Here is a 50,937-nt window from a genome sequence, read left to right as displayed (position 1 = left end):
TTTGCCTCATTTTACAACCTTTCTTGCCAGAGTTGGTAAGTGAATCAGTGCAGTTGTTGGAAGTGGGTGTGTGAAGTCCTGACAATGCTTTGTGCTCTAAGCACAAAGTACTTATAAGCAGTATCCTGAATAACAGGACTATCATCTTCCTATAATCTCCGTTGTCCTCACCATTCTCTGTAGGGACCTTCTATCTGAGGCGCTGCTGCCACCTGACCTGGAAAACATCCTGTTGATCATGAGTATTTTCTTTCCAAAGGGTCTTGTACATCCTCAGAAGAATGAAAAACTGTTGGTGACCTTCTACCGCTGCACCAGAGAAAGTATTTTCACTTACTGCGCCTGTGTGTGGTTTGCCAATTGCACAGTGGCAGATAGGACAGCGCTCCAGAGGGTCAACGTCATTGCCCAGAGGATCATTGGTTGCTCTCTCCTCTCTTTGGAAGACCTTTATAGCTCCCGCAGCCTTAAGAAAGTTCAAAACATCCTTAAACATCCATCTCATCCTGGGCACCCTTTTTTTTTTAACTATTACCATCTGGCAGACGGTACAGGGCAATAAAAACAAGGATAAATAGGCTGGAAAACAGCTTCTATCCCAGGGCAGCAACTATACTGTATTCTACGATATAGTGCAATATTAATGCAATATCAGGTTTTCAATTCAATTGTATAGAATGCTAAGGACATGTGTTTGTGTTTTATTTGTATAGTTATAATGTACACTGATGATGGCATTTAATTTCATTGTAGGGGGTGCAATGACCATAAAGTAAATTAAACTAAAGCAGCACATGAGTCTGAGGAAGGGCAGTGGACCATTGGTTCTGGTTTCTTAGCAGTGGCAAGAAAGCATCACCTGTGGTTGTCCACAACGAATCCCCCCCCCCCTTTGGGTTGGCCATGAAGAACATCTAAAGCAAGCCAACCATGGGTTGGAATGCATTGTACAAACCATCTGACCATGAGGATTATGATTTATTTCCTTGTATCTCACCTTTATTATTTGTACAAATAATTTGAGGCAGCAAACCAGGGGTGGGTTCCTGCCAGTTCTAACCTCTTCTATAGAAGAGGTTCCACAAATCTACAGTGCCGTTTAGAACTGGTTCCAGCTCCCTCCCCCCGCCCGTCCACACATCATCAAGATGAAGAGCGAGAGGAGGAATTCTGGGAGTCGAAGTCCACAAGTCTTAAAGCTGTCAAGTTTGAACACCCCTGGCGTTTTTTTTTTCTAAAGGGTTAGGGGTGCAACGCTCTTGTAACCTGACAGCTTTAAGACTTGCACATTTCAATGCCAGAGTTCCTGAGCCAACATGACTGGAGGAGGAATTCTGGGTGTTGAAGTCCACAAGTCTTAACGTTGCCAAGTTTGAACATCCCTGTGGTTTTTTTTCTAAAGGGTTAGGAGTGCAAGGGTCTTGTAACTTGACAGCTTTAAGACTTGTATGCTTCAAATGCCAGAGTTTCTGAGCCAACATTTTGGTTGCTAAGCAAGAGCATTGTTAAGTGAGTTTCACCACATTTTACAAGTTGGCTACGCCCACCCAGTCACATGGCTGGCAAGCCACTCCCACCCAGTCACATGACTGACAGGCCACTCCCACAAAGCAGGCCACACCTACAGAAGAGGTTCTAAAAAAATTTTGAAACCCACCACTGCAGCAAACATATCCAACATGCCTTCCTCATATTTTCCCCACAATACTATGAGATGAGTTGGACCCATACAGTGGGAGGCCAATGATGAAACATGGTATCATCACACAAATGCTGTGTACGCAACGTACATAGTGAAATTGCAACATGTGCATGTCACTGGGGATTGCTGTGGACATGACTACATAAAAAACAATGACCTCTTCAAAGGTCATAATGTTTAGTTTATTATTTATTGATTTATTAAGAAGATTTATATGGCTGCTTGACTCATGACTTCAGGCAGCTTATAGAGGTAAAACCCAAATACAAAGTCCAAAGAACATCTATCACACTGGCAACAACAATCACGCAAACCACCTGAGCAATTCTTCTAGGTGTTGCAAAGTTGGTCTAATGATTAAGGCACCATGAAAGCCAGCGGGGTGACTCTAGGCCAGTGTTTCTCAACCTTGGCGACTTGAAGTCCTGTGGACTTCAACTCCCAGAATCCCCCAGCCAGCTGGCTTGGGAATTCTGGGAGTTGAAGTCCACAGGACTTCAAGTCGCCATGGTTGAGAAACATTGCTCTAGGCCAATCACCAAGAAACGGTTCTAGTCCCACCTTAGGCATTGCCTGAGAGCCAGCTGAGGGACTTTGGCCCAGTCCCTCTCTCTCATCCCAGCCCACCTCGCAGGGTTGTTGTTGTGAGGAAATAGGAAGGAGTACAATGTACGTTCACTGTATTTATTTATAAAAATATATTTATATTTATTTCATTTATAAAAATAAAGGCAGATGACGACAGATATAGACAGACGGATATAGATAAGACAGACAGACAGGTTGATAGGTAGATGGTAGATGATGATGATAGAGAAAGACAGATGATAGATAATAGATGAATGTTGGAGGTAGGTAAGTAGGATAGATAGATAATAGACAGGTAAATAGATTGATGGTCAATAATGATAGAGATGATACATAGATAAATGATAGAGGTAGGTAGGTAAGTAGGTGGACAGATGATAGATATTGATAGATGTTAGATAATGATGGATGGATGAATAGATAAAAAGATAGAAATGATAGATGGATGGTAGGGGTTGATGGGTAGATAATGATAAATAAGAAATGGATGGATGGATGGATGGATAGATAATAGAGACAAATAGGTAGATGATCGATAATGAGAGATGGAGAGAGGGAGATATGATAGACCGATGTAAATGGATAAGTAGATAATGATAGGAGAGAGATAGATGATAGATAGATAGATAGATAGATAGATAGATAGATAGATAGATAGATAGATAGATAGATAGTGATGGCTGGATGAATAGATAAAAAGATAGATATTATAGATGGATGTTAGAGGTTGATAGGTAAGTAGATCATGGTAAGATAGATGGATACATGGATGGATGGATGGATAGATAAACAGAGGTAAATAGGTAGATGGTCGATAATGAGAGAGAGAGAGGGAGGTATGATAGATGATAGACAGATGTAAATAGATAAGTAGATAGATAAGGATAGGAGAGAAGATGGAGAGAGATATGATAGACAGACAGACAGACAGACAGACAGATAGAGATGGCTGGATGAATAGATTAAAAAATAGAGATTATAGATGGATGTTAGAGGTTGATAGATAGGTAGATCATGGTAAGATGGATGGATACATGGATGGATGGATGGATAGATAGATAGATAAACAGACAGAGGTAAATAGGTAGATGGTTGATAATGAGAGAGAGAGAGGGAGGTATGATAGATGATAGACAGATGTAAATAGATAAGTAGATAGATAAGGATAGGAGAGAGAGAGGATGGAGAGAGATATGATAGACAGACAGACAGATAGATAGAGATGGCAGGATGAATAGATAAAAAGAGATTATAATGGATGTTAGAGGTTGATAGATAGGTAGATCATGGTAAGATGGATGGATGGATAGATAGATAAACAGACAGAGGTAAATAGGTAGATGGTTGATAATGAGAGAGAGAGAGGGAGGTATGATAGATGATAGACAGATGTAAATAGATAAGTAGATAGATAAGGATAGGAGAGAGAGAGGATGGAGAGAGATATGATAGACAGACAGACAGATAGATAGAGATGGCAGGATGAATAGATAAAAAGATAGAGATTATAGATGGATGTTAGAGGTTGATAGATAGGTAGATCATGGTAAGATGGATGGATGGATAGATAGATAGATAGATAAACAGACAGAGGTAAATAGGTAGATGGTTGATAATGAGAGAGAGAGAGGGAGGTATGATAGATGATAGACAGATGTAAATAGATAAGTAGATAGATAAGGATAGGAGAGAGAGAGGATGGAGAGAGATATGATAGACAGACAGACAGATAGATAGAGATGGCAGGATGAATAGATAAAAGATAGAGATTATAGATGGATGTTAGAGGTTGATAGATAGGTAGATCATGGTAAGATGGATGGATGGATAGATAGATAGATAGATAAACAGACAGAGGTAAATAGGTAGATGGTTGATAATGAGAGAGAGAGAGGGAGGTATGATAGATGATAGACAGATGTAAATAGATAAGTAGATAGATAAGGATAGGAGAGAGAGAGGATGGAGAGAGATATGATAGACAGACAGACAGATAGATAGAGATGGCAGGATGAATAGATAAAAAGATAGAGATTATAGATGGATGTTAGAGGTTGATAGATAGGTAGATCATGGTAAGATGGATGGATGGATAGATAGATAGATAAACAGACAGAGGTAAATAGGTAGATGGTTGATAATGAGAGAGAGAGAGGGAGGTATGATAGATGATAGACAGATGTAGATAGATAAGGATAGGAGAGAGAGAGAGAGATGGCTGGCAGGCAGACACCTGTTGAATAGCACCTGCAGCCAGGAAGGCCTGAGAGGCGATGAAGGCGCAGAGAAACTAAAAAAAAGGGGGAGGGGGAATCTGCCATCGGCCGCAAGGCAGGCAAACAGTCCTCCAGGCGCCTCGGACTACAACTCCCATCGTGCCCACCCTTGCCTGCCTGGTTAGGGCGGGAGCTGGCGGGCCCCAGCCCTGCCAGGGGAGGCGCGGCCAGCAGAGGCGGCTCCGGACGGCGGAGGCCCGCCCGCCTTCCCTCCTCCGCCTCCTCCTCCTCCTCCTCCTCTTTCGCCCGCCGCGGCCGCCTGCCATTGGGAGCCGCGCTGAGGCAGCCGCTCTTGCTCCGCCGCCGCCGCCGCCGCCATCATGAGCTTCTTGTTGTAAGTGCCCGAGACGCGTCCGGCGGCGGAATCGCCTCCGGCTCCCTCGGCCTCGCCGGCGGGGAACAACCGCTAGCCTGGCCGGGCCTCGGCCTCGGGTGGAAGGCAGCCCGACGAGCCTCTCCCCTCCCGTGGCCGAGGAAGGCGGGAGGGTTTCTGGGAAGAACCGGCCGGTGGGGCCGCCGGCGAGGCTCTTCTCGGCCCGTTTGTGGCTCTTTCTCCCCCGGCGGGCTTCTCTGGGTTGCCTCGGCCCCGTCCTCCCTCCGCTTCCTTCTTTCTCTAAATTTCTCCTTTTCTCTCTTTTTCTTTCCTTCATTTCTTCTTTCTCTAAATGTTTTTCTCTTCCTTCCTACCTTCCTTCCTTCTCTAAATTTCTTTTCCTTCCTTCTTTCTCTAAATTTCCCCTTTTCTCTCTTCCTTTCCTTCATTCCTTCTTTCTCTAAATTTCCCCTTTTCTCTCTTTTTCTTTCCTTCATTTCTTCTTTCTGTCTCTAAATGGTTTTCTCTTCCTTCCTTTCTTTCTTCTCTAAATTTCTTTTCCTTCCTTCCTTTCTCTAAATTTCCCCTTTTCTCTCTTTTTCTTTCCTTCATTTCTTCTTTCTGTCTCTAAATGGTTTTCTCTTCCTTCCTTCTCTAAATTTCTTTTCCTTCCTTCTTTCTCTAAATTTCCCCTTTTCTCTCTTCCTTTCCTTCATTCCTTCTTTCTCTAAATTTCCCCTTTTCTCTCTTTTTCTTTCCTTCATTTCTTCTTTCTGTCTCTAAATGGTTTTCTCTTCCTTCCTTTCTTTCTTCTCTAAATTTCTTTTCCTTCCTTCCTTTCTCTAAATTTCCCCTTTTCTCTCTTTTTCTTTCCTTCATTTCTTCTTTCTGTCTCTAAATGTTTTTCTCTTCCTTCCTTCTCTAAATTTCTTTTCCTTCCTTCTTTCTCTAAATTTCCCCTTTTCTCTCTTCCTTTCCTTCATTCCTTCTTTCTCTAAATTTCCCCTTTTCTCTCTTTTTCTTTCCTTCATTTCTTCTTTCTGTCTCTAAATGGTTTTCTCTTCCTTCCTTTCTTTCTTCTCTAAATTTCTTTTCCTTCCTTCCTTTCTCTAAATTTCCCCTTTTCTCTCTTTTTCTTTCCTTCATTTCTTCTTTCTCTAAATGTTTTTCTCTTCCTTCCTTCTCTAAATTTCTTTTCCTTCCTTCTTTCTCTAAATTTCCCCTTTTCTCTCTTCCTTTCCTTCATTCCTTCTTTCTCTAAATTTCCCCTTTTCTCTCTTTTTCTTTCCTTCATTTCTTCTTTCTCTAAATGTTTTTCTCTTCCTTCCTTCTCTAAATTTCTTTTCCTTCCTTCTTTCTCTAAATTTCCCCTTTTCTCTCTTCCTTTCCTTCATTTCTTCCTTCTTTCTCTAATTTTCCCCTTTTCTCTCTTTTTCTTTCCTTCATTTCTTCTTTCTTTCTCTAAATGTTTTTCTCTTCCTTCCTTCTCTAAATTTCTTTTCCTTCCTTCTTTCTCTAAATTTCCCCTTTTCTCTCTTTTTCTTTCCTTCATTTCTTCTTTCTCTAAATTTATTTTCCTTCCTTCTTTCCTTCCTTCCTTCCTTCTCTAAATTTCCTCTTTTCTCTCTTTTTCTTCATTTCTTCTTTTTCTAAATTTTCCTTCCTTCCTTCCTTCCTTCCTTCCTTCCTTCCTTCCCTCCTTCCTTTGAAGGCCAGTCGCTTCTTCCTGTTCAGCTCCTGGAGGGGGAAGAGTGCTTTTTATAAAACATGTATTATTTATTTGGGGTGGGGGGAGAAGAAGGAAGTGGGGTCCCTTTGGCTGGCCTTTCTCTCCCCTCCCCCGTGAATGGACCACCATTGAGAGGGTAGGATATTGTGGAGGGGACTCTCCTGAGTGGGAGGGGATTCAGAGACCCCTATGTGGGGAAAGAGGGTTGGGGGATGGATGAGTTGTCTCCCCTCCCAATATGTGCTTTGAAAAAGTTTAAAGTTTTTTTTTCTTTCCTAGCAAGCCAGTCCAGTAAAAATTTGGGTGGGTGGGTGTGAGAAGATCGTCCTTGTTGGGGGTGCCCTAGAGGTGATCTTCTGTTATCCTTAGGGTGGTGTGGGAGTGATCTATAGGGCAGGGTGTGTGAATGTGGTGTGTGTGTGTGTGTTAAAGTGTCTTGTGTCAACTGGAGCCGGGTAGCCGATAAATCTAAATAAATGAATTCCCTGCGGTTAAATTGGGGCAGGATAATGGGGGTTTTCAGTACCACCACCCCTTATGTCTTTGCTTCCCTCTGTCCCCCCCCTTCCCCATCTCCACTCGGCAGCAGCTGGGTGGCTCCCCAGGGGTCTTCTCTTTGCAGCCATAAAATGGGATGACATCTCCCTCCCACCCTTGTCAAGGGAATGCAGGGGTCCTGTAATCAATCATCCTTTCTTTGCAAGGGTCTTTTCAGACACGCTGGTGTTTTTTTTTGTTTTTTTTCCTTTTCAAATGGAGGAGATGCCCAATTTAGAAACATTTTGTTTGTGTGTGTGTGTGTGTGTGTGTGTGTGTGTGTGTGTATTGTTTGGGTTTTTTTTTGCCTTTTGAGATCCAGATTGACAGTTTAACCCAGTTGGGGCTGTGATATGGAGATGGCCTTCCTCTTCCTTTTTTTACAGGCTGGCCCTGTGTGGTTGTCCTGTCCTTGTGCTGTTTTTCTTAATGATCTTTGACAAAAATATTCCGGCTGTAGCGAGAAGCAGGTTTTCCATCTAAAAAAGAAAATCCTTAATAAAAATACGTATCTAAATTTAGAAAGGCGGCGGTATGGTTCTTAGCAGCTCCCTGAGTCTTTCTAGAATATCTAGAGGAAATGCACCGTGCGGCAAACATTGTATTTGAGGGTGATTTTGTTTTTACCTCTCTGGACAGAAAATTTACAACTGTGCTCATAAAAATGACGTCCCCACTTCCATTATTGACCTGTGAGAAATGCTGGGAGTACATTTATTAAAGACTGTTGCATCCCTTACAGAGTTGTGAGGAGTAATATATGTTGCCTTGAACTTGTGAATAATTCTTGAACAATAAATAACAATCCCTACTAAATTCTCTTGATGTTAACTTTTGAGGAAGCAGCATCTATTAAGTATGGGCTTACTCCCAAAATGGCACTGCATGTCATAATAAATTATGAATTTTATTAAGCCTGTGGAATAATAAATACACAGGGTTATCCTTATTTATTAAATTGATTTTTCTAACTACTGTCCAGCATTGGTATCAGTTCCAAAAGTTGAAAAGTTGTCTGTATTAATTTGGGGAAGGTTTTATGCCAAAATAGTCATGACTAGCGCATACATATGTACCGCCTACAGATGTATTTTTTCCCATTTGGTTTTCTGGTTCAAAAGCAGAAACAAAATCTCTACAGGAGTGGAGACATTGTAATTGTGATAAAAGACATTAGTGAAATGAATTACCACTTAAAGGGTAAAGGGATATCCTGAAGGACTTCAAGACTGAACAATTCATATAGCGCTTTATTGAAGAAGACTAATTTAATGAAAACTGATGGTAAGGTGACCATGGAGATAGTGTTGAACTCTGATGATCTGTTGCTATTGTGACTAGTTGTGAGAACTGAACTATAATATAATATAATAACAGAGTTGGAAGTGACCTTGGAGGTCTTCTAGTCCAACCCCCTGCTTAGGCAGGAAACCCTACACCACTTCAGACAAATGGTTATGCAACATCTTCTTAAAAACTTCCAGTGTTGGAGCATTCACAACTTCTGGAGGCAACTTCTGTTCCGCTGATGAATTGTTCTCACTGTCAGGAAATTCCTCCTCAGTTCTAAGTTGCTTCTCTCCTTGATCAATTTCCACCCATTGCTTCTTGTTCTACTTTCAGGTGCTTTGGAGAATTAGTGTGATTCCCTCTTCTTCGGGGCAGCCCCTGAGATATTGGAACACTGCCATCATGTCTCCCCTGGTCCTTCTTTTCATTAAACTAGACATCCCCAGTTCCTGCAACCGTTCTTCATATGTTTTAGCCTCCAGTCCCCTAGTCCTCTTTGTTGCTCTTCTCTGCACTCTTTCTAGAGTCTCCACATTCTTTTCTCCATAGTCAGGGGGAGGAGTATCCAGGATGGGTTGACCTGATCCTCTCGTTGATTGGACTGAGTCAGATAAGCTCTTGGGATACACCCCTGGCCCACCGGGCACCGCCCAGTTATCGACTCAGTCCCTCAACTGGATGGTTTACCATCCTGGATGTCCGATAAATTCAAAGAAATTTAAAGAAAGCGAAAAAATTCATTCGTCTCCCTACCACAGCAGCCGCATGCGAGCTGGAAACTCCATGAGCTGCGAAAGAATTGCCAAAAGCCCCCCTGGGGGCAGCAAGTTGCCCAAGCCTCCGAGTGAGACAAGCATCACTCAGAAAAGAAATCTGACAGGCAAGCAGCAGACAGAGGGCACAAGCCTTCCAAAGGCAAGCCCTGCCGTGAAGGCACCAGCGGCACCAGAACGCTCCGCTGCTCCCCATAGGGTCGAGCGGCGAGCCGCGGCTTCCCCAAGCACCGCGGGGCATGAATCAGATTCCCGGCAAGCGAGGGCGGTGCTGGATCTCCACCCAGAAGGTGAGCCTCGCTGTGGAAACTCTGCCGTGCGCCAGAGCGCTCCGCTGCTCCCCGCTGGGTTGAGCAGCGAACCGCGGCTTCCCAAATGCCGTGGAGCGCCTGCACCATTGTCCACTTGGCCCTCCTCATTGGAGGGGGTCCACGAGCAGAGCCAAGGCTCTAGCGGTGCCAGAAAGCAGAAAAACCAGCGGCAGAGGTGCGCGGCGGCTCCTCGAAGCACAAGCCACAATGGTTAAGTTAGTAACACAGTTGTTAAGTGAATCTGGCTTCTCCCTTGTCTTTGCTTGTCAGAAGGTTGCAAAATGGGATCGCATGACCCCCCCGCACATTGCGACCGTCATAAGTAGGAGCCCCTTGCCAACCAAGCATCTGAATTTGAACCACATGCCCATGGGGGAATGCTGCAGCGGTCGTTAAAAAGGACCGTGTGAAAAATGGTCCTAACTCACTTTTCCCTCATGCCGTTGTAACTTGGAACGGCCACTAAATGACCTGTTGTAAGTCGAGGACTACCTGTAGTGTATATTGATCCCCGTTTTTAATATTGCGCCATAAAACACAGCCAGACTATACTCTGCATGGTGCAGATCAATTGCTTTTAAAACTGTTGTTCTCAGATAGGGAAGGGCATGCCAAAGCCTTCGCTCTGTGCTGTGGACTAGTATTATTTCCCTATTGTTTTATTTTCTTCTTCTTGTGCCATATCCGTCATTGGACGTTGGCGATCCTATTTTTATCAATAGCCGCGTGAAAAAGTACTGCTGAGATTTGTCCCAACTAGTCCCTTAGATTTGGAAGCCATGATGTTCTTCTACCTGGACCTCATTTGCCTTCAATCTCTCCCTGGAGGATTAAGTGAAGGATGCTGTATTTTCCCGGGTGTCGTATCCCATGTCTGAAATATTCTAACTTTCTCCTTTTAATGGTTTTGATTATTTCCCTTGGCTTTCCCAGGCGACTTATCACATCCTCATTTCTGATTTTGTCAACCCAACTTTTACGCAACAGCCGCCTGCAAATCCAGATTTCAAGTGCTTCTAGTCTCTTCAAGAGGCTTTCCGTCAGAGACCAACTCTCTGTGTGAGAGCAGGATAGAAAAGATGTAACATCTGACAAACATTGTTTTATTTTGGCTTGCTCAAACCCAGCAAGGATCCATAGAGAAACACGCCAAGATCAAGCGGATAAAAGCAACCACATAGCCAGGTGAACTAAGTCCCGCCCCTTATCCGCCTGGGGTAAAGTGGCAGCCATGTTGAAAAGGGGTGGAGCTTGTAGCCTAGGGCTGCTATGCTGCTATTTACCCTCCCGATAAACCCACCCACCCCCCAGCAAAATGGCTATCTAGGCCCTTCCTTTTGGCCCTTTAAGCAGTGGTGAAATTCAGAATTTTTCTCTTCCAATTCTGTGGGTGTGGCTTAGTGGGGGTGTGTATCATGTGACTGGGTAGGCGTGGCCAATTTTTTTAGCTTTTTTTAAAAGCGTTTTTTAAATTTCTGAACCGGTATTTAAAAAACGCTAAAAAAAATTTAAACAATAAAGTTCCAACAATCGCACAGCACAGCTCATCGTCAGAATTTCCCCCCCTTTTAAAACATTTTTAAACTACCCGTTCGGGCAAACCGGTAGTATTTTTACTGCTGGTTCAGGTGAACCGCCCCGAATTGGTAGCACTTCCGCACTGCCCTTAAGTCTCAACACCTTGAAATTATGAGAAACCTTTTGACGTCTTGGGACTGACAATGGAAATGTAATCCACAAATAAATCTGGAGTTAAGAATGAGGAATGCGGCTTATTTTATTTTGGGCTCTTAACAAGCAGGAGAGGCAAGCATGCAATTCTTTCTTGTTTTTGTTTTAAATCCAGGTGTTTAAATTAATTTCTGCTGTGGCAATTAGTGTTGGTGCTGGAAATTAAACTTCCTGAAATAACAGAGAAAAAAACTGAGTTGCTAATCCCGTTTTCCAGAGTTTTTGTGGTTATAGGAAGGGGGGGGACAGGAATCGAGTCTTTTTAAGACAAATCACGCCATATGGCATATATTTCTTCTCTGCATGATCCCTGGAGTTGGTCTGGCTGTGGATGTACACCAGTATTAGGGTTGTGTGCTCCATACGATTCTGGATTGTTAGACAGTCCTGAATATTTCATTGGAAATTTGAGACCGAATCTTCAAATTGGCAGTGATTTTTTTTAAAGAACACATTGGTGCATAGTAACAAAAATCTACCCTGCTATTCCCAGGAAGATGTTAAAGATAGTTCTTGTGGGCGTAGCATATGGCAACACATCACTACTTTTATTTGAATTATTTAAATTGCCTAAGAAAGAATGCCTGGGGAGGGAGGGCCTCCTCTTGAAATTTTATTTTCTCAGTTTCCTATTGATTTAGCTTAATTAGACTTGCAATTACATACGGCAAGGGCCCCCGTAAAAAAAAATTGCCAGCAGAATTGTTTATTTGCAAAAAAACAGAAGAGACAATCATGTTTAAAAAATAAAGTAGGCTTGTTATCCAACATTTTTTTGCTTTCACAGCATGGGTGTTGTTTTATATCTTAAATGATTGTAATTGTTCTGTTTAAGGAAATGAAGAAATCCCTCAGAATTTTCAAACGATCCGTTAGAGGTTTTATCCAAGGGTGAAATCAACTCCCTTTTGCTACCGGTTCGCAAATGTGAGCACCCGCATGCGCAGAGCGTCAAAAACGGGACGTGATGATGTCCGGGCAGGTGGGCGGAGCTTCCCACTGCTACTGGTTTGCCCGAACTGGATAGAACCGGCTGGTCTTATCCCTATTTTTTTTTCTAGATTTCATCAACTGAAATAATTTGCATTATAGAATTTAGAAACTATGTAGCAGAGGTATAACGTGTACAAGTCTTACAAATTTTCTGTAGATATGTATGTGTGTGTATGTATGTATGTGTATGTATATGTACATGTGTGTGTGTGTGTGTGTATACACAGGTTCGATTCCCAGTAAAGGTATGGCAAGCTGATGAGAGCTAAATAGCTTGAAATAGATCTATACTACTCTCCCTTTATTTATTTATCATATATATTTATATATTTATATATTTATATATTTATATATTTATATATTTATATATTTATATATTTATATATTTATATATTTATATATTTATATATTTATATATTTATATTTATATTTATATATATATATGATTTTTACAACCCCTGGTAAGCCCCAATTATGGGAGGAAGCTAACTGCTTCCATCATCTGTCAATCGGCTTGTCACAAGAGTCCATCACGACAGAAACCCAATATTTTTACTGTTGCCTTTGTTATATTTGTGTTTTTTTATTTGTGCTGATAAATAAATAAAGGGAGACTCCCTTTATTTATTTATCAGCAGAAATAAAAAAAACATACACACACACACACACACATATATACATATACACACACACAAACAAACACACACATATATAAGTACATACATTCACAAAATTTGTAGGCAGTAGCAGTACTGCAAAGCTCAACATATGAGAGACTCTTAGCATTAGTCCAGATTCATCTCCTGATAAGACTTGCACGTTATCCTAAATTCATAAAAATCCAGGAATGCTGCACTCCTGCTAGCTAAGAATAAATCTATGCAGTGGGTTTTCTATATATGCAAAATATGGTTTAAAATAACTCCTTTCCTATGCCTTGATGTAACAGCAGCTTCTGCATGGCTTCTGAAAAAAAAATCATGGCAGCATCAATAAACAAACATCAAGGCAATTATATGATAGCACTCTATCTGTTGTAATTTTATGATCTGGAGAAAGAGCAGAGAACGGTTCTAACAGTTTCTACCGGTCAAAGAAATAAATATTGCATAAGATGCATTGGTTAATCACATTTAGCAGTACTTTTGTAGACCATATTCCCTGATGTCTTCCTTACCATTGAGAACATCAGAAGGAAGGATTTTAACAACAAATTCGTTGGCTCCTTAATTTCTAAATTAAAAACCCTCCTATGGCAAATATGAAGAAAAATGAAGTGAACTTGGCAAATAACCTAAAACACATCTGATTTATCCAGAATATTTTGAGAAGAAAACCACACATTTTGTGTTCTTCGTATATATCCGTGTGTTTGTGTGTGTGTGTGTGTGTTCCAACATAACTATGAAACTCTCTGGAAAAAAATACTGTGGGGATAAGACAGCCCTAACACTCCTCGCGGTGTCTGTCTGTGTGTGTGTGTGTGTGTGTGTGTGTGTTCCAGTGTAAATCTGGAATGTTTGAGCCACTGAAATGAAAAGGAATGAATTATATCTATAGTGTCAAATTACAGTACTTTTGACAGTGATAATGTGCATTTTGGATTCAAGTTCTGTTAAGATATAGCCTGTTGTGCCTTAAAATGGCTTCTAATGTACAGCATAGTGGAGTTGCCATGGTAACGGCTTCACAGTACTCCACAAGGGGGCTCCCTCTGTTAAGGGGAATTGATTTGACATTATATTCATTGTTTTTCCTACCTAATACAGAATTAGGTTAAATCAATACCCAAGCAACGCCGGGTTATCAGCTGGTTTATTATAAGAGAGCCAGATTGTTTGTGGTAGTTAAGGAGGCTGGGAGTTCTAGTTCCTGTTTTATGCATGAAAGCTGTTCAATAACTTTGGGTTAATCATCAGGAGGTTGTGAGTTCAAGTCTCGCCATGAAAGCCCGCTTGGTGATTTAGGCCTACTCCCTCTTTCTCAGCCCAACTCACATTACAGCAGTGGTTCTCAACCTGTGGGTCAGGACCCCTTTGGGGGTCAAACGACCATTTCTCAAGGGTTGCCTAAGACTATCGGAAAACACATATTTTTGAAAAAATATGGAAAACATAAAATAATTTTGTAGTTGGGGGTTACCACAACATGAGGACCTGTATTAAAGGGTCGCGGCATTAGGAAGGTTGAGACCCACTGCATTACAGGGTTTTTGTTGTGGGGAAACAGGAGAAGGAAGGAGAGGTATATTTATTGCCTTGAATTATTTCTAAAACTATCTTTATTAAATTATACTTTGCTTTGAAGCAACTATGGGCAGCTTACATCAGAAAGGCAGGATTTTTTTAAAAAAAAATCTGCAATCTGAAAACTATTTCATTCAACCTACTTTTCTGAGTTTGGTCAATACTGTAAAAGAGGAGTTAATTAACGTTGATTTAATTAAAAGATAAATGGAGTTATTCACAGTTTTATGCTAGAGCTTGACAATAAATCACAACTTTCCAGGATTTTATTTAGCACTAGTTGATATATTTTTTTGCAGGGGGAAAATGTCCAGACCAAACGTAATTTCTAATGTTGAATTTTCCCCCTTACCAGAGAGAGCCCCTTGTGGAGTACTGTGAATCTGTTACCATGGCAACTCCACTGCGCTGTACAGTAGAAGCCATTTTATGGCAGGACAGTGGAAGTCATTTTAAGGCACAACAGGCTGTATCTTAACAGAACACACGCCCCAAGGGGTTTTAGGGGTGTTTTACCCCCACAGTATTTGTTTCTAGAGAGTAAGTCATCTGTGTACTAAGTTTGGTTGAAATTGCTCGAGGTGTTCCAGAGTTATGCTGGAACACACACACACACACACACACACACACACACACACATTTTTATATAGATGGATTTGGGTTTATAGAACTTGGCAAAGATTCTTTGACACATCTGGCTAGATTAGCATCTTTTATCACAGATAAAAATGGAAGCTTTAAGCTGAACAGGCTGCTCTGGATGGTCAAGAAATCAGAGTTTTTATAAATATGGCATTCCAGAGTTTAAATTGTGGTGGTTGTTTTTTTGTTCCTAAATGCTGGGGCAGCCCTGTTGAGCTGCTGTGAATGCTAACATTTCAAAATAAGAACCACATCATGCATTTTCTTTGATAGCTGACTAAGCTGTGTAGCCAAAATAACTTCTCGGTGCTTGAAGCTATGTTGCATTTCTAGAACAACTGTCCTATCTTAACGCATCTCTGAGAAAGGAAGGGTTTATTTGGGTGTTCATGTTATGACTGCAAATTACACACAGAAGTCCCTAGATCAAGTAATCGGATGGCTACCAGACATTGCTTACAATAAACAAGGTCAGGTTGGAAGTTTGGAGATCTGCTTACTCCTGTTTATCTTGAGAAAAAATATTTCCTACCAAGGTCAAAAACCAATTTTGTTGAGCATAAGAAATTGACCAGGTTCCTTAAACTCCTTGATCTACAACAGAAAGGAAGCGTCTTGCAAAATCAAGACTTAGCATATCAGCTTGGCGGAAGACAGTAGTAACATTTGGTTTCGTGGTCACCTCTTTCTTACATTTTTAAAATCCAAAAAACAGTGGTACAATTTTTTTTTCTCACGGGGATTTGATGAGCGCTAATGCAGTGGTCTGGTTAAGATATTGGAATTGGGCCTAAATTCAAGACGTGGGAAGGTGCTTGGTGATTTTGTCTTAGAGATTCAGCCTAACCAACTTCAGTTAGTTGGTAAGGTAAAAGTTCCCTCGCACTTATGTGCTAGTCGTTTCCCGACTCTAGGGGGCAGTGCTCATCTCCGTTTCAAAGCCGAAGAGCGAGCGCTGTCCGAAGACGTCTCCGTGGTCATGTGGCTGGCGTAACTAAACGCCGAAGGCGCACGGAACGCTGTTATCTTCCCACCAAAGGTGATCCCTATTTTTCTACTTGCATTCAGAAATGTCGGCAGTTCAGTGGTTCGAATCCCTGGCGCCGTGTAACAGAGTGAGCTCTCCTTACTTGTCTGAGCTTCTGCCAACCTAGCAGTTCGAAAGCACGTAAAATGCAAGTAGAAAAATAGGAACCACCTTTGGTTGGAAGGTAACAGTGCTCCATGTAAAATTCACGTCCATCCATCATTCCATGCCAGATCCTTTAGTATTCTGACTCCAGTACCTGAGGGGAAAACTGTTTATTCTTGTTAATCTTTTTACTCTGGGCTTGCTGAGAATAGGTAACCTCATCTTCAGTTTGTTAAAGGGGCTGTGTATTTAATTGTGGTGTGCGTGTGTGCGTCCAATGGTGGGATCCTGCCGGTTTAGCAACCGGTTCGGTGATCGCGCGCTCTGCGGTTTTAAGAAAACTTACCTTCCGCGTTACTGCTGGGGAGTAACACAGCGGAGGTGCGCACTCTGCTCTGTCACGCGAAACAGCTGAGAAGATATACAGCAGTAAAGCGAAGGCCCGGCGGGTGGGCCCACCTGATCGTCAGAGTGAATTGATTCGCTCACAGCTGATCGTCAGAGCTACCGGTTCACTTGAACCAGTTCGAACCGGTAGAATCCCACCTTTGGTGTGTGTGTGTGTGTGTGTGTGTGTGTGTGTTTCAGCGGTTAAAGACCCTGAGTTAAAGACCAGGGTTTGAGACCTAAGTACCACGTGATGGGGGGAGCTCCCGTCCTCACCCCAGCTCCTGCCCACCTTGCTAGCAGGTTGAAAGCATGCGTATGTAAGTAGATAAATAGGTACCACTTCGGTGGGAAGGTAACAGTGTTTTGTGTGCCTCGTGCTGGGCTCCCTTGGCTTAGAAAAGGAGCACTGCCTCCTAGAGTTGGATATGTTCTAGAAAGGGGAAACCTTTTACCTTTATTTAACCATGGTCCTGACCTTTAAAATGGCTTGGGATTTTTGGGTGGGGAAAATTATTGCCCTTTTATGACCTGTGGACTTCAAATCCCAGAATTCCATGCTACCTGAGGAATTCTGGGAGTTGAAGTCCACAAGTCATAAGGAGAGCATAGTTCCCTACCTCTGTTATATAGGATTCTTGGTTAATATTAATAATGTTTAGTGATCATGATAAACTGAATTTGAAGTTGCTTAATTACATTTGCTGGATCAACATTTAAAGCTTCCTGTTTCACATATTTATAAATTATTATATTTATTGTTAAGGGCTTGTAATGAGACCAGACAAGTCCTTGAATAGAGAACTCTTAGTGGTGGCTGCTACCCCCATAAGCCCATATTTGGGAACAATATTTCTGATTATAAAATAACATCGACAATCAGGAGCACTGTTGTTCTTGGAAGCTGGTAAGAGGCTGCCTGATTAGAATTGATGATTTTTTTGTTGTTGTTCTAATTTGGCAAGGCCGTTCTTGTGATGAAACTTGGCATGTGTTGAAATAACCAGTTGCATAGCTGGCTAATGTATCCAGGTTCGTAGGAAAAGGCATTTCAAATTAATGTGGGCCATTTTTTACTTCTAAGCAATGCAAAGCAGGAAATTCTATGCTGCCGTGAACGTCACAATCTCACAATAGGATTGGCTTGAATAATATTCTAGTAAAAACTCACATCTAAAATAGCCCGTTGTGTTATAAAGGGGAAATAATTCACCTGTAATTTGAACTGATTGTTTTAACATGGGGTATCCACTGACAGAATTGTCAAGTTATTTTGGTTATTATCTGCTTACCCTCTGCATCTCTGTTTTTTGTGTGCAATAGGAATAAAGTAAGTTTATTTTTCAATTATTTGAATCTCTCCCAGGTTTAATGACTGCAAAAACTCGAATAAGTAGCTGTTTAAATGTGACTGCAGGAGCATAATCGAGCTTTTGAACACATGCACTAAAATAAGCCCACCCCTGAAAATAAGGCCTCCTTGGAAATATTGCGACAGCAGCAGCCATGAGGTGACCACACTCGCTGCCTCCTGCACCTCAAAAATAAGACTACTTCCCTGAAAAAGTGCTTATTTCTAAGGGGGTGTGTGTCAAAAGAAAATAAGACCCTGTCTTATTTTGGGGAAAACATGGTTGATGTAGTAGTCTACAAAGACAGGGGCAGTGTATTTAATCTGCTTAAATTTCTGTGCCAGACAAGCAAGCAAATTGTGTCCCATCTGCAATTTGCCACTTCTCACCGATGCTGGCCAGTATCCCAATCATATCGGCCGTGGACATCTGGAAACCTGACTTCTTTAGTTGACAAATTAAAAATAACCGCGACCACTTCCTCTGTTCTTCAGAAAGCTTCTAGAACCTTTTTTTTTTTAAAGGATGCAACGCAGTGCGATACGTTTCAATATGAAGAATGGAAGGGTAGCAATAGGGGATCTTTAATTTGCATAGGTTGCATAAAATTACCTGTTAAATATTTTTAACATAGCCCCACCTGTACAGAGAAAGGCACATAATGAGCTAGGTCCGTGATGGGGAACCTATGGCGCGTGTGCCACAGTTGGCACGCGGAGCCATTTGTGAGGGCACGCGAGGTGTTGCCCTGTCAGCTCCTGGACGCTGGCCAGCTGATTTTTGGCCTTGAGTTTTGGACGTTTTTTGTCTTCCGGAGGCTCTCCTGAAGTTTCCATGTTGTGCGTCAGGCTGTTTTTTACCCTTCGAAGGCTTCAGGGAATCCTCCTGAAGCCTCCGGGCAGGCTGGGGAGGCCATTTTGGTCTTCCCTAGGCTCCAAGAAAGCCGTGCGTGCATGCACGGGGCAGTGGGGGGAGAGGGGTCACGCTCGCATGCGTAAGAGGCACGGTGTGTGTGGGACATTAAATGATGGGGTGGGCACGCGAGCGGGTGTGAGCGCGCATGTGCGTGTGCTTTTGGCACCCGGGGCGAAAAAGGTTCGCCATCACTGATCTAGGTAAAAACTGATGCTTGCAGACTCGAGACGCTGGGCCCATTTATTCTCAAGAAGGATTGATGGAGGGTTACGGAAAAAGCGAGATGCGCTTTCTGTAGCCGCCCAGAGTCCCGATGGGAGTGGGCGGCATACAAATTTTAATAAACCTTAAACCAGTAGTTTTATTCTGTTCTCTCTAGTTACCGTACATGTGGAGAATAAAGGAAGTATTGAACATTGACTACATTAAGTGTAGCTTTTTGCACCTCTATCTTGTACAGTATTCCACTTCCGTTTAAATTAAAAAAAAAAAACCAACAATTCGCATTTCCGTTTAGATGACTTCTGCAGCCACATTCTTTGGTTATGCGAACATCTAATTTGCGCTCTTCCCCTTTTCAGTGCCTTCTCAACTCTGTCAATCGCCATTTTCAGAGTTTCCTCCTGAAAGGTTGATGTGTTTTCATTTCACCGCTGCTTTTTTTTTTTTTAAAACAGGAAACCAGTTTCTGTTTCTCAGGTTCTCTTAACGCCAAGATAAGAATACATCTTTTCAGATCGCAGTAGATTCAGAGTTTTGCTGTTTCATCCCTGGATTTAACTTGGGTGATTAACTTCACAACTGGCTACCCATGAAAAGATCCAGCGGCGTTTAACTTTACAAGAAACAGTCTTTAAGTAATCCAGTGGCCCATTACAAAACAGATTTCTTGTTCTTTGGATGTGTCTGTATTTCATGGTCTCAGTTTGCAGTTGTAAATACACTTACAGGGGGAATAAATGCAGATAAACCCAGGGAGATTTAAAGTCTGTTTATGCAGTCGTAAAATTCTTATGTTTCTGGAAAGTCTCCTGAGTCATTTGTATTTGACTCCTTAATTCAACGGATAATTAGAACTGCAGGAAAAAACAATGGCTACCAACCTGCCTTCCGTTGAGAACCCGTACACTGCACGAGTCAAAAAGAGGGCAGAGAAAATATTTACAGACCCCTCGCATCCTGGACATACTGTATATACTCGAGTATAAGCCTAGTTTTTCAGCCCACTTTTTGGGCTGAAAAAAGCCGCCTCGGCTTATACTCGAGTCAGTGAAAAATTTGACCGAAATGGAGGAGAAAAAGGGGCGGGGCCATGCCGCTGGGTGACACTCGTGAATGGCCCAGTGCCCCTGTGAGTTTCCCCTCCCTCTGTGTCAGTTTGCCGCGCAGCGCGCACCGCACCATCCCCCCTCCTCACGTTCTAATGTAATGCAGGGCTGTCTTACGATTCCCCTTCCTCCCCCTCCTGCCGCTCTGCAACGATGTCCCACCTCCTCCTTGTTATGGCAAGCAGCCACATAGCGATGTCCCACCTCCTCTGGTACAGTGATCCAATGATAGGAATCACTGTGCCGTGTGTCATAGGAGGCGGGACATCGCTCCCGCGGCTGCACGGGACATCATCATCACAGCGGGACATCAGCATCATGAGGTGAGTGAAGTATTTCATTGAATACACCGCTAGTTTACTGTTTTTCTTTGAAATAAATATTCAAAAACATTATTGGTATCTATTTTTATTTTTGAAATTTACCGGTAGCTGCTGCATTTCCCACCCTAGGCTTATACTCGAGTCAATAACTTTTCCAGTTTTTTTGGTAAAATTAGGTGCCTCGGCTTATATTCGGGTCGGCCTATACTCGAGTATATACGGTAAATTGTTTCAATTCCTACCCTCAAAACAACGCTATAGGGCACGTCACATCAGAACAACTTGACAAAAGGACAGGTTTTTTTACCAAATGCCATCACTCTGCTAAACAAATAATTCCCTCACCACTGTCAAATTATTTACTAAGACTGTATTACTATTATTCTTCTCTTCCTTCCTAGTATCGATCTCTTCCCACTTACGACTATAACCATGTTGCTTGTATCTTTACAATTTATATTTTTATTGTTTCCTAGTAGGATTTGATAGCTTATTAGTAACCTTGACGATCACTAAGTGTTGTATCTTTTTATTCTTGATGAATGTATTTTTATTCTCCTTATGTACACAGAGAACATATGCACCAAAGACAAACTCCTTGTGTGTCCAGTCACACTTGGCCAATAAAGAATTGAATTCTCTTCTCTTCTCTTCTATTCTATTCTATTCTATTCTAGTTTCTTGCATCGCTTCGACTTTGAAACAATTTCTGTTGTTTTCTGTTTAAAATGCGTGAGTGCGGACATCTTCATTAGCCTTTCTCCCCATTTCTTTTGTCTGTGATTCTTTCCTTCCTTCCTTCCTTCCTTCCTTCCTTCCTTCCTTCCTTCCTTCCCCTGTCTTAACTGTATTGTTTTGTCTACTTCCTTCCCGTAAATGTTTTCTGTCTTGATTCCACCCTTGCATTGAAATTCCTTCCAAAAACTTCCCTTCAGTCTCCTCCAGTTTTATCCTGTTTTGAATTGGGAATCAACACCGAAATGAATTGCAAAGATCGCAGTTTAATTTATTAAGGGGTTCAGTTATAAATGGTGATGGAGCAGCAGTGGTATATCTCTGTGTTTGATCATCCAACATAGATAATCGAGTATCCATGCTCTACAGGGAGAGAATGTGAATTGTGCAAAGTCAAACGTTGCAGTGTTTGTTCACTTTGTGATTGCCAAAAGCGACACTTAGAAAAGCTAGGAAGATGGAAGGCCTTACTTCCATCTCTTTAGTTTTGCATACCCAGACATCATTCAGAGTTTCCCGGTGACTGCCTGCTGTTCAATCTTTGGGCTGCATTGAAACTCTTCAAGGAGATATAAAAGGGATTGTATTGTGAATTACTTTACTTTTCTTTATGGTCATTGCACCTCGTGCAACGAAATTAAATGCCATCTTCAGTGTACATTATCACTTTCAAAATAAAGCACAAGCACACATCCTTCGCATTCCACACAATTGAATTGAAAACCCCTTGATATTGCAGTAATACTGCACTATACAATGGAATTCAATATAGTTACTGCCCCAGAAGCTGTTTTTCAGCCTCTTTGTCCTTGTTTTTATTATCCTGTACCTTCGGCCCTATTGATCCTCTCCTATCCCCTTCTCTCCCTCAGACTAACTCCTTAGCATCAGAGCGTGTTAATAATAATATAAGAAATACTAATGATCTGATGGTCATTTCAAAAAATCCTTTCTTAGGAAGCACCTAGAAGCCAAGAGAAACATATGTGCCAAATTTCAAGTTTGTAGGGGTTCTGGATGATGCATGAGTGATATTTCACTCTTATATATATAGATATATATGATCCCCTGCCATAAAACTGTTCTTTGGATTGAAATTTTAAGACCCCCATGCATTGCATTAGAACAGCTGAGAGAAAAATCAGTAATTTCTCTGGATTTTCTTCAATTCTGCTGTTAGCTGTTCTTTGCATGGATGTAGGGCAAACATTCCTCTATTCCAAAACAAAAGTCCAGCCAATCCTTTTCATTAAGTTTGTAAGGAAGCTTCGGTGTTGTGTTATTACATCCAGCAATTATTTCAGAGGCCTCTTGAGCCTTCAGTGTTGTTTTAGCCTTTGCAACCACATACCAAATATACTGTACACTCCGAGATCTCGTTTTCCAACTTTATGGACAAATGCACTCTTTTATTTCAAGTTCTGGATTTTGTGCTTTTTATTTTTTTTTCCTTTTCTTTCAAGGGTGTAATTGTGGCTCAGCAATCGGATTGTGTGATTTTGAATTGTGTTGAGTTTGTCAGTTTCATCAGAAGGCTGGTGTTAGAAGGTCTCCAAAATCTATTATTCTAACATACCAATATTATTGGGCCTGCGTTCTTTTTTTGCTTTTTTCCTTAGCTTTTTTCCTATATATAATAATTTTCTCCTCCTTCTCTGAATAGGCACAAAATCTACATTTTTTTTCCTCTTCTTTGGGTCTGCTACCCTGTTTCCCTGAAAATAAGATCTCCCCGGATAATAAGCCCAATCGGGCTTTTGAGCGCATGTGCTAAAATAAGCCCTCCCCAAAAAATAAGCCCTCCCCAAAATAATGCAACACACCAGCAGCCATGAGGGGACCACGCTCGTCATCTTCTGCACCTCAAAAATAATAACACCTCCCTGAAAATAAGGCCAAGCTCTTACATCGGAGGTCAAAAGAAAATAACACCCTGTCTTATTTTCGAGGAAACACGGTAATTTAGAATAAAATATAACTGGAAGGGACCTTTGAGGTCTTCTAGCCCAGCCCCTTGCTCAAGCAGGAGAACCTATTGTCAAGCCTGCAGCCATCTTTTATTTTGGATCTTTGGCCTTCCACACTTTCTATTATTCTGCAATGCATTTTCTATTGTGGGAAAATGGGAGGGGGGATTGTATGGAGTTAGATGCTATGTAGCCATAACAACATTCTTTCTAGAAAGCAAAGGTCATCCTTTGTCTTTGGGCCTCTGCACCTGACCGGAACTAGATGGGTGGAACTGCCAGCATGGCAGTGGGAGATTGGACCATGGGATGGACTTGTGGGTGTGGAGGCAAGATCTTGAACTTTCAACTAGGTGGGGAAAACCGGGAAGCTTTCAGATTCAGGTTTCCCCAGATGTGCCAACGTGGCTCTCTTAATCAATTGGAACTTTGAGGAATGCTTTGCCTCGGACTCTGATTTAATTTTGGATGCTATTTGGAACCCTGACACCTAAATCATTTCAGATAAGTGTCTGTCTAATAATTCTAGTCTGTTCTTAAAAACCTCCAGTGATGGAGCGCCCACGGTTTCTGGTGGCAAGCTGTTCCACTTGTTAATTGTCCTCACTGTTCCATCCATTGTTTCTTGTTCCTGCCTTCTGGTGCTTTGGAGAATAATTTGGTCTCTCCCCCCCCCTCTTCTTTTTGACAGCCTCTCAAATGCTGGACTACTGCTATAGTGTCACCCCTAATTCTTCTTTTCTTTAGATTAGCCAATTTCCATGTTAATAATTCCCATACAGTATATAGAGATGTTTCTGTCTATGGCATTAGGTGTCAAAACTGATAAGTTTTGCAAGAGCCGAGGTGGCGCAGTGGTTAGGGTGCAGTACTGCAGGCCACTTCAGCTGACTGTTATCTGCAGTTCAGCGGTTCAAATCTCACCGGCTCAAGGTTGACTCAGCCTTCCATCCTTCCGAGGTGGGTGAAATGAGGACCCAGACTGTGGGGGCGATATGCTGACTCTTTAAACCGCTTAGAGAGGGCTGAAAGCTCTATGAAGCGGTATATAAGTCTAACTGCTATTGCTATTGCTATTGCTAAGTATTTTTGTGTTAGCATTGTAAGTTTAAAGTCTGTACATTGATTGCTTATTTTGCTGCCTTCATTTTTGCATTTGTTCCATTCATCTCCCCACACAGCCTGCCATTTCTCAAATTGCTTATCTGAGGCCTTTGCTTTCTTTTAACATACAGTATATACCTGGAGATCTGCGTGTGTCATGCATGTCCTATATCCGTGCATCTCCTGTTCTTCCAACTTTACCCATGTTGCTCAGCAGGTTTCTTCATGAAATTAATGCAGCAGTGACTTAACACCCTTTTCCAGTCTTCAGTTACCCTGTAAAAGAGAAATGGTCTTTGCTAAATTTCACTCTTCCTGTTCTTCAGCAGAGTCCCTGTTCTCCAACTTGTTGTACACAACCTCCTAGGTTTGAGGACCGTATGGTCTAATGGTTAAGGCACCTAGAAACCAGGAAAGTATGAGTTCTAGTACTGCCTTAGACATAACAAAAAACAGCTGGGTGATTTTGGTCCATTTGCTAGGAGACTGAGTTCTAGTCTTCCCTTGGGCAAGGAAACTGGCTGGGTGATTTCGGTTCAATTGCTAGGAGACTGTGAGTTCTAGTCCTCCCTTAGACAAGAAAACTGCCTGGGTGATTTTGGTTCAATTGCTAGGAGACTGTGAGTTCTAGTCTTCCCTTAGGCAAGAAAACTGGCTGGGTGATTTTGGTTCATTTGCTAGGAGACTGTGAGTTCTAGTCCTCCCTTAGACAAGAAAACTATACAAAAATGACAATTTTAAAAATAAATTATTTGAGGGAAACCTAATCTTTTTAGGGGGAAATATGGTATAATAAATAATGAGGTTGTTATAAAATATATGGATGACACTGAGAAAGTATGCGGTCAGCTTTTTTTTCCAAGTGGATTAATTAAGTTTACTGGCAGATGATGCCAGGCAGACAAATAACATATTTTCTGTAATGTTTACCATTATAGAATGGTAATTCACTGCTGTAATAGTCAGCAGCTTAGAGAATTTTAAAAAGGGATTTGACAGATTCATTATGAACCAGTTCCTAGGCTGTTTTTCCAAGTTGTCTAAATAAAATCTATTTTATCTTGTTTCTCTTTGATATTTTTAAAGAGAGGTTTGCAGCAATAGATGAACTAATTACTACTTACTAAACTCACTTTCCTTATCTTGGATGTTCTCCAGATGTTTTCAATTTTAATGTCCAGATATCTCAGCATTAATTCTGGGAGTTGAAGTCAGCATATCTGGATAATTGCTTAGATTGAAGGCTGAATTCACTGGGCCTTAAAGATATACAGCAGTGTAGAATTTCAGGCCTAATATTTTCATTATTTAGTGACAACTTTGTTCCAAACATTTAATATTTTATAGTCACCTTACTGTAAAAGCTTAAAGTTGCTTTTTTAGTTTTGGAGGCTACACTATTACTTAGTTCAATTATGTCTTACTCTGCTTGACTGCAGGTAAAAAAAAATTTAAAAAAAATCTGAGTACTTTTCTTAACACTTGTATAGATGTTATGCCGTGTTTCCCCGAAAATAAGACAGGGTCTTATTTTATTTTGACTCCCGAAATAAGCACTTGGCCTTATTCTCCATAGTGAGGTGAGGAGTAGGCAGAGCTGTCCAGCTCGCTTGCGGCTGCTGCTATAGGGAGATGAATTAATCCTATTTCTTTCTTTAAATTTCTTTCCAAATTATCGGAGATCCAGGATGGCAAACTGTCCAGTTGAGGGACTGAGTCGATAACTGGGTGGTGCCTGGTAGACCAGGGGTGTATACCAAGAGCTTATCTGACTCAGTCCAATCAACGAGAGGATAAGGTCAACCCATCCTGGATACTCCTCCCCACTATGAGAAGAGGCGTATCAAGTAAGTACCAACACCCTTTTTCAGGAAGGTTTATTATTTTTGAGGTACAAGAGGCCCCTTAACCTCGGTCCGTGGCCCAGCTGATCCAGAGAGGGCCGGACGTTTCTAGCACATTCTTGCCAGCCCTAGCACCACTGGGCCTGCCGCTCTTTTTACAATACAATAATACAATAGCAGAGTTGGAAGGGACCTTGGAGGTCTTCTAGTCTAACCCCCTGCCTAGGCAGGAAACCCTATACCGTTTTCAGACAAATGGCTATCCAACATCTTCTTAAAGACTTCCAGTGTTGGGGCATTCACAACTTCTGGAGGCAACTTCTGTTCTACTGATTAATTGTTCTAACTGTCAGGAAATTTCTCCTCAGTTCTAAGTTGCTTCTCTCCTTGATTAGTTTCCACCCATTGCTTCTTGTTCTGCCCTCAGGTGCCTTGGAGAATAGCTTCACTCCCTCTTCTTTGTGGCAACCCCTGAGATATTGGAATTCTGCTATCATGTCTCCCCTGGTCCTTCTTTCTATTAAACTAGACATCCCCAGTTCCTGCAACCGTTCTTCATATGTTTTAGCCTCCAGTCCCCTCATCCTCTTTGTTGCTCTTCTCTGCGCTCTTTCTAGAGTCTCCACATCTTTTCTACATCGTGGCAACCAAAACTGGATGCAGTATTCCATTCCATTGTTGTGGCCACCACTAAGAGAAGGGACGCAATAGCTAGGGTTTGCAGGATCTGCCTCCACAAGGCCGTTCGGTGTGGATGGGAGGTGCATATGGGGCACGTGGGGCATGTTCCCCCCTCCCCCCAAGAAATGACAGGGACTGACTCCGCATGCGTTTAAATATTTTAGAGGAGGGCTTATTTTCAGGGGAGGGCTTATTTTAGCGCATGTGCTCAAAAGCCCGACTGGGCTTATTATCCAGGGAGGTCTTATTTTCAGGGAAACAGGGTAACAAAGTGAACTTAGTTGATCGTCCGAGAAAGCTTTCTGTGTTTAGCTGAATATGAGTGACGAAATAATAAGGAAAATACATGGTCCACCGACATGTAAAATTTCATAACTGAGATTTAAATAAAAGAGTGCGTCTGTTTTTTTTATACCTCTTTTAGTTTTGGAAGCCGAAGAGTCCAGAATGTATCAGCTGCTAAATACATGCACAAAGTTTCTGCGGTAAAATGTGTTCCGCTCATGCTTTGTTTTTAAAGGGTCAGCCAAAAACTGGAAGTATGGTTTTGAATATGTAATTTGGGAAGAGAGACTAAGCGGTGGGGAGGTACAGTTCCTGTTATCTACACAGTAAAGAGGAAGTAGACAACGCTGCTTTAACATACATTTCGGAGCTTTAATAAATATCGCTCAATGTCTATGGAGAATCTCAAGTCATCCTCGGTTTGCAAAGAAAGAAAGAAAAAAAAAGCTGACTTATGTTTTCGTACCTGTTCAAAATGAAGGTGTTCTTTTATTCTGTATTTTGGACCCCTTTTGCAGTAGCCTCCTCTGTACAGAGTCTATGGCCTGTAGTAGAGTCTCAGGTATCTGTGGTCGTATAGGAAGGTGTTCTGACCGAGGCTTCCCAAGAGCATGAAGCAAACTCCTTGTCCCGACAAAAAACCCTTTTATTAATCTATTGTGAATTCAGTTCATTCACATCCAGCAAAGTCTTTCAAGGGGGGATTTACAGTCACCGACCTTATCTGGCTTGGAGAGCTGCCAGGCCGATGTCTGCAAAACCTGGCAAGGAGTCTCGGAGAGTCACGAGCCAATTAAGCGAGCAAATTGTCTCCTGCAAACTCCACTCCTTTTTTGCTCCTCTTTTATTTCCTCTGGGAGGAGCTATTCATCATCCACCTGTGGCCTTACTCCCAAATTGACCCCTGTTCTTTAGCTGCTCCCTTCGTCTGGCAGCTCTGTGCATACTGGGAACAGGCTCCAGCTGTTCGTCTGCCTCACTGAAGTCTGACTTTGAAGGCAGCTGAGAACTGCCAGACTCTTGGCTCCCAACCAGCAAAGTCAATAGGAGAAGCCAGATTCGCTGAATGACCACGTGATTCACTTAACAACTGCAGTGATTTGCTTAACAACTGGGACAAAAAAGGTGGTAAAATGGGGCTAAACTCAGTTAACGACTGGCTAAGGAATCAAAATTTTAGGGTCGATTGTGATTGTAAGTTAAGACTACCTGCGTGTGTTTTCGGCAATGGTGGGTTACAGATGGTACGCCCTGGTACGGGCATACTGGAGCCCCGGGTACCGTTCCAGTACAGTGCTCCGGAGGGCTCACCTACCCACCCATGCTCCCTACCTGTCTTTAAACTATTTGGCGCTTCTGTGAATGCGTGTGGTGCGTATAGCGCCTACACAACGCTCTGCCAAGCAGCTGGAGCGTTGCGGAGGTGTCACTGGACGGTAAGACGCATCCGTGCACTGCGCGTGTTCACATGGAGGACGCCAGGCCCCGTTGCAACCGTACCAGTTGCAAAGGGATCCAGAACCCACCACTGGTTTTCGGTCAACAAAACATTGCCATCAGAACATTGAGGCCTTGAGGGGGTTTGACAATCTTACGGGTAATTGCTTTAATCATTTTTAAAATTTTATTTAATTGGGAGGGTTGTGGATGTCATTTAGGTTGGATGCAACAATACTGACCTCCGAGAGAGGTCAATCCTATTTAATGTAACTCTTTGTGTTGCTTGTGAAGGGGGGGGGAATGGGGGGTTCTTTTTGTAACCGAAAATGTATCAGAATAGAATAATGAAATTATTTCCTTGCTTCTGGTGCTCAGAATCTCTTTCCTCCCTTTTGCAGTGGTAGCCGCTCTTCTAAAACTTTTAAACCAAAGAAGAACATTCCGGAAGGCTCCCACCAATATGAGCTGCTGAAACACGCGGAGGCAACTCTTGGAAGTGGCAACTTACGGATGGCCGTTATGCTGCCCGAAGGCGAAGATCTAAACGAATGGGTCGCAGTGAACAGTAAGGAGAATCTGCCTTGGTTCTGTGTATGTTTTCAAGCACTGATGCATGAGGGTGGGGAAAGCACCATTTTTTTGGGGGGGTATTTAATGTAATCCAGGGATGTCCCACTCGATTTTAATGATCAGGGTTGTGTTTGATCTCGGGAGGGCCGGGGGGGGGCGTAGCCAGGGTGAGCGCAGCCAGTTTGACATCACTCGTGGCGGTGGCACTTGTGGTGTCCTGAGCACTCTGCCAGCAAAACTTGAGCTCGGGTTGGGTTGTGACGGCCTCCTGCAGCCGGCCCACGGGCCTTGAGTTTGACGCCCCTGATGTAATCCATTCCTCCTGGAATTGGTCAATTGAGACATATTATTTGTGGGGGGTGTAGTGGCTAAGACAATGAGCTTGTCGATCAGAAGGTCGGCAGGTTAGCGGTTCGAATCCCTAAAACCATGTAACAGAGTCAGCTCCCATTACTTGTCCCAGCTTCTGCCAACCTAGCAGTTCAAAAGAAGGTAAAAAATGCAAGTAGAAAAATAGGGACCACCTTTGGTGGGAAGGTAACAGCGTTCCATGCATCTTCAGCGTTGAGTCATGCCAGCCACATAACCACGGAGACGTCTTCGGACAGCGCTGGCTTTTCGCCTTTGAAACGGAGATGAGCACCGCCCTCTAGAGTTGGGAACGACTAGCACGCAAGGGCAGGGGAACTTTTACCTTACAGGAAGTCCTCAACTTACAACAGTTCATTTAGTGTCCGTTTGAAGTTACGACACCCCTGAAAAAAGCAACTTATGATTGCATTTCACACTTGCGACCGTTGCATCATCCCCAGGGCCACGTGATTTACATTTGGATGTTTTGACAACCGACTCAACGGTTACGTTGGTCGCAGTGTCGTAAGTGTGAAACATGGTCATGTCACTTCTTTTCAGTGCCGCTGTGACTTCGAACAGTCGGTCCCTAATTGAACTGTTGCAAGTCGAGGCTTACCTGTGTTTTACAATATTTGCCGTAAAGCCCTCATTGTCATGAACCTGAATGACAAACAGCCTGAGAAACTCTAATGGCATGAAAGCCGCTACAGCAGAAAGCAGTTGGTTTGAAGACAGTTGAACAAAAACAGGAAGCTAAAATTTAAGGCTATTCAGGTGGCCTTAAACCCCAGAAATATTGTCCCACTTTGAATTCACGGCAGGATGGTTTGATAAGGCACATTTGTGCAGCAAGAACATTAAATTTCACCTCCTTTTTGAACTCTGCTGGAAAAGTAGCTGGTTGTCTGGATTCAATCTGTCCCTTGCTTTTGGCAACAGTGCCAGCCAGATGTTCTGTCTGGACCCCTGTTACCATGGTTCCTGATTTAGTTATTTTTAGCCAAAATGTGCCAAAGAAAACACAATAAACAGAACTAATATTAATACTATACAGATGCTACAGTTTTTAAAAAAAGAATGAATATTAACGCCTATTCATTTAAGTAAAACTAAAAAAGGTCCATATAACAATACTAGCTGGCTACGAGTGCTTTGCGACGAAACTATGTGATTGGACTATGTAGGAGAAATTTGGTTCACAATCCGTTGGCTCAGGGGTGGTCGGTGATTGAAACACATAAAGGAATATTGCTCCTGCTGCCTTGAGTTCGGAAGCAGTTCCATAAGTGGAAGGCGAGGACATTTTGGTGAGGTACTGACGTTTAGTACTTGTAAGGAGTCCCAGTAAAGGAGTGGAACATCTGCCAGTTTGAACTGAGGTAACGGAATGTGAGGCAACTGGCAGTTGGAACAGAGTTCTTTTCAGGTGGGGAGGGGGAGTAGAACTCCTTAGCATCCGAGCGTGTTAATTACTATATAAGTAATACTAATACTAATGAGGTCATTTTGAAAAATCCTTTCTTAGCGAGCGCCTAGAAGACAAGAGGAACCTACGTGCCAAATTTCAAGTTTGTAGGCTTTACGGTTCTAGAGATTTCGTGATGAGTGTGTGGTATTTTCCTTTTATATATATATAGCTAATAGGATTTCCCAGTTTGTGAATTCCCCTCCGTTTCCCCCCCTTCGTATTCATGCTTTTAAAACAAGAATTAGTCATGTTTCTTTGGGGACATGTGGTCTCCGTTTACTCGTTTCCACCGTGGTATAGTAGTGTCACAAAAAGACTGTAGGCAGTTTTACCATTCTTGCTTTCCCTTCAGCTACTCAACTTTCAGTGGGTAGACCATTCTCATAATTTGTTGTTTTAAGCCAAATGGGTAAATTCCACGAGGGAAAACCTTGAAGTTAATTGAATTTTGTTCCAATAAACTGGGACAGCTCTAGTCAGATTCATCACTTTTCCTCTTCCATCATCATCATCATCATCATCATCAGATTGATGAAAGGAAAAACAAATGACTATTCCACCATATATTGGTCATCTCTTTTACCTTTTTTTTTTAAAGTTATCAGTACAGTAGTCCTTGATTTACAACAGTTCATTTAGTGGCTGTTCAAAGCTTACAGTGGCGCTGGAAAAAAGTGATTTAGGTTCATTTTCAAATTTATGACTGTTGCAGTCATGTGATTCAAATTTGACCGCTTGGCAACTGGTTCGTATTTATGACGGTTGCAGTGTCCCGGGGTTGTGTGATTCCCCTCTTGCCACCTTCTGACAAGCAAAAGTCCATGGGGAAACCAAGTTTGTTTAATAACCATGTCGCTAACTGAACAAGGACAGCGATTCACTCGACAACTGTGGCAGGGAAGTTTGCAAAATGGGGCAAAACTCACTTAACAAATGTCTCGCTTAACAACAGACATGTTAGGCTCAATTGTGATGGTAAGTCGAAGAGTACCCGTGTGTCAGTCTTCCACACAGTTCACCAGTTCTCCCTGGCCAGCCATACCGTTTGGCTTTATATGGGAAGAGAAGGGCAGGCAGCTGGCAGGAATAGCCCAGGAAGTTGGGGATCGGTGATTGCAAGGATATGTGTGCGTCCACAATTAACACACCCTGGCCAGTTGGAGCGATGCAGCTGGCGAATTGCACAACCCCGCCGTGCACTGGCAGGGGTTGGAAGTCGTCAATTTTAATACCTTTCACAACTGTGACAAGAAAAGTCGTAAAATGGAGCAGTGGTCCTATGTCGAGGACTGCCTGTTTACACGAATCCAGGTTACGTGTCTTCTGAACTAATACACAAAAGTTCTATTCTGTGCACTGAAGTTTTGAAAACTGTTGGAACGCATCCTGTCTTCCTCACAGAAGGGCGTGCATGGAATTACCTCAGTGTATCCAGAATTTGCAATTCCCCGGTGTCTAGAGAGGAAGACTTTATTTTCTCTGAGGCAAAGACGTGGATGAGGAGCAATCCCTCTCTCTTAATGTTCCTATCGACGAAGAAAAACAATCGATATATACATATAAAAATGGCTCTGTGTGTGTGAGAGAGGGGGGGGGGTATTCAGCAGATTCTGACCAGTTCTGGAGAACCGGCAGCAGAAATTTTGAGTAGTTCAGAGAACCGGTAAATACCACCTCTGGCTGGCCCCGCCCCCATCTATTCTCTGCCTCCCGAGTCCCAGCTGATCAGGAGGGAATGGGGATTTTGCAGTAACCTTCCCCTGGAGTGGGGTGAGAATGGAGATTTTACAGTATCCTTCCCCAAGCCACACCCACCAAGCCACACCCACCCAGCCACGCCACGCCCATAGAACCGGTAGTAAAAAAATTTGAATCCCACCACTGGTGTGCGTGGGTTCCAGCATAACTCTGGAGCACTTCAAGCAATTTCAGCCAAACTTGGTACACAGATGACTTACCCTCTGGAAACAAATACTGTGGGGGTAAGACGCCCCTAACACCCCTGGGGGGTGTTCTGTTAAGATGCAGCCTGTTGTGCCTTAAAATGGCTTCTACTCTACAGTGCAGTGGAGTTGTCATGGTAACGGCTTCACAGTGCTCCACAAGGGGGCTCCCTCTGGTAAGGGGGAGAATCCAACATTACAAATTCGTGACCCGTCAAAACCGCGGTCCACTAAAGCGCGCCCGACGAAAGCACGTACGTGACGTCATCAGCAGCGCGACAAATAAAATTAAAAATAAATTAAATTAAAATTAAATTAAAGCAAGCCGATTCACACAAAGGTAAGGGTTAGGTTAAGGGTTAGGGTTAGGTTTAGGGTTACGTTAAGCGTTAGGGTTAGGTTTAGGGTTAGGTTTGGGGGGGTTAGGGTAAGGTTTTTGCGTTAATTTTAAATTTACCGCTCACAGCGTGCCATTTTCGTCGCGCTGTGATGACGTCACGTATGCGCTTTTGTCGAGCGCGCTTTAGTCTACCGCGGATTTGTGGTGGAACCTACAAATTAGGTTTGGTTCGGACATTTTCCCCCTATAAAAAAATACCTGGGCAATGCCGGGTTATCAGCTAGTTTTAAGATATATTATGATGCGGATTACTAGTCCATGTAAATATAGCTGCTGGGGGAAAAATGGGGAAAGGATGACCAGAGAGATTCCTGTCATTTTTTTTAAAAAAAGAAATACATCATTTTTAAAATCGGCGATGACAATGCTATTTAGATTTGAGGGTTTTGCCATACAACTGTTGAATCTCTTTGGTCCCTTGGATATTCAGCTCCTCTTTTCGTTTTGATTTGAGTTCAAGTCGGAGGGAAATAAAACAATCCGGATTGCAGGAACTTCATTCCTACGCACCTTCCTTGAAGAAAGTGTGAGTTTTTTGATAAATGAATATTTCTGACCTGTAGTTGAATGGCGGCAGCATTGAAAAAAGGGGTCAGGTTTTGTTTTCCCAGAGAGCCAACCGCTTGTGGGAGGTAGCATATCTCTCGCAAGGCAGATGTTTCTGCAGCCAGTCTTAAAACAAACCACAGAGATTCGGGTTGTCAAGGCCGGTTTTCCGATAGAAGTCTGCAAACAACTTGAAAGAGCCAACTTGCAGATGCCGTCAAAGTGAAAAGAACAATCTTCACGATTGCAGGATATAATATTGTTGTCGTCCTTCTCAAGGGCGTTTTTAAATAGATACTCTTGTAGGAAGCGAGCACCCACCCCCTCCCTCTTCTAGAAAAAATGAAATATTTTAGGAAATATTAAAAAGGCAGAATATTATATTTCCCTGGATGAGGCAAGGAGAAACAAGCTTTTTTCAAAAGCTTCCTGCTCCCCCCGCGCTACCTTTGTCAACGGGCCATTAAGGCCTGAGCCAGTCTATTCTACCTAACAAAGGTAGGATTGGCCCTCTACCCATCTCAGCACATGGCACCTGGGAAGATTACATCAGCCAGCAGCTCAACCAAGCTTAGGACTCAAAAGACAAGACAGCCTACAAAGTTAGCTTAAGACCCCTCAGCCCCCTGGGAGCCTGACCAGCAATCAGAATGCATTTCTTGCCCAGGAAGTGAGGCTCTGGAAGTGGGGCCCAGAGAGAGCATAAAACCAGGTCACTCTCAGCATCTCAGCTCTTTTTTTCTTCTTCAACATCTTTGAGGCATGCAATCCCACTCCCCCCGCCCCCCAGGATCTCCAACCACGTGGTCCTGTCCACCATTAAAACCATCTTTCCAAGCAGCCTCCATGTTTTCAGTGTCATTTTCCCTCACTTGGAACTGAACCCTGATGGGCATTTCCTTCCAACACAGGGGGGTGCTATCATGCTCCCCTATAAAAGATTGTACACTCAAATACAATATTCTAAAATCATTTGCACTTTTGTTAAGGCTCAGGAGCCACGCCTCCCTTTATTTTAAGATTCGTTGGCTGTTTTACATTTCACTGTTCACAGCAACTTGAATCTTTCACCCATTACTTCTTCTCCTGGCCTTTGGTGTGTGGGAAGTTAGCACCCACCCTCGCCTAGAAAAAATTAAATATTCTAAGAAATATTTAAAAAGGCAGAATATTATATTTCCCTGGATGTGAAATGGAGAAGCATGGTTTTTTAGACAGGAAGCAGACTCACTCTTAATAGCCCCCTCCCTCCCCAAGAGGCCACAGCAGATGTCCGCACTTAAGAGATAGCTCTGTTCATCGGCAAATGCCCTCCCCCAAGATCCAACAAAGGTAGGATTAGCCCTCTACCCATCTCACCACTTGGCACCTCGGAAGATTACATCACCCAGCAAGGCTCAACCAAGCCTGGGACTCAGGACAGCCTACAAAGTTTCCCCTGCATGGCCTCATGGGAATCTGACAACCAATCAGAATACAAGCTCAATTCAAAAGACCAGAGAGGGTATAAAACCCAGAGACTCTCAGGATCTCTGCCCTTTTTCTCCTTCACCTGACATCTTCAAAGGCATGGGATCCTGTCCATCATTAAAACCATCTTTCCAAGCAGCCACCATGTTTCCAGTGTCTTTCTCCCCACTTGGAACTGAACCCAGATGGACATTTCTTCCAACACTCGGTTAACGCGTTATTTAACGTAAGCCTCCGTTTTGCACAGTTTTGTAATCGCCAGTCCTGCCGAGAAACAAACGGGAAGATTTGCAAGAGCCGAACGAGGGCAAGCCACTCTTTATTTTAATATCAATAACTTTCTGCTTGAATGATAGAGGGCTCTTTTAGAAAGGATTTGCTTAGCCTCTGCCAAATGTGAATTCAATCAGAAATTTGGATCTTTCGTATCCAAGTAAAACATTCATTCCAACGGGCTTCATTAATTTGCCTTTGGTTTGTTAGCTTCTTGGGGAGATCATGCAACCACAGCCTAAATTCTATGCCAGCAAAAATACACTGTTGGATAGAGCTGCAAGGGCCTGCTTCGGATTGTTTTTAAATCCTCTCCTGCTCCGGAAAAAAAACTTTCTGGAGCACAGAACTCATATATTTTCTACAAATGGGCCAATGTAAGGGGAAGGGAGTTCATGGACGAGACTGGAATTTTGGAGAAATCTGTTGTGGGCACTTTTATTTTAAGTAAATCTCATTTTGTACTCGCAATCATGTGAGTCATTGTATCCCAGGGGTCAGCAGCCTGTGGCTTTTTCATCCCTCTGCTGTGGCTCCCTGTCGCCGGTCGGCTCCACAATTGATAGGAATATCAGTTAGGACAGGTAGAGGGAAAAGGATGCCGTGCTAGGAGGAGACTCTATGGTGGGGAAACCGGACATCCGGTCGGCAGAGGAAAAAGGATGCCACACTAGGAAGGGACTCTATGGTGGGGGAACTGGACATCCGGTCGGCAGAGGAAAAAGGATGCCACACTAGGAAGGGACTCTATGGTGGGGAAACCGGACATCCGGTCGGCAGAGGAAAAAGGATGCCACACTAGGAAGGGACTCTATGGTGGGGGAACTGGACATCCGGTCGGCAGAGGAAAAAGGATGCCACACTAGGAAGGGACTCTATGGTGGGGGAACTGGACATCCGGTCGGCAGAGGAAAAAGGATGCCACACTAGGAAGGGACTCTATGGTGGGGGAACTGGACATCTAGTCATCAGAGGAAAAAGGTTGTCACACTAAGAGGAGACTCTATGGTGGGGGACCCGGACATCTGGTCGTCAGAGAAAAAAGGATGTCACACTAGGAAGAGACTCTATGGTGGGGGAACTAGACATCTAGTCGTCAGAGGAAAAAGGATGTCACACTAGGAAGAGACTCTATGGTGGGGGACGCGGACATCTGGTCGTCAGAGAAAAAAGGATGTCACACTAGGAAGAGACTCTATGGTGGGGGAACCGGACATCTGGTCGGCAGAGGAAAAAGGATGCCACACTAGGAAGAGACTCTATGGTGGGGGAACTGGACATCTGGTTGGCAGAGGAAAAAGGATGCCATACTAGGAAGGAACTCTATGGTGGGGGAACTGGACATGTAGTCGGCAGAGGAAAAAGGATGCTACACTAGGAAGGGACTCTATGGTGGGGGAACTGGACATCTGGTTGGCAGAGGAAAAAGGATGCCATACTAGGAAGGAACTCTATGGTGGGGGAACTGGACATGTAGTCGGCAGAGGAAAAAGGATGCTACACTAGGAAGGGACTCTATGGTGGGGGAACTGGACATCTGGTCGGTGGAGGAAAAAGGATGCCATATTAGGAGGAGACTATAGTGGGGGAACCGGACTTCCGGTTGTCTCCAGAATTGAATGGGGGGGCTTCCGGTTAGGACCTTTGTAGCTCTTTGAGTGTTTAAGGTTGCCGACTCCTCTTCTATCCCGATTCTTGAGCCTTTCTGAATAAAAAACATTGGGTATATTTCTGACGACTGGTTTCCTGTGGAATCTATGGCCACCAATGTTGCCGAAAAGCCACCGAACATTGTTTGGTTTGCAGAAGGATTTCCCCCCCTGATAGTTGCTTGCTAATGTGTGTAATGTGTGTGTTTTTTTCTTTCTTTGACAGCTGTGGACTTTTTTAACCAGATCAACATGCTTTATGGGACAATTACAGACTTCTGCACAGAGGACAGCTGTCCAGTGATGTCTGCCGGGCCAAAGTAAGAACGTCAGCAATGTTTAAAAATAGGAGAAACCAAATATCAGCCTTTTCCCATTTTATCACTGATCATACGCTAGAAAACAATGTGTGTTCTTCATGGTTACCTCTTAAAAGACTGTGAAGCCGGATTTTTTTTGTTTCCAGTAGTGATGTGTGTGTCGGGCAGGTGTTTGTGTGTGTGTGTGTGTGTTCTATATTTGTATAGTGTATTGTGTAGTCTTCCTGACATTTGCTGGGAGTGGGTGGGATGGAACAAGACACGTCGTGCCAAGAACGGCACCCAGCCGCCTTCCATCTCTTCGAGAGAACAACTGATTCTTCTCTTAAAAGGGAGAAAAGTCCTATTGGCCGTGTTTGGGGGCCACCCAAAATCAAACGCTTGCCTCCTCCACTTAAAAGCACGACAATGTCAATCAGGAGTGGGGCACTACAGCTCATTTAAGACTTCAACTCCCAGAATTCCTGAGCCAGCCATGCTTGTGGACTTCAGCCATGCTTGTGGACTTCAAGTCCCAGAATTCCTGAGCCAGCCATACTTGTAGACTTCAGCCATGCTTGTGGACTTCAACTCCCAGAATTCCTGAGCCAGCCATTCTTGTGGACTTCAGCCATGCTTGTGGTCTTCAACTCCCAGAATTCCTGAGCCAGCCATTCTTGTGGACTTCAGCCATGCTTGTGGACTTCAACTCCCAGAATTCCTGAGTCAGCCCTAATATAAATGGAGCTCTCTGGTTGTTTAAAAGGAACTGATTTCTCTTTTATTCCATTCCAGATATGAATATCATTGGGCAGATGGGACAAACATCAAGAAGCCAATTAAATGCTCGGCACCAAAGTACATCGATTACCTGATGACCTGGGTGCAGGATCAGCTGGACGATGAGACGCTGTTTCCATCCAAAATAGGTAACTCTAAAATGAGGGCTTTGGCATTAAACCAAGCTTAAAAATGGGGTGGTCATTTATGTTATGTCTGAAGGTACGGAAGGAAACAAAAAAAAAAAAGCCCTCAGGCAGGGAAAAAGATACAAACTTCTGAAGGATGCAGAATAACAGAATTGGAAGGGACCTTGGAGGTCTTCTAGTCCAACCCTCTGCTCAAGCAGGAGACCCTAGACCACTTCAGACAAATAGTTATCCAACATCTTAAAGACTTCCATTGTTGGGGCATTCACAACTTCTGGAGCTGTTCCACTGATTAATTCTTCTCACTGTGAGGAAATTTGTCCTCAGTTCTAAGTTGCTTCTCTCCTTGATTAGTTTCCACCCATTGCTTCTTGTCCTGCCCTCAGGTGCTTTGGAGAACAGGTTGCCCCCCCCCACCTTTTTGTGGCAACATCTTAGATATTAAGGCTGCCACAAAAATATATTTAATACTGATGACAGTTGGACAGTTTACAGAAAGCCGGTTTCAGCATGACATCAAGATTCCAGGCAGAGTCCAAAACATATGTCATTGTTTAGCGATCTTTATTTAAAATCAATCGATAATTTTGGAGTAGATTATGTTTCTAATCCTTTCCCTTCATGTTTAGTGATCTTTGCAAAGGATATTATGGTGAAAACACTAGACGAGTTCCATCAAAATGACTCCTGGTGGTCCTTGCTTAATGACCGTAATTGGGACCAGAATTTCAGTCACTAAGCAAAGGGATCGTAAAGGGGAGTGTCAGGTGACCACACGGCCTAGTGATGGCCGTTCCTGCAGTCTCGTTACCATCATTAAGTGGTTCATCCTGGTTCATTAAAGTCACGTGACCCCCCCCCACTTCTAGCTTCCCACTCCTCTTTTATTCCCTATGAGAGAGGCCATTCACCGTCCCCCAGTGGCTTTACTCCCGAGTCGGCCCTTGTTCCTTAGCTGTTCCCTTCTCCTGGAGGCTCTGCGCATGCGCACACTGGGAACAGGCTCCAGCTGTTCTTCTGCCTCACTGATGTCTGACTCCGAAGGCAGCTGAGAACTGTCAGACAGCCCTGGCCCCCTCTCTGCCTCCGACACAGAGCCCTCATCAGAGCCTTAACCAGACTCCAGGACTGGCCCAGATTCCTCCCCAACCTCCTCGCTGTCCGAATCTGCTGCCAGCTCTGTTGGCCGTTGGCAGGCCACAACAAATTGGACCAATCTTTATTAATCTGAGAGGTTTGATTGCTGATCCAAGCAACTTTGAGGGCCTTTGAGAGTTCCCAGGGGGTGTCTATGCTGATTGGAGAATTCTGAGAATCATTTTCTCAGCATACCAGGTTGGTGAAGCCTCGGCCCATTTCATTCAGGTCAGACACTTAAATAAACCTGCTGGATAGTTTAAATATTTTTTTTCTGGGACAAACCTGTATTTGCACAGTGCTTAGGCCCTCGCTTGCTTGTAAACGGGGTAACCTTTTGGTAGAATCGGAATGATTTCTCCTTTTGCTTGATTTCTAGGTGTTCCTTTCCCAAAGAATTTCATGTCGGTAGCTAAGACCATCTTGAAGCGCCTGTTCAGAGTTTATGCTCACATATATCACCAGCACTTTGATCCGGTGATCCAGCTTCAAGAAGAAGCACATCTCAACACGTCCTTCAAGCACTTTATCTTTTTCGTTCAGGTAAACAAACGCAGCAATTCAATGGCCTGGGATTTAATTTTGCACTTACAAAATGATTCGTGGCGCTTTCTGCCATCTTAAGGGGAAAACCTGGAATTTTCAGCCACTTAAAAAACAGAATCTTGCCTTTTTTCGCTGTGCCACACTTGCATCACCCCAGAGGTGGTATTCAGCCAGTTCTGACTGGTTCTGGCGAACTGGTAATGGAAATTTTGAGTACCGTATTTTTCAGAGTATAAAACGCATCTTTTTTCCCCTCAAAAAAAGAGGCTGGAAATCTGGGTGCGTCTTATACACTGAATGCAGCAGTTTTGGCCTCCTGAAACCCCGTCCCCTTCACCAAAATAACCGTGCATAGTCTTTAGGAGGCTTTCAGAGAGCTCCTGGGGGCTGGGGAGGGCAGAAATGAGCAAGAAATGGGCTGTTTATTTAGGAGGCACTCTATAAGCCTCCTAAAGGCTAAGGCATGCCCCTTTTTTTTGACAAAAATCAGGCCCGTTTTCGCAAAAAATGCCCTGTTTTTGCTTGTCCCCCACCCCACCCCCAAACCAGGAGCACTCTACAAGCCTCCTAAAGACTATTCATGCCCTTTTGGGGGGGAAATGGGCCCGTTTTCACAAAAAACAGGCCGTTTTGGAGAAGTCTGCAGAGTGCAAAAACGTTTTAATTTGCCTTTTTTAATTCTTGGTGCATCTTATGCTCCGGTGCACCTTATACTCCGAAAAATATGGTAGTTTGGAGAACTTGCAAATACCACCTCTGGCTGGCCCCGCCCCCATCTATTTGCTGCCTCCCGAGTCCCACCTGATTGGCTGGGTCTTCTTCTATTGCCCTGCACAGGAGAACAGAGCTGGAAAGCAGGTTAGTGGGGTGGGGTAGAAATGGAGACTTTACAGTAGCCTTCCCCTGCCATGCCAAGCTACGCCTTCAAGCCATACCACAACCCCAAAAAACGGTAGTAAAAAAATTTGAATCCCACCACTGCATCGCCATAATTATTTAAATTCTGTGCCACAAAATCAGGCATTTCCCCCCAAAAATAATGCAGATCTAAAATACGTAGATGCATAAAGAAAATGAAAGCAGGAAGTGATAATGGGCCAATAATTTCAGCCTTATTTCGTCAACCATGAGGCGAGAATTGAACTTGTAGTTATACAGCAGAAGTTGAAATGTTTAGGATTTGACATATGGAAACATACATCATGCGAAAACAAAATGTTTTGTTAGTATAACATCAAACCGAGAATTTACCTAAATACCAGATGCTCCATATATTGTAAAGTATAATGTAATAATACAATGATGCAGTGTTGATAGTTTACAATTGCAGATTTCTGCATATAGTGGCAGGATGGATTAGATTTCAATCATTACTTGGTAAACTCAGTTTAATTATTAAAATTATAATTTTTTTTCCTTCCTAAAATATTCTATAGTATATAATACAATTTTAAAACATTTTTGGCAGCATTTACTACTTCCTTGTCATCAGTTTTTCCCCCCCTTTGGTAATGATATTTATAGCATGCATTTTAATTCGGCTGTTTGATTTATTGCCACTGTTCCCCAGGAGATCTTTGAAATATTAAAACTGTGTTTATTCAGAATGTGGCACATTTTCTTCTCAAAATTCATCAATAGTCCTAGAATTATCATTCACTGCAGTGCGGTGTGCAATTATCATAACTTATGGATTTCTACTTTTCATATACCATGACAACGGACTAAATTACATCAATTTATATTTTCTAACATGTATTTTAGCTCTCTCATTTGTAATTTAAATCCTGTAACTTGACTTTTCTGCATGTAACTTCCTTTCCCTAAGATTAAACCACCCCATTCAGAGTTAATGCATCCTTCCCTTTCCCCTTCATAGACACACAGCATATCTATTTTTCTTTTATTTGTAAATTCATGCCGTTTACCTGTTTATATGTTTTATATTCCCAAACTCCGTCATTTCAGTGTTGTGCTTATCACCATAATGGGACCATGGACAGTGACCTTTGCTGCCCATCATTCCTTGGACAATTGGGTCTTTCACTTAACTCTTTTTTAGATAGATAGATAGATAGATAGATAGATAGATAGATAGATAGATAGATAGATAGATAATAGATAGATAGATAGATAGATGATAGATAGATAGATAGATAGATAGATAGATAGATAGATAGATAGATAGATAGATGATAGATAACCTTTATTGCCGCTTTTTTCTGTGAACACACTGGCACATGTTAAAGAATGAAATTTTGATGCCCACTAGCAAAAGGAAAATAAATATATACCCATACATGCATACCCATAGACCAGTGGTTCCCAAACTTGGCAACTTTAAGACTTGTGGACTTCAACTCCCAGAATTCTCCAGCCAGCAGAGCTGGGAGTTGAAGTCCACAAGTCTTAAAGTTGCCAAGTTTGGGAACCACTGCCATAGATGTATGTACGTGTATGTGTGTGTGTGTGTTACAGTGGCCTAGAGGAGGAGTTCTCGCCTCACAATCAAAAGGCTGTGAGTTCGATCCTAGGTAATAATTGCAGATATTACTCTGTGCACACTGAGAATATACCTGCTGGGAAAAAACCCTCCACATTGGCAACAGGAAGGGCATCTGGCCAGTAACCACTCAGATCTATTCAGTTGCCCAGACTCCAACTCGCATGGAATTATGGGATTGTTTAAAGAGGAGGAGGTGTGTGTCTGTTGTCGTCGTCATCCTCCTCTTTTAACGACTCCCTAATCCCGTGATTTATGGCACACATGCTAAAGGTGGCAAGCAGAGAGAGCCCTCTCTGTGGGCACGCGTGCCGTCGCCACTTGCTCTTCTGGTTTCCGGCAGCTGGTCTTCGCAGGCGACGGGGCACCAGAAAACGGCCCGAAAAATGGCCACAAATGCCAAAAAACAAAACAAAAAAACCAAGCTGGTTTTCGGGCCATTTTCCAGGATGTTTTCAGGCTGTTTTTTTGGACTGAAAATGCCCTGAAAATGGCCAAAAAAGGCATGTGCGTGCCAACCAGTTGGTCTTCAGGTTTCCAACACTCCGGCATATGCACATGCGTTTCGGTTTGGGCACTCGATGCCGAAAAGGTTCACCATCATTGCCATAATCCCTCGCGGGATAGAATCTGGGCAACTGAATGGAACTGAGTGTTTACTGGCCAGATTCCTTTCCTGTTGCCGACGTGGAGTTATATATTATGTTACGTTACGTATATATATTTTGTATTGTATTTGTGCTGATAAATAAATAAAGGGATACATCTATTTCAAGCTATCTATTTTTAGCTGATGAGAGCTAACTAGCTTGAAATAGATCTATACTAGTCTCCCTTTATTTATTTATCAGCACAAATAAAAAAACACAAATATATATATATATATATATATATATATATATATATATATATATATATATATATATATAGTATTTGTGCTCATAAATAAATAAAGGGAGACTAGTATAGATCTATTTCAAGCTAGTTAGCTCTCATCAGCTAAAAATAGATAGCTTGAAATAGATGTATCCCTTTATTTATTTATCAGCACAAATACAACAAAATGTAACAAAAAGGCAACAGTAAAAATATTGGGTTTCTGCCTGGATGGTCTCTTGTGACGAGCCGAAGGATAGAGAATGGAAGTAGTGATCTTCCTCCCATATTTGGACATACCGGGGATTGTAAAAAATCTAAAAAATCTAATATATATATATAAAATTATGTTATGTTACGATATATTATATTATATTATATTTATTATATTATATATTTTCATGCACGCATAAACACCTTATAAATATACTCAACGCACATATGCAGACTCATTTATGCCCAAGAGATAATTTCTGGCTATCCGTGCATTCCCCAAGAGATGAGAAGTAGGACTTTCTGTAGAAAGTTCATTTCTTTCTTCCCAGGAGGTCTGTCTTTTTCTCCCTAATCTCCCCCATAAACTGATTTTTTTTGCTTCCTGCGATTTAATGTTTTTCCCTTAAGCATCCGATTGAGACGCTGTTTTTATTTCTTACCTCCCACAGGAATTTAACCTTATAGACAGAAGAGAACTTGCTCCGCTCCAAGAACTGATTGAAAAACTCACTTCCAAGGACAGATAAGCGAAAATGAAATGGCGGAAATCCGTTTGTTTTCTTTAAAGCAGGCATGTGGGGTTTTTAGGGATTTGGGGCTGAAAACCCTCTACGCACTTAAAAAAAAAAATTCCACGGGACTTTAACTCCCGAGTAAGTGTGTGGAGGAGGTTTGAAACCTTATGTTTTGTTTGTTTTAGAAAGGAAAGGAAACTTCTGTTTTAATTCAGGCAACCTAGATCCATTCTCTGTGCTTTTTATTAGTGAAACCTCTTTCACTTAGTGATACACACACACACACACACACACAACACACACACACACACACACACAGAGTAAATGGTTTTCTGTTCTTGTTCATTGTTATTGATTTTTAGCAGATTGTTGTGTGTTAATAAAGGAAAAAAGACATGCTTGTTGGGAAATGTGACCTTGCTAGTTGAAAAGTGCAGGATTGCCAGTCGTACAACAGGACATTCTCAGAAGGTCCTTAAAAGAGACTAAATCTTCTCTAAGTGCCTTGGTAGATTCTCTTCTGAGGTACAAAGCACAAACTAAGAATATTGCTGGAAACAGAAAACACAAAACAGCTACCTAGGACATTTCTTAATACTTGTTATATGTAATTAATATGTGCAAACCTTTTCTAAAAGCCATAACGTCTTATCAGTGATCTCCAGTCTTTTAAGGGAAAGCAATGACTTTAGAAGTGAACATAAGTTAGGTGGCTCACTTTATTATTATTATTTTTTAAAAATAACGTACTGAGCTACCCATCTGATACATCTTCGATATCGTAGGGGCCAAGAAATAATTCTGGGCACACCACTTTTCAACAATGTGCATTCTGCCAAGATTTGAACTCATTTTGATCTGAAAGTAGGATTATTTTTTCCCCTCAATCTGTGCTTTATGAAACTGAGCCTCCCGCTGTTTAAATCAAGAGTCCTGCAGTAGCTTCAAGACAAAATGAAAGGGAAGCCAAGGGACAATATATTAATACCTATAAATCCGCCATAGTTATTTTTAAAATGGGGAATAAAACAGCCCTGAGCTTTCACCTTAAGAGAAATTGTCTCAGTCTACTTATCATGGAGTATGTTTATCATTTCATTCCTCCTAACTCCGTAGCCCCTTTATAATCTCAGTTGTGCAAGAATGCTATGAAAGAGAGCACCCCTTTTAACATGATGCAAAGTACAGAGATATTTTGGGTTTTTTAATGGGTGGGCCTTTAAGATAATTCGAATTAGTGGCACACTAATTTTGATGAAAAATCTGCAAAGTTGTTTTGCTTATTTTCCTCTCTCTTCCTATCCTTTATTGTAGAATATTTAGAAATTGGGATAATTCCTGCTGAGGAATTCAAAAAGGAGAAGTCCTATTTCAGATTCTGTGACTTAGGATCATCGTCTCTTGTTCTAAATGCCCCCAGTGGTTTAAGCTTTAATTCCAAAATCTCCCCATTTTTTAATTTTCTGGAATGTCTACATTTTGTCTGCTTTGCCACTGTTTCCATGGATTGACCTGACACACAAATTACTCCATGTATCCTTAAATCCTAATCTTGAAGCTCACTTCTCAGATTATCATTGGGACTAGTTACAAATCACATTAACATGTGATAATATAATAATATTTAAAGCCCATTAATGATACCTTAAAGTCTAATACACACAACAGTTTCCCATAGTCTGTTTTTATTATATCTTTGACATTATATATACCTTTTAAGAACTGAAGTGATAAAAGGCATACAGGGTGTTCTTTACCTGAGAAGAAGAAAATTAAAAATAAAAATTAGGAAAAACAAAAGAAATTACCGTTACATCGTCTAGCTATACTCTTGACCCTTATAACCTGGAAGCCATTAATAACAATAGTTCTTCCTATGGATCTACTAAAAAAAGTGGGTAGGGTAATCCGAATCTTGGCAATGTTTCATAACCAGATTTGATCTTGGTGTCCGTAACACGTTTTGTCAGTATATTTGATTTTAGAAGTCAGAAATCCCCGTTCCAATTTCTGAATCTCAAATTTGAAAGTTTAAATTGCTAATTGAAAATATTTTTGTTTGCAGTTGGGATGTTGAAAAGAGTTTAGAGGTTGGGACTGTTATGAGCCATTTTAAATATGCCCAATCTCCATCTGGCAATTATAACCACTCCTACAAGATAATCTGTTAAAAATAAGAGGGGAAAAAATGCTAGGTATCCTCTCAAGATCTTTGGATCTTGAAATGAGTAAACCTTCAGAATAATATTTAATTAGAATCAATATAGCTTGGCCAAAATAATTATCTCCCATCATTTTAGTCTTAAAATTTAAGGGACTTACTGGAAATGATGATGAATATAGATTCCATTCATTGCTAATTTCCCTCTTGGATGATAAACACTTGGAGATCATTGACTAAGAGTGCTGTTGGGTCAACTCTTCTTATAGCATTGAAGATTGAAGCATTGACAATATTAAGACAGTGATTATTCTGAATTTGATCAGCATTTATAGAAGCTTTCAGTGGGATTGCTCCGGCGGTCTTGAAAATTCTTAATTGTTTAAAAGGTATGTTACGATACAAACAGACAAAGCTTCCTTGATCTTTCAGTTGAATACAGGTATTGAAAATTGAACACTGTAGTTATTATTTTTTTTAAAAAGTCACAGCTTGGAATCTAGCCTTTTCATTTAAAAGGACACCATGGTAGAAATCATATTTACTTTTTTGGTACCAAACATTGGGCAGATACGTATTTTTTTAATCTCCTTATGACCAGCCGTTAAGGAAACACTGTGTCCCTTCCATGAAGAAGGAATAGCCTTAAAATGTCAAAACTGGCTTCATGCTCTCTATCACCTGTCAGTGTTCTCTCTTTGTCTTGGTTACCCACCTACCTTAATTAGATGAGGCTGACCAAGCCGGATGGTCATAAGCATAGATCCAAGTTCCTTAAAACCAGCGGTGTTGTTTTTTCTTGAGCCAGTGGATTGATTTAATCCAGAGAATTGACGTTGGTGGGAGAAAGGTTTTATCATCCTGGCCCTAGAAATCACAAGCCTACTTCACACATCCGTGTCAGGGATTCGTGCTAATTGTGCAAGAATAAAAAATATCCTACTTTTTTGTCCAGTAGTACTGAGGTGAACTTCAGAGAGATAGCCTTCAAAAGGAAAATTCCCCCTTTTCAACCGCTTGCCAACATTTCTTTAACAGCTTACTATGCAAGAGAGAATTTTGAATATTCACAGGCAATCTTACAGAACCAGAGGCTCTATTAAGAATTTAGAGTTGACACCACTCTCAAACTTATCCCATAGGCAAAAAGCCAATGCTGCTATATAGACCGGTCTTAATTTTTTTTTTTAATTCTCATGACTGAAAGCCTTTTCTTAGATTTCCATATAAAGATTATTTTCTGAGGGGGGGGGGGGCGTGGGAGAAGTGTGTGTTTGTGTGTGTTGATTTATTTGGGAAATAATTTAAGACATGTATTCTTTTTGTCCCCAAATATTAAAGTGTAAGTGAAATGCCAGAATTCATATTTTAAAATTGTAATATGAAGTTGGACCTGCTAGTTTTTCAACCACAATACTCTCATATTACTTGATGCATTTTATGCAGGGGAGGGGGATAAATTTCATTTCTTAATAGGCAAAAAAAAAATTTGTTTTTTTTTTTCTAAACTGCATTATTAGAACCACTAGCCATGTTAGAGGTATATTTCCATCTATGTCCATTGCACATGTGTGTTTCCTTTTTAAAACATAATTCCCTCCTGCCATAGCAGAATAACTCCAGTTTTAAGATGCTTTATTTGCTTATTTTCTTTCCCAAGAGCACTGTCCTTTCAATAGGTTTTTCATAGATTAATGTATTTTTAGGGAAAATTAATTTTTTATAGCCACTAAACTGTACTCATTATTTTTGTACACTTATTACTAGGTTATTTGGAACACAAATCTTTTGAAATGTCATTTGGTTCCATTTTTGAATTTACTCACTGATGTCGTGTTGCTAAATATTGTCACGAGAATCAATGCATTTGAATATGTAGGGTGGGGAGGGGGAAACAGATTTGAGAAGAAACCACTTACTGGTCCCTTCTGGTACCCAGGTCCTTCTTCATGCAGCATATTAGAAAAAATATAGGAGTAATTTTTTTTCTTGCTCTCTTGGTGAAGAGTACAGAAAGATCCCAGGGAAACTGGCGATTCCTTTAGTTAATAGCCTTCGAAAAGGATCTATTGGGGCAATTGCTTTTTTGTCCGATAGAGAGAATATACAACCAGCAGAATCAACCTGAAGCTTTTCTGAACTTGCATCTCTCTGGACAACTCAAAATTTGAACAGATTTTTTTGGAGGCGCAGAAAGCTTTTTGGTTAACATTCCAAGTTTCCACGTAATTACGTGGGCAAAAATCCTGCAGCTTTGGAAAAGCCATTTGACTCGGCTGATGAAATTGAGAGAGAGATCCTGTGTGTTAGAATTTATGCTGCATTAATGATAGAAATTTCACCTTCCTCAGTGACACCCTCTCTATTAAAATAAAAATAAAAAAGGTAGCTGCTTATCATAGAGGAATAGGTAATAGCCAATGCTGGATGGACACACACACAAAATCATTTAAAAATTAAAAAATGCAACGTAATCTGTACTGTAAGCAAACTGTGCCAATATATTACTTCAGTTTGTAGTCATTGAAATCAGTACTTGTTCTACCTGGAAAAAAAATGGCTTTTTAATGAAAAAAAAATGATTTCAAAAAAGTTGGATGTCTGAAATTCTGCAACACATATATTGGAAAAGATGTAAATAATGTATACATATTGTTGTAAGTGATGGGATGAAAAAAAAAACTATATAAATTCTAGGCTTTTTCAGTGAGGAAAATGGATGCTGTTTATAAGAAGAAAAATAAATGGCTATGTTTGACACGACTGCTTTTTTTCCCCGCCCTTCTAATACTTACCGTTTTTAAGAGATGAGATTCGTATGTATCTGTACATGTTGTGCCCATCTGATCATTCCTCAACAGGCGTGTCCTGCGGTCACCTCTCATGGATTTGTTAACGCTTTGTACTGCAAGCAAGTCAAATGGCAATAAAATGAACCCATATCTATCCAGTTCCTTCACTCCGGTTACCAAAAGATTGAGGAAGTTTTTGTATAAGAGGGAGGGTTACTCGAAAGGAAGTTGTGTGGTTGTTTTTCCCGAGACAACAGGCTTGTAATGAACCTCGGCGTTGTTCAGGTATTTATTTATGGGGTGGAAATGTCTGAACCAAACATAATTTCTAATGTTGGATTTTCCCCCTTACCAGAGGGAGCCCCCTTTTGGAGTACTGTGAAGCCGTCACCATGGCAACTTCACTGTGCTGTACAGTAGAAGCCATTTTAACTGCAGTACGGTAGAAGCCATTTTAAGACACTACAGGCTGTATCTTAACAGAACACACACTCCAAGGGGTGTTAGGGATGTCTTACCCCCACAGTACTTCTTTCCAAAGAGTACGTTATCTGTGTACCAAGTTTGGTTGAGATTGCTTGAGTCATCCAGGTCAACGGCCCAAAGGGGCTTTTTTCCAGAGGCAACTGGACGTTCTGGTTTTTCTTTGGAGACGTTTCGCTTCTCATCCAAGAAGCTTCTTCAGTTCAGTCCTTCGATTCCCCACGATCCAGTCAGAGCTGAAGAAGCTTCAACAACAGGGTGTTGTTATTTCCTCCACTATCCCAGTCTCGGGCTTTAAGATAATACTGTTTAGCAATACAGAGGAGGCATCTGCCACATACTACGTTCCCCACCAGTGGTATCGCCAACAATGAGTGAATGGAACCATGACGAGGATGATCTAGGAGACAAGCTCAACTCAAACCCAGTTTCTCTGCAACATTCTCATGCTGAAGGAAGCCAGCATCCCACTCTCCGAGACAGAATTTTTTTCAACCTTGACACCTTTGGAAAATTTTGAAGCCCATATATCCATGATGGCGAAACTATGGCACGCATGCCACAGGTGGCACGTCAAGCCATTTTTGCTGGCATGGCAGTCCTCAGCTCTGGCAGACATCATGCACCGGCCAATTGATTTTTCACCTTTCTGGAGGACCAGAGGAGGCCGTTTTCCACCCTTCCCTGGCTTCAGGAAAGCCTCTGGAGCCTGGGGAGGAGTTGTGTGCGCATGCGTGTGGGGGTGGTGGTCCCATGGGGTCATGTGGGCACACTCGTGATAGCGTACACACGGGCAATTTTGGCATGCCGTAAGAAAAAGGTTTGCCATCACTGCCATATATCTTAAAATTGCCCTGGGAAGTGATGGGCAAATATGGCTTTTTCAGGCTAGTGCCTCGGTGTGCATATTTTCCAATGAGACAAACTGAGACAGAAAGATCATTTTATTGTAATTTATCAGAATAATCGGACAAAAGGGATTACTCCTTCAAAGAAGGAACCCCGATCTTTAGCTTACATCCCCCTTTATAGTTAACATAACCAAGAAATCTGAAAGAGGATAGTTGATTGGACAGGATAATAGCATACATGTTTGTTGAAGTGAGGTCTGAAGGGGAATAAATTGTAAGGAGAAAAGTTGTTTAGGGTTCACAAAAGAGAGAAGCCAGACCCCAATTTGTAC

The 50,937-nt window shown here is 42.0% G+C and overlaps 1 protein-coding gene across 1 annotated transcript; it reads left to right on the top strand.

The window, feature by feature from the left end:
• Nucleotides 1–4,798: 4,798 nt before the first annotated feature.
• Nucleotides 4,799–49,237, top strand: MOB1B (MOB kinase activator 1B). Its single transcript, XM_032223847.1, has 6 exons — nucleotides 4,799–4,900; nucleotides 29,023–29,189; nucleotides 37,524–37,617; nucleotides 38,392–38,525; nucleotides 40,042–40,205; nucleotides 44,253–49,237. The coding sequence occupies exons 1-6, from the start codon at nucleotides 4,887–4,889 to the stop codon at nucleotides 44,328–44,330; spliced, it is 651 nt and encodes a 216-aa protein (XP_032079738.1). The 5' UTR covers nucleotides 4,799–4,886; the 3' UTR covers nucleotides 44,331–49,237.
• Nucleotides 49,238–50,937: the final 1,700 nt, after the last annotated feature.

This window comes from Thamnophis elegans, chromosome 9, assembly GCF_009769535.1.
Source record: "Thamnophis elegans isolate rThaEle1 chromosome 9, rThaEle1.pri, whole genome shotgun sequence".
In the NCBI taxonomy this organism is placed as follows: Eukaryota; Metazoa; Chordata; class Lepidosauria; order Squamata; family Colubridae; genus Thamnophis; species Thamnophis elegans.
Note: the sequence above shows the minus strand (reverse complement) of the source record. Positions and strands in the feature narration are given on the sequence as shown.

Bases quoted from the DNA above. Each gene is read 5' to 3' on its own strand.
- MOB1B (XM_032223847.1), top strand. The intron at 29,190-37,523 runs GTAAGGAGAATC...TTTCTTTGACAG, and splicing joins CGAATGGGTCGCAGTGAACA to CTGTGGACTTTTTTAACCAG. The intron at 38,526-40,041 runs GTAACTCTAAAA...CTTGATTTCTAG, and splicing joins GCTGTTTCCATCCAAAATAG to GTGTTCCTTTCCCAAAGAAT.